Here is a 67,555-nt window from a genome sequence, read left to right as displayed (position 1 = left end):
CATTCTAGGCTTCACTGATTTTGCAGCAGGTTTGAGAGATATTGCGTGCCATATGTTTGTGTACAGTCAACTCTCTCTCAACGGACGCCTCCATAAGACAGACACCTGGTACTTTTGGTCCCGTCCCTGCCGTTTCTCAGTCATTTTACTGTAACTTAACTCCCTATAAGACGGACACCTCTCTAAGACGGACAACCGACACTTTGAAAATAAAGTTGATAGAAACGGACACTTGAGAAGCGTTTTTTTTTCCGTGATTAATACTTTAAAGGGGTCATTTATATATTAAGTGAAAAGTTTAGAAAATAGATGAAGTAACCCTACTGTATGTTAATGAAAGGGCAATCACACCCCTTTTGTAGGTGAATGGAAGGGTCCTTTTTCTGAAAAATGAGGAAAGGGTTTGGGCCTGATTTATTTAATTCAATTACCATCAAGTGTAATCTGTATCAGACTGTCCAATGCAAGCTGCTGAATAATGGCATACTCAGAATCTAATAAAGCTAGAAGTGGCTGCAGACCTAAAGAAAACAAAGCAAATACATTTCTTTAGACCAAGAGTTTTGTGTTACTTAGCTCATAGGTTGTGAAAAGTGTGTCAAGATTGAAGAGAAGCCAGCCAACCTCTAGGAGACTGAAATTTTATTCAACTGGAGATTACCAGTTTTGTGTGATTGTATCCTTTATCAATGTCAGAAAAAATAATGGCTGACTCAAAACAGTCTCTGCAGTTCTCATCACACACAGTTAATAATTATACTAATAAACATACTGTAATGTCTCAACAGTGTCCAAAATTGGCCAAATGGGACTGTCTATGATATAGTTTCTCACTATATTATATGGAAAATGGTTTTCTACTTTTTAAAGGGACTTAATACCTTTAAATAATTGTGGGTTCAAACCTAGCAGAAATGAGTGAAAATTTTAAGCCTTATTGTTCGTATCTGGCAAATTTGATGACCTAGCTTGGAAATGAGAACACTCAGTTTAGCCTTCTTGGGAAGACTCTCAGATATGTGTAATCCTGGAGAGTTGGCAGGTATTCTAAGGGTCTACACAGATATACAAACAAATAGTACAATGCAGAACGAGACAACAGGACTGATTAAGACTGTCAACTCACCGTTATATTCTCTAATTGCTGATCTGCTGTGATAATCTTGAACTAACAATGAAATGGCTTCAACAGAATTTTTCTGTGAGAAAGAAAAACAAACAATATTAATAAAAGTCGGTTCTGCAAATTTTGTTGAACAGTTAGTCAGCTGAAGGTTGGTACTTACAATGCATTTGCGAGAAACACAAAGTGTCTCGAGAAAAAAATAAATAAAATAAATTTATTATTTCGACCGGTCCCCCCCAGTCCCGCCTCGCCTCCCCCTCGGCCTCCCCCCGCCCCCCTCGCCTGTCTCCCCCCAGTTTCCTCTAAATATATGTTTATAGTGGTGGTTGTGGTACATGTATATAGTAACTTTAAATTTTGGGTGGTACTGTTAAGAGCATGCAAGGCAAAAGTGGCCCACCCCACTGAAGCTTATACTAGCATTCCAGTTTCAGTAGCATGAAAAAATTGGGAGTGTTTTGTTTTGCTTTAAATGACCCTGGACGGGATGCTGGTTTGCCACAGGGAAATACAACCAGAGTTTTACAAGTTGAGTTGCCCTAAAACTCAACTGCTGGTAGTTCTTTATACAGAGCTCCCCTACGTGGAAAGATTCACTTTGATAGTAAAGTGTGTTTTTCAAAAATGCAACACAGTTGAAACACAGGGACTACGTTGTTAGTACCAGATCAAAATTTTCTTGCAATTTATTTATTTATTTTATTACCTGCACATCACAGTCAGTGGATGACAGAAGCTTAATGATGGGCTCAAGGCCTCCTTGTTCAAATATCTCCACTTTACAGGAAAACTCAGCTGTTAATAAAAAACAACAATATGCAAAATTAAATTTCTTAATATGTAAATGAAAAGTCATCAACATTTTACATACACTGTAACTACTAATTTTGCATACATGTACATCTTGTACATGTATGTGTTACAGGTCAATTGTAAATTCAGGTTAAATTTGTTTTAACCAAGGTACCGTTATTTTTTCAACCTTGTTAAACTTTAGGGTTATTATAAGGGTTAGGAATTATATGTAGATTGGAGTCATTTTTTTAAAAAAAAAAATAGTGGTTCACCCAACGTTTCCTGTGTGGCAAAGTGGATATGGGGTTACAGAAGACAGCAAATCTGGAGGTTGAGAGTTCAAATACTAGAAGTGCAGGTTTGTAAAAAGGAAAAAAAAAAGATGATACTTCATTGATGGGGGCGGGGGAATAATATCAGATGGTAGGGGAGGGTAAGTAAGGATGGAGGAGGGGTACAAAGACAGCGAGGGAGGGGAGTTGTTTTAATTTTAATTTTCTACTAATTAACCTAGTATAAAAAAATAAACTAGGTTAAAAACTAATTAAACCAAGCTTAAAATAAATAAATTAGGTTGAAAAAAATGACCTTATAAAAAAAAAGCTAATTTTGACCTGTAACATATGTAGAGCTGTCCGCTTACAAGAGTGTCTGTTAAGAGAGCTTCAACCGTACACTCACACTTTTACTAGCCTTGTACATGTGCACTGTACATGACTGTAAAATGCAGTGTTTGTTCAAGGAATTTTTGTACCAATAATAACACTTACCAGCCATTGATGCAATTGCCAAACTTGCAAATTCATGACACAAAACATCCTCTGAAATTATGACAAAAAACAACAAAATTATGTCTGACTTGCTCTAATTATTTTGAAGTAATAAATATTCAAATGGTCAAAATATAACTAAAAACACTGTAACAGTTTCAACTGACAAAATTTTAATTTGACATTCAGAGAATTCCAATTTAAGGTTTAAATTTCTTCATAAAATCATTAATTAAAACCATTATTATAGTTTATTTTAATAATAAAGTTGATTGAGTTGATTGAATCATAATTTCTACAGGCTGGATGGAGTACACTCATTTACAGCTATAAAATAAGTTGAAATTAAAATTACTCTTTGTATTTGAGAAATTAGTAAATAAAGTCAAACTTATGACAAATTTATCATATGCATTTAAATTTCTCATAATATCTCACAGATCAGCTTACCTTCAGGTCCCAGCAATTCGACCAGTGGCTGAATACTAGACAACTTTCGAAGTTCTTTTTTAACATTAACTGAAAAAATATTAATAATTAATTAAAAGCGTATTTATACATATGTCAGTTAATATAAGTGTAAGTGTGTGTAACTGTACATGTATGTAAGTATGCAATAAAAAAAAGTTCTCTAGCTTAGAGGCTGCAACTACATTTATATTGCATCAGTCGATTAAAATGTTCCTCAGTAACCGTTATAAGCATTTAAGAAACCATTAACCGAAATGAAAAATCACATACAGTAAAAAGTGCATAAATTCCTGTGGTGTATGTTGACAGATTGCTTGCGACATGTTACGTAATGGTAAGTTGGTAGGGGTGATGATTCTATCTGGTTAATATTTTATTTAAGAAGTTATTCTGAGGTATTCTCCTGGGTTGAAAGGCCAGAAACTGTAGCCCAAACAGGACTTGATAAAAAAAAATGCTAACTGTGGCTTTATTAATACACTGACCATTCTGAGCCATGGTTCCAAGGCACATGGTAGCATTCCTTCGCACTACTTTATCTTCAGACAAAACCTGCTTCAACAGAGGCTCTAGCACTCCAAGGTTCAACAGCTCCTGTCGGTTCTCGTCACCTGCAAGAATTAATAAAAGGTTATTAGCTGACTGATCATGAACTGCATAGTTTAAGGGATGACTTTCCCTGATTTTCCCAGGATGAATTCATCTTGGTGTCTGGCCATTTTCTTGTTGCTGTCTACTTGATTTCGCCCCGGGATGAACTCATCCCGGATGATTTCATCCCTTTCCTGAGAACTGGGATGAAACGTGATGAAAAACGCCATATAAACAGTCCTTTCATGATGAAATGTAAGCATGGGCGAGATGAAGTCAACTCGGGCGGGACGGCTTACGTCCCGGCATCCCAGGATGAACACGTGCAAATGGTGTCACATCCTAGCTCAGGGTTAGAGGATTTTCCTGTTGGGCTACTGATTAAAATTTTATGGAAGATGTCCACTATTAGATGTGCCAGACTGAGCGGGATCTGTTGAGAGCTGCAGATCAGAGAAAGAAAGGACAGCTTTGGGTTTTACCTCATGGAACAAAGTGGCAGTCATTGTACATGACCGGGTGGCATGACAAAAAAGAATTTCCAGCCCAGTCCCCCCTCCCCCTCGGGGTAAGGTACTATGATTAGTAAGTCAACTGCATTGTGGGCAAGCAACACATAAATTTGCAGTATGAAAGGCAAATGAGAATTAAGCCTAACACTTGTTATACACCTTTGACTTGCCAGGAAATCTATATTATTTGCACAATGTTTCAACTTCAGTCAGTGAGATGAAATTATTCTAAACCTGCAATAAACGCATTATTGCTTCACTTCAATGAGGTCAAAAGGTCACATCTGTCAGCTGTGATTGGTAGATTTTGATCCATTTTGCGAGTTTCTGTTTTTCGTGGTTCGTTGGCTGATGCCATAATTATGATTGAGGGTAGCGAAAAACGTAGTCGTTAGTTGGATTTGAATTTCAGAGTTCGCATTTCACTGAAAACTACACTAACACTACTACATACGTACAGCAGACTGCAGCAAACTGAACATAAATGTATAGGACTTTAAAGATACAGAACTATTAGTATATACATGTAAAACTGAATAGAAAACCATTAGCTGATTGATTAAACTTACATTTCTCTGAGAATTTGTACAATGCTTCACAGGCTGACTGCAGAACATGTTCTTCTGGAGAGTCCAGCATCAGAACAACTGTATGAGGCTTCTTGCTGACGAGTTCCAGTGGGTCAAACTGTCGACAAGATGATTGAACATTAATCAGTTACCTTTATTTTTATTGCTACTTTTCACGGGAACTTAACTTCACGAAAAATGGTATGGGCAAATTTCACAGGACTAAATTTGCACGATTTAGCCAATAAAACGTAACTTAAATAAAAATATAATGAAAAACATTTAAAATAAACTTTCGCAAGGTACGTACAGCCATCAATAGATTTTTTGGAAAATATTTACACATGCAGGAGTGTGTAGCATGGAAATTTTACTGAACTATTTAAAACTTGCCTTGTAATCACAGAACTTTTTCTGCATTTTATAAATAATCTTCATGTACATGTAATAACCTACTTCAACCTTATCTTGTTTACTTTTCTACATCTTATAAGAGTGTTTTCCACTTGAGTGTCAGAAAATTAGAATTTGCTTTAGCTTGCATTACTTCGCTTTTGATTGGTTTAAAAATAAACATGCGCCCCTTTCACAACCAATCAGAAGAAACCAAAACCAATTGTGACTTGCTCCTGAAATATTTAGTAGAGCAGTTTTCAATTGAGTGTCGTAAAACCAAAACCAAAGAAATTACTCTGGCCAATCACAAAGGACACAGACAATCGAGTGAACCAATCAAAACTCGAAGCAAATACATGTAGTTGGCGCGAAGCGTGGGAAAACGTGCGCGAGCGAGTCACAATTGGTTTTGGTTTTACTCCTGATTGGCCGAGAAAGTGGCGCGAAATATTTAAACCAATCACTAAGCATAGTGAACGCAAAACAAAAGCAAATGCAAATTAATTTCGACACTCAAGTGAAAACTGCTCTATTCTACTGTTTTTACAACAATTTCAACAATTCATCAAAAAGCTTTACACCGTATCTTAAAAATGTGTCAAACAATTTTGTACTTAAGTGCTAATTGGGGAAAGTGTGAATTATATAAATAATAGGAAATTGTATTGTTACTGTAAAATTGTACAAACATGTACATTTAAACTATGCAGATGCATATCCTTGTTAATAATAATAAAGCTATTTATTGCTCAAAAAAGATGAACCGATGTATGTTAACTACAGCACAAAAAGCTGAAACGAAAAGGATATGATAATATTGATGCACAAATGATCCTTATTTGAAAGCTGCATTTTCCTGATCAAAGAGCCAAGTCTTACGGCCCATTTACATGGAAAGAGGATGATTTTAGCACAAGGATCATCCTCCTTTCATGTAAAATGGAATGATCCTAGTGCTAGGATCATCCTAGTACTAGGATCATCCGACCGCCATAAGTTTTCAGCTTTCAGTTTACATGTGAATGGTTGCATTTGGCCCTAACGCTAGGATCATCCTAGCGCTAGGACCATCCTATCATCTTTCAAATTACATTTTACTTCATGGCAAAAACCTTGGAAGTAATCGAAACATTTGTCGAAATAATGAAAACTTTCGATCGAGCAAAAATCTAAACTGCAACGAGAACAGAGGTTATAAAACCTTGACAAAAAAAGTCCGGAAAAATTAACTTTCAATTTAATATGTCAATGGCATAGAAACCTTGTTTACTTGCCTCTGAATTCCTGAACAGAACCATTCTGTTTTGTTGCTAGCACATCTACTAATAATCCAGCGCGTTAGATAAGAAAATAATTTGATTTCAAAGCACCATTTTAATGTTCGATTGCGTTATTTTTCCGTGAATGAATGAATTAAAAAGGACGCGACTTCAGGTTCTCCACAACTTCAAAAAGTCAACTTCATTCAGAGAAATCGATTGGTAGATTTCACCTGAACTTTTATGCAAAATTACCCACCTCGTCTTTAGCGGGAGTTTCTGGTTCTTTTGCTTTCTTCTTCCCCATATTTCTGGCAGCGTCTTAACAGTTTTCCAGCCAAGTTAATAGCTTTTAACTCTCGAAAAAGAAATTCCAAATTTTACTACAAAAACACCGCCATTTTCCAACCAAAACTACAGTTGCTATAGTAATTGGACACCGTCGGGCTCAGTCTCCCACTCGAAATCATGAAAAAGAGGCTCGTTCCAAGCCTTGCGCAATCAAAATAAAAACTGATTCATCAAAATGGTTTACGTCTCGGGAAGTAAGTGAAATTTTGGGAATCGAAAGTCGCTCGATTATGGGTTGTATTCTAACATTTTGTCGTTTCCATCCACAGGCAACGTTTTAGAAAACAGATCAATATGGAGATTGTCAATTTTCTCAGATGTCTTTTGGGGAATGGTCAACTTCGTGATTTTATTGTAAGACACATTTTCATATGACGTTTTATTTCATTGTGGACATTTACACGTAATACATTCATCTAATTTTTCTAGTCCTTTCTGATTGTTTATCCTTAAGCCTCTGCGATTTGTAGCACTGATTTTTTTCCCTTTTTTTTCTCTTCCTTTCTTAATATGCCAACAGCTTCCATACCATGTTTTCGGTGAGTACGTATATTCCAGGCTTCTCGTTGTTTCATTAAAAATCTGTAGAAAATCAAATTACTCTTTATGAATAATAGGCATTTAATAAGCTTCATTCACAGTATTTCCTATTGCTGCATGTCATTGAGTAAGAATATTGTCTATTGCTTTATAGTTCCTTTAAAATATACAAAATGAGCTGAATCACGTTTGCTCTGCACAAGAAAACATAAGCTTATGCTTATATTAAACAGTCATCTATATGATACAACTGTACTTTAATACTGTGTAGCTAATGGTATCGATAACAAAATTTTCGATTTTGATTGGTTCTGCACACACCTATTTGTCGCATAATTGGCGTGCAATTACATGGGTGTCGAATTACAGGTAATTTGAACAACTTCAAATAATTTGGATACCTGTAATTGGACACCTACGCCATTTGTCAGTCAATTGTGTGCATTAAAATGGGTTCTTTTTTGCAGTTTTCCTACTGCTGGTACAGCCAATTGAATTAACCTAACACTTTTTCACACGAAAAGGTTCTCAAAGTCTTCCTAACCTTGAGTTTTGTTACTGATATGATTAATTACATTGTGTCGTACAATTCAGAGAGTAATTATAATTTCAAATCGACCTTGTGCTGCATGCTCTGTTAATAATATTTTAGAAATTACTCACCTGATTACTCCCTAAATTGTACTTCACTCAGTCCAATTACTATTATTTTTAAGGTGATTCCACGGTATTGCATTGCGCATCCTTTCTGCGCATAAGCTTTCCGAAATTAGCGCGCGCACGGCGCGCGCGCACACAAAACACTACGAGATTCCCTTCAGGCTAAGCTCGGTAAGGAAATAAATGGTCATTTTCTCTTAAACGAGCACGGTGACCCCCATTTTTTAAGCATTAATTTAAATGTCATACTGTTGTCTACAATATATTGCGATTTAAAAAAAAGGTTTAAAATTCTACATTGAGATATTTTAATTTTAATGTCGTAAAAAAAAAACGTTTTTAGGTAGTGCTGTTGGCGTGCACACGAAGCAAAATCTTAAATTTCTTTCATTATCTTAATTCCTGTACAATAAGAATAGTTTTTAATATAAGATCAAAGTCTGTTTTGTTGAACTAGACTTATTCTTTAATGCAAAAATGTTTTTTTCTGGAAACAATAGCGATCCCCATTCGGATTACTAGGGTTCCTAATATATATCTTGCGGGTCGTATATTTGCTCTAATGCCCATCCATTTTACACAAAAACTAGTGCGGTGACCCCCATTTTTTATTTCATTTTTTTAATGCTCATAACATAATTGTAGCCTGGACCAAGTTTCAGAAAATTTTTAATACTCCTCCTATTTCAGTGGAATCACCTTAAATCATAATGTTTAATACTATAACTATAAGATGTGAGACTCCCGCTATGTGGTAGTCCCATTTACCATTATTCTTGTAAATGTTGTGGTTTAATTTTTATCCTTGGTTCAAATTTTCTTTTCCTTTGTATTTGTGGTATGGTAATGTATGATAATGAGTTTAAAACAAAGGAAAATGAAACTTAAACCAGGGGAAAAATTGAACCACAACATATACACTGGATAAATTTTATTCGCTGATTAGAAATTTATGTGGTCCCTATTGCTCAAAGGCTCTCAGAATAGAGCAGTTTTCAATTGAGTGTCATAAAACCAAAACCAAAGTAATACTCTGGCCAATCACAAAAACACAGACAATCCAGTGAACCAATCAAAACTCGAAGCAAATACATGTAGCTGGCACGAAGCGCGGGAAAACGTGCGCGAGCGAGTCACGATTGGTTTTGGTTTTACTGTGATTGGCTGAGAAAGTGGCGCGGTTTTCAAACCAATCACTAAGCGTAGTAATGCAAAACCAAAGCAAACGCAATTTACTTTCGACACTCAAGTGAAAACCGCTCTAATACTATTTACCAAATAGCAGCAAGTGGGTAGCATACAGTCAAACCCCTATTAGTTTATTATATACTTCTGATAACGAAATTGGCCCTGCTCTGCAGTCATCCCATTTTGTTACTCACTCGTATCAAAATTGGACTCCATCTACAAATAGTTAAGTATTGTTTACTTTATTTTTTTTAACAGCCTGGACTCACAAAGCATGGTAACTCATATGCAAGTTCTGAGTATCGTCCAGGAGGAGGGTAAGTTTGTTTTCAGATTAATAGTAATAATTTTTTTACAGTGTAAGTGCTCATTAATTTGTTAAGAACTTTGGCCTAATCAATGGTATTAAATTTGTACATTATCTTATGTATTTGTGGCAAATAAAAGTTGTTCATTTTTGACTTGCATAAGATGCAAGAATTGTTAATAATCTTACATGTAGTTTACATGGAAAGTCATTTGTTGCCAGAATATTTATATAAAGCCCGATTTACGGTCATAGTATGATTTTGTCGCATGCGGCACCCTTGTGACATGCTTACGACAGGCCTACGTACAACACCAATTGTGTCATGTCAAATCAAACCTACAACTCGCTTACGACTGGCGTAGGCGTGTTGTAAGCTTGTCGCATGCAACAAAATCGTTCCATGTAAATCGGCTTTAATTCTTCACCTTATTTTTCGTTATTTAGGCCTCCAAGACCGCCTGGTAGAAGGTTTGGAAGAGTTGGTGGGGGAGGAGGTGGTAAGTAAAAATGAAGTTTTTTCCATAATCCATATCCAAATAATAGCTTTCAATTAATGCTGAAACCAAAAAGGGTCAACTCTACACTGAGCTAAGCATCCCATACTAGTACTGCCAGAGCTTATCCTGGTTTCTGTAGCATGAATGACTAGGAGTACTCTACTTCCACTGGATGTGATGCTATAGTGTAGTCCATTGTGGGGTTCCCCCCCCCCCCCTCCACAAAGCACTAAAATTGGAAGTATCCATTCGGTACCACCCAATTCAGTGGAGAGAGGCACTTCAAGTCAAGTGCCTTGCCTAGGAAAACAGTGCAGTGACACCAGCCAGTGCTTGCGCCTGCCAGTGGATAGCTCAATCCAGAGTCTGGCACACTAACCATCTTCCACCTAAAGCAAAACATACAGTTACTTCACCAACTGACTCAAAACTGAAATGTGATAGGAATTTTGTGCATAATATACAATTCTCTTTTTTGTCTTGTTTAACATTCAACAGACAAGTGTCAAAAGCATGTACAGTCAACTCTCTCTAAAACGGACACGATTGGGACCGGCTCCAACTGTCCATTGTACAGGGGTGTCTGTCTTATAGAGAGTTTAGTTTCAGTAAAATGACTGAAAAATTTTTAGGGACAGGACCAACACCAGGTGTCCATCTTAAAGAGGTGTCTGTTAAGAAAGAGTTTACTGTATTCTGATCTTATCATTTTCTTTGCTGTTCTTAGGTGCACCTTACAACCCGGGGCCTCCCATGGGTGGATGAGGAAGGTAATGTTGATTAAATAAAATGTCATTTGTATTTTCTTGATAATAAAATGCTCCTCCCCAAGTAGGAGCCTCCCTAAAATCACGACATCTGAAGAAAAAATGTACTTCATCCCCTACATGAGAGAAGAAGGCCTAACTTTAACCCGACCACTAACCATAACCTAACCCTTCAGGGTTTTTGAATTGTTTAAAGTAAAATTCTGTTTGTTAAAATTGGTTTTAGCCATGGGAGTTGGCTAGAGAAAAAACGGAACGACCTAAAACGGAAAGCGGAAAGAGAGTATCCTACTTCCGCTTTACAAATGACTGGTTGTCTCTTCCAGAATTTTTAAGAAAGCCGATGCCATGCGAGATTTTTAAGAAAACCCTTACAAAGTTCTTACTGGATAAACATTTTAGACAATGAACAAATATTTTTAGTTGCACAATGTTATATAATGTTAATAGATAACTATTTGTAATTAGTTTTTTTAGGACAGTAGGTAGTTATTTTATATTTTAGATCTGTGACACTTGCTCTTCTCTTTAGATTTTAATACTTTTTTATTTCCCATTTTTAACCTTAGTTAGTAGTATTTTAATTCTTGTCCTAGTTTTTAATCTTAGTTAGCATACAACATGGGTTTTGTCTTTTTATTGTATTTTAGATTTTAATGTATTTTAATGTTTAACATTTATTTTCTCAGAGGACCCTCCTGAAAACCACCCCCTAGGTGATTGGAGGCCTCCTCTTAAAATATTATTTATTATTATTATTATTATTATTATTATAAATTCAGAATAAATAATGCCCATGCAGCAAATCTGCTAGGGTTTGTTTTCTTTTATTTTTTGACTCCCTTGTTGTAAACTTTTTTATTATTTTTTGGGAACTTTTTGACAATCAAAGAGCCAACAACTGCATGTGCAATTTATCATCATGTGACACCACTACTCTTGGCTTTCAATTGGTCAAAAAATGGGCAAGCTAACATAAGTCATAGTCTAGGTAAAGTCTGTGTTCGAGCCTGGTGGTCCATCAGGCTGGAGCCCGGTTTAAGTTTCTACTTCTCCCTGGATGTGATGCTAGTCCACCACAGGGTTACCCCCCAGCATTAAATTAGCTGGTACCCATGTTTATAGTAATACATTTGAGTAGAGAGAGGCACTGTGAGAGTAAAGTGTCTTGCCCAAGAACACAACACAGTGACTCCAGCCAGGGCTCGAACCTGGACCGTTGGATCCGTAGTCCAGGGCACTAACCATAAGAACCACTGCGCCACCCAAAGCTAACATAAAGATACTAATGAACCAAAATTAAACCTGGTCCTGTTTTGTTTTGTGATTTTAGGTAAACGCTTGTCATCCTAGCGCTCATCCGCTGGTAGTGGCAAGCTGAAAATAAAGACAGCAGAAGGATTCTGTGCTTAGCTGCAGATGTGTGACGTCACCTGGGGAAAACTTCATAAGGAACCTGGATAGTGGCTGATACTTTCTCGCTGACTTTGATATAATTTTGTATTAACAGACTGTAGATATTAAAGTAACCTTTGCTTCTTTCATTGTCTCAAGCATTGTTATGTCAGGGTTTCAGTGCACGCGTCTTGAAAACCCTTGAATTTCAGGAGTTCGATTTCAAGGCCTTAAAAGTACTTGAAATTGGGTTTCGATCCTTGAAAGTCCCTGATTTTTTTATTGAACATCAAAAGGCTTCAAGCAATGAGAAGACCGCCAAAATAAGCGATTTTTTTAGTTCTTCAGCAAGCACATCAACGGCACAACAGACTGCAAATCGTTGATTTGGGGTAAATTTCATGAAAAAAGTCCTTGAAATTTCCAAGAAGGGTCCTGGAAAGTCCTTGAAAAGTCCTTGAATTTTTGGCCTGTAAAGTGTACGAACCCTGTAAATATGTTATTATATGGGGATTATTAAACGAAGACCTGGGTTTATTTGGGATGATTTCTGCAAAACAACTTGCAACAAACGTAAATGGCACAATCAGCCAATCAGCACGTTTCCCCTCGGGCACTCTCTCCTCCACAAAGGCTCCAATCTCGTCCCCAAAAGCCCTTTCCGCTTTTCTTAGCTGGCAGGGCCTAGGCACAAGAAATGAAGGGCTCTGAAAACGCAGGATTTCCAGTCCTAGATTCCAGTACTTCCGGTCTTTATGTATGCAGTGGTGGTGTTTGGTGTTTTTGACTTCCGTTCAAGATTTCTTTAATTTGTTTGAAACAGCCAATCAAAAAAATTCTTCTTCAGTAATTCCTTTCTCCCCAGGCTCCACGCGCTTACTTTTCACCTCTCCCCCAGCCCATACGAAAAGAATAAAAGAGGCCTCTGCAGAGGAGAGAGCCTCGGGAACATAAAATCAATTACACGCCACCAGCGCCAAGCGCGGGAAAACGTGCGTGACCAAGTCACGATTGGTTTTGATTTTGCATCTGATTGGCTAAGTGGGCGGCATGGGTCTTATAGTATACGCTTTGGTTACCTGTGGTTTTGGGGGTTTTGCGCAATGCGCAATGCGAAACCGCAGACTAGAGATTACAGCGAAGAAGAAGGCAAATTCCTCGCTTCTGAGTTTATTGCATCCAAAATTGAACTAGGACAAAATAGGACACATAGAAAAGCTGCGTTCCAGTATTCTTCCAATAAGCGATCTTTAAGTCGATCTACAATCGCTTAAATTTCTCCTCTTTGCATCATGTTGCTGATCATTAACCTGATCACCAAAACCAAAGCAGGATTCTAAGTAGTATTAAACAGAGGAGACCTTCGGAGGCCTTGCGTTAGACTGATGTCCAACCCCCAGCATTAGAAACGTGAGCAAATGCTATGCTTTTGCCGGGGAAAGGAGGATCAGTAATTAAGCACCGCTGGAAATGACCGATGTATTATTCAGTCACAATACTCGAAAAAGACTGTTCTGAGGTTTCCGTCATTGTCGGTTATAGACTCAAAAGTTGAATATTTGGCTGTTCAACAACGGAAAATCAGCTAAAATCATGTAACGTGGCCTCACCTTTCTGCCGATGAGAGCGAACACTCTTTAGTTTCAATCATTTTATACAAAGACCAAACTCAATCTTAGGCTGGATCTACCCATGTGTCCTTTGTCAGCGTCCCTATATTGTATATTTTAGCTACGAATTCTGATCTTCGATCCAGTATTGGGCGAGTGGGGAGTGGGGGGGGGGGGGGGGTTAGAAGTAAACAAACTTGATCGAATTTGTTATGATTTTTTTACAGAGATGTATCTCAACCCCTGCTCCCCCACCTCGCGCGCGAGCTTCTCCCTTTGCCGCGTGCTATATGGTCCTATATGAAGACGACTGGGGACGAGTCAGTTACTAACCCTAAGTAAAAGGGTGAGGTCTATTGTGAAAGTGACGTACTATTGCCCAGCTGAGCGAATTCAATAGCCAATCAATGAGCGAGACTCTTAATGGAATATTTTTGCTCTACAATTTCCTCTTTCACTTTTAACATTAAGACAAAGTCAGTTTAGTCAGCGCCTCAGCCGGAACCAAGAAAAGAGAGATGTCGATCACAGACGATCTTGAGACGATATACAAGCCGCTTGTAGAAATGGTGTTTGAGGCGACAGTTCACCATAAGGAATTCACTATGCCACAGACCGGCAATGAAAGGGTTGTCTTATGGCTGCCAGCGAGCGCAGTCAATAGCTCCTTCACGGCAACACTTAGTGGAATTTCAAGTACCGTGCTCGGCAAGTATGGGAAAAGTGTTTGGAAAGGAATCACCGGCCCAAAGGACAGCCCATTCTTTACTAATTACTGGCTGTGGGTTGAACCTGGCTTTAATCAAGACCTGACGGAAGGGATGTCTTACCGTTTCAGCATAGCTCAATGTTCTCCATTTGTGTGCGGCGCTGGTACTTTCACCTGTGGCGTCAGCATCAAAGTTTCTGTCATCCCGCCGCCTCCCACAGGAACATCTCAGCCATCTCAGTAAAGTTAAATTATAAAGAAGTACGCACATCTTTTAGCTATGTTCTCAACCAGACAGATTTCAAGACTTTGTTTGGCGTAGCTATCTAGATCGTGAGACCATGAAATTAGTATAATCTTTTGAATAATCCATCAACTTTCGTTTTGCCTGCGACTTAAACATCACAGTCAAAGTGGCTAAACAGCAATTGTAAAACTACCTGTTCAAGTTTTTTTCCTTCATATATCACATACCTCGGTCCAAGCGATACAAGCAAGACTTCTTTTAGAACGAGGACAGCAAGAAGATAAGAACAGGCTTTGTAACTTCGATTGCTGTTAACGTGGCCAAGAGAATTGAAAGTATCTGATCTTGAACACTGCTGTAGTTTAGCATTGAAACGATTCTGTGGCCTTTGACGGCTTACCGTAACCTGAACACTTTCTGTATTCGTTGTAAGTTGTACTGCTTTCAATTTAGCAAAAGTTATTTGTTTTATTAATCTTTTTCCTCGACTGTGTGGCCGCGTGTGGCACACGTGGCTGCGGGATTCGAAGAAGTATCTGATCTTGAACACTGCTGTAGTTTTAGCATTGAAACGATTCTGTGGCGACCTTCGACTGCTTTATTAGTTAAATGGCTTGTTCAAACTGACTTTTACTTTTAATTTCAGTTATATTCTTTGCAATTTGTGAGGTTTCTAATGTCAGTCTTGCGACTTTCTATTCAATCTTAGCTTGTTGCCTCATCTGTGGTAATTTTCGCTTTTGACTAGTTATAGAAGAAAGGAAAATGTTAATTTTCACAGTGCATCGGCCAGTATAAAACACAAAATGGAGGAAGAGTTCCTATGTGTTCTTCATGTACTTTCGGTTACTCTTTCTGTTACGCCTTGGTTTTAGCAGATCATTACACGTAATTATCTGCTAGAACCGAGTATGATGTCTGTGAGGGTTATGAAGTTTAAATCCGCTCTCTTTAATTATAACATAACTTGCTGACTTTGTGAACTACTAATATCATTGGGTAATTAAAAGAAAAACGCTTACAATCAACCGTTTGGAATTGATTCAATTTTAGTTTGTTCTACACATACAGTACACATGGTATTACTGTTGTATATTCTGAAACTTGAAAATAATTCTTGGTATTGTAATGTGTGGAACGCGGTCGCATGGCTACAGAGGATTGCGTGTCAAACATCGCATTTGCGACCAACTTTGGCTTGAGAGAAAAGGTTATAAATCTGTAGTTGCTAATATTAATTAAGTTTGGGAATCGATAATAGCGAATGAGATTTTGTTTGGGCCGCGAATCATGGGTTATTAATTGCTTGTTTTGCTAGTTAACAAAATTGTTCAGCAAAATCTGTGAAAGTCTGTGGAAGTGAATTATCCCTAGAGTAACATTAGAGACCTGTATCACCCTCTCTCTCTCTCTCGTTCAACTGAATTGCGATAAAGCTGACCGTAAAGAGGCTCAAAATGAGACCAGGTGACGTTTATCAACTTTTCTTACTAATTTATTCCGCATTAAACGCACGCATTATTTTCAATGTTCAATCCAAACAACTTTTACATTACGCCTTGGTCTCCTACGAGTAAACTTGAATCGCTCACTGTGGAAACTAAAAGCAGTGGCTTGGGTTTGGGCGAAACAAGAACGTTATGACATTGGCTTTGTCGGTATTCAGTCCATTTGTGCCCCGATATAATTCGTACATCGCTTCAGTATGTATCACTCAGCGTTTATTCTAATAATGTTGACTGATTTCTGAGAAAAAGGGTGGAGTCGATTGTGAAAGTGACGTACTATTGCCCCACTGAGTTAACTGATACGATAGCCAATCAAAATCGTTGTTGCTGGTCACATGACTAATGTGATATGTTAATTGCTCCAACTTCCTCTTTCTCTTTCAACTTTTGAGGTGCTACATTAAGTTAGCAAGACGAAGTCGGTTTAGTCATAGCTTTTTAATGATAAAAAATGTCAGATCACGAGTCGATCATGAACGATCTAAAGCTGAAATACAAACCGCTCGTAGGAATGGAGTTTGAAGGAACCTACCAAGGAGAACACGTAATGCCGCAAACGGGAAATCTGAGGGATGTTTTATCGATAGAAGAAGAAGACCCCTTTGCTGAAACACTACAGGAAATTTCCCAAGACGTGAAACAGGCCTACGGAAAGCAGATATGGAAAGGGATAACTGGGCCAGAGGATAGTGATCGCTTTACGGATTACTGGCTGTGGGTAGAGCCTTGCTTCAGGAGGGAGCTAGAAGAGGACTCCACTCATAATTTCAGAGTACAGAAATGCACTCCATTCCAGGGAAATGGCATTCAGTTCTCGTATGGTGTAAGCATCAGGGTTTCTGTTATCCCGCCTGCCTCATCTTCGTCCGAAGAGGATTGACATGAACAAATGAAAATGTGCTTATGATTTTACCATGGAAGTCAATCAAGCTCGTTTCTAGTATTTAATAAAGTTCATTTGGTTAACTTTTGAGTTTCTTGTTTTGGTCAGCTTAATCTCAGTAGACTTGGTAAAGTTGATCTATAGAGACATGCACCTTTTAGCTATGGGGGATATATAAGTATATAGTGTAGCTGTTAAGATCACGAGGCCGCAAAATCAGTAGCGTAGTATTTTCTCTTGGTATGATCAGTCTAACGACTTCAGTCAGCGTACACCCAACGTAGCTAATCGGCAATTGAAAAACTATTCTTGCTTAGTATTTTACCTCCTATCGATTACTTCGGTGCACCCAATACAAGAGAGCCTTTTTAAAGCAAGTGGACAGAAAGCAGATGAGACTGAGAGCTTCAAGCAGGCTGATCGATCAGGCTGTGGGACTTTGATGCTGTTGAATGTTGCTGCCGGGAATTGAAAGTATGTGATGTTGAACACTCTGGTTTGTATGGACACGATTCTGTGGCGGCCTTTGACTGCTTTAGTTAAGTGACTTGTACTTTTAATTTCAGTTATATTCTTTACAATTTGTGAGGTGCCTAAAGTCAGTCTTGTGTCCTTCTAGAAAGCAATGAGCACGTTTATGTCTCTTGTAAGCCGCTTTAATTCGGCAAAAGGTGTGTTAAATTTTTCAAGCTTTCTGCCTCGACTGTAGTAATTTTCGTTTGCATTAGCTGTAGGAAAAACGAAAAGGAATGATAATTTTTCGCTAATAAAACTGAAGGTAGAGTTCCTTGTGTCTTTCATTAACTTCCGGTTTCTCTTTCGGTTGCTCGTTTGTTTGAAAGATTTCTCTTCACCCCTGCACGTGCCGTGGATTCGCCCGTTTTCGTGCAGTAAGTGAATGCTGTAACATTCTATTATCAGCGGTTAAACTGCGATCAGGCGTTCGTTTTTTCGAGGTTAACCCATTCTAAGAGAATCGCTCATTTGAGCACGAGATCTTGGCGAAATTACTTTCATATCCTTTCACAGCTGTTGTGTTCTGATTTTTAAAAAATAACTTGCTAACTCCCAGCCGAAATACTAATTTCTTCAATGGGAAACAGGAAAAAACCTACAATTTGGAATTATCATTCAATTTTAATCATTTCACCACTCACTGCACTATTTAACACCATTCTAAGATGTTACCTGCTGCTACTTATAGTTTTCGTGACGCAAGTGTCACGTAAGACCAAATTCTGAGTAACAAGCTATGTGTAGGGCGCGGTTGCAAGGCTGGCTGTTGCAAAATTATCGCTGTCACGTCAAGCATCGTATTTGCGACAATGAAATACAGAAATATATCAGTCTCGCTCGAGCCAGCTCGTGAATGAAAAGGAAATTACAAATAATGTTTGCGAATTGATGAATATTAAACACAGACTGCGTCGGCCGTTGTTTTTGAACAAAACTGGAATATTAAGTTACGGGAATGATCGAAGGATATTTTTGGTCTTTTTGGGTAGGAAAATTTGACAAGTATATTCTTTATTTAAGTAGGGATATTTTGGGGTATTAAAAACAATCTGAAGATTGGTAGAAGTGCCTTGGCTGCGTATTTCTGCGAATATAGTACAAACAAACGTTGTTTTGCTGTTGATTTTTGGAGGGTCAATTTTTGATCTAGGGATTTTTGGGGGTTTTATTGGAAGCCCTAGAAATTTTTTTGGGTCTTGATTTAACCTCATCCGTTGAAAGCCCGGAAAATCCAGTAATGCTCACAATTTCGTTCCCAGAAAGCTCAAAGTCTAAACTGAACTAGCCTGCGTGGCCGCCGTTCAAAGGGGAAGGAGAAAGGGAGTTCGATCACGAAGTGCGAGGTGCGAGGAGGGAGGTTCCCCTCACCCCTTCTCCGATCGAGCTCTCTCCTCGCACCCCGCGCTTCACGCTCGAACTCCCCTCCTCCTTCCCCTTTGAACGGCGGCCACACAGGCTAAAACTGAACTGATGGCGATGATATGCCAACGTGACCATTGTGTCATGTCGAAATGCCCTGTATTGCGTGACTGGGGGTCAGGTTTACAGTGAAATTTGATGCACTGCTTCTTGGCGAAAAACAGCTGATGCAGGGCAAATTAGAAATATTGCTTATCTTTCTCATTCTCAGTTTCAACTGTTGGCGATCGAAGGAAAGCGAAGGAAAATCAGGTGAAAATGGCTGATACGATAGCGCACCGCCTTAATTCGATCTACCATCAGATGAAAGGTAAAGAATTTGTGGCGACCTTAAGGAGGGCGAATTTTTCTATGCCACAAACTGAAAACGTAAGAGATGTGTTACAGATAGAAGAGCAAGATCCGCTTGTCGCTACGATAAGAGAAACTTTAAGCGATGTAGTAGAGCTGCAAAAGCGCAACAGCAAAAGAGTGTGGACTGGAATTACGGGGCCCGAGATTTCCCCTCGCTACACCGATTATTGGATGTGGGTAGAACCTCTGTGTGTTGAAGAGCTAGAAGAGGGTTCCACTTACAATTTTCAAGTAGAAAAATGTACAGTATTCGAAGGGACTCTTGGCATCTACTCGCATGGAGTAAGCATCAAAGTTGCCTTAACATCGTGCCCGGCAAAGCTGGACTAAACCTGGCTTGCTCAGCGATATCACAGCGGATTTAACAAGTGCTGAGAAATTAGCGCGTCAGCAAATATGAAGTTAAACGTCGGAATTGAAAACAGTCACTAAGATTTCTATTTTATCGCAAATAGGTTTGTACTCTTGCACTCTTGAGGGGCCGGTGGTGGTGGTGGGAGGGGTGGGTTGATGCAGTTTCGACAAACCGACCTCGAGCGATGCGAGCCGGCTGTATTCGCAGTCCACACCGGGAAACATTTTGTAATGTTTGTAGCAAGCGTGCTTAGCATTTGCGGGACGACCTTGCAAATAATAACACATTATTTAGCTGTATAGTAGCTATTAAGCCAACCAGAACTGTTGCCTTCCAGTTTGCTGGTGCAGTTTCCTTTCCGAGCCAGTGGGCCATTTAGAAAACACGGTTACTAAACAAAACAAACAAACAAACAAGCAAGCAAAGTTAACACTGTTTGAAGTCGTTATATGAAATTCGAATAAAAAACAAGCAAGTAAATGCATGGGTTACATTTATTCCTTTATTTAAACACGATAAAATCTTTTTAAGCTCAATGCTTGTGGGGTCGTGATTTTATAAGGTCAATGATTTTAGTTTAACGCTGGTGGGGTCGTTACGGTGTAATTATTGAGCAGGGCTACACCAAACCCACGTGTTACATAACTCGTTTTCCGGACAGATAGACATCTACAGAAGATTCCTGATTTATCGAACCCGCGTTTTCTCAAAACACCCGATTTCTCAAACCAATGCTCGTTTCCCTTGGGTAGAACTTCTCAGTAATTTAACCCCCACTTTCTCGAAGTTCCCGATTCCTCGAAGCAATAAATAATATTTTCTTTTCCCCTGGATGTTCGAAACTGGGGTTTGAAAATTAAACTCGAAATTTTACTGTATGTGTGCATTTCCTCTAATATAGTAAACTGCTATGAAGTCAATTATCTATTATCTCGCCCCAGACTCTATTCTAGCGACGAAATTGCTCTCGGCCGCGTTACATGATCGCCCTCGTCATCAGCAGTGGACATCTCTGGTAAGTGCCAGGACACTCTGCGCCTGATGGGATACCCAGTATTGATTGCATGATAGTCGCGATAAAGACGATCAGTGCCTCTTTTCCTGAGCAGGTTTTTCTTCCATTCTGGCATGCCAATCCAGCGCTGCTCTCCTTTCAATCTAGTCGATGAAAAGAGACAAAAACACTCTTGTCTTTACGGCCCACCAGTAAGCGAGGAAGGGCTCCATCAATGTAAATCTACAGCTTTATGGGAGGGTCCAGAAGGGGGCGGGGGTAATCCCATTTTCCAGCCTAAATTCCATTTCCTCATTTTTAAAAATGCACGGCTAGTATCACAGCACTTGGTTTGGGGCAAGTTTAATAGGTTTTGGCCAAAACCAATTAAATGAGTTCAAATGAGTTCTAGTACGTGCATCTCCAAGCTACGTGAGATCCGACAAAGAATTGTGCCATAGTCTTCCTTACGTCGTGCGGCCCTCTGCATTTAAACGTCTCCCCATTTCCTTGCTTATCTTTTTACCCCTCTCAGTCCCATTCACATTTTTTTTTTGTGATTCCCAGTTCCTGCGACTCAAATACAGTTGCATCATCTTCCCAGTAAAAAAAAGCAAATGGCAGTACCCATTCTCCCCTTGACGTACCTATTTTGGCAACAACATTCAAGTAATTTGTTTTAAAGGTACAAGACCAAACGAATCAAAGGTAACCACAACGAAAACAGAAATTTAAAAAAAAAAAAAAAAACATTTCTAAGTACGGTAACAAAAAGAGGAATTGGATACGATTAAAGAAGATTCAGATCGATAGCGAACGAAAAACTTTCAACATCTGATACGGAAAAATCCACAATGAAGTTATACAAACCTTTCATCTTCTCTCTTAGTAAGTAATGGAATTTTCCATAAAGGAACACCGATCCACTTCCTCTGTTCTATTTCTTTCTAAAAAGCAGTACACAGTGAAATCATGTTAATCGTACTTTTAATGTAACATTCAGAAAACCCCCATAAAAGTATATTAATCCTGGGACTTCTCTAGTTATTTGCCACCAAAAGAAACACTCTTTCGTGAACGCCACGGTTACACCTGTACAACAAAAGGTAGTTGCATAAAATGAGTGACAGTAACGCAGGCATTTTATTGTTCTAACGGTGGATACTACGTATTTCATATGCTTAAGAGAATCGTAGAGACATGCATCTTTTAGCTATGGAGAATGTATAAGTAAAGTCTAGCTGTGAAGTTTGCGAGGCCGCCAAATCAGTAGCCCCGGGTCAGTAGCATAGTATTTTATCTTGGTAAGCTCGGTCTAACGACTTTCGTTTTAAGTGTGAATACAACACTGAGTCAACGTAAACCCAACGTAGATAATCAACAATTGAAAAACTATTCTTTATACTTAGTGTTTTACCTTCTATCGATTACTTCAGTGTACCAAATACAAGCAAGACTTTTTTATAGCAAGCGGACAGCTAGCAGATGAGGGTGAGAGCTTCAGGCCGAGGAGCGTTATAATATGCTGTTGAATGTGCTGCCGGGGAATTGAAAGTATGTGTTCATGAGCACTCTAGTTTGCTGTGTGGCGGCCTTTGACTGCTTTAGTTAAGTGACTTGTTCACATTGACTTGTACTTTTAATTTCAGACATTTCAGTTTTATATTTTACAATTTGTGAGGTGCCTAACGTCAGTCTTGTGCCTTTAGAAAGCAACGAGCGCGTTTATATCCCTTATAAGCCGCTTTTAATTCGGCAAAAGGTATGTTAAATTTTTTAATCCTTTTGCGTTTTTCGTTTTCATTAGCTATAGAAAAAAAAAGAGAAATGATGATTTTCGTTTAATAAAACTGAAGGTAGAGTTCACGCTTTGCGTCCTTCATTAACTTCACTACGAGAAGTCCCGATTTTTTCGCAGAGTCTGTCGAGCGTGCGAAAAATAAATGACTGTCGAACGTAAAGCGAACCAGTTTCTCTTTCGATTGCTCTTTTGTTTGCAAGTTTTCTCCTTAGGGCAAGTGGTTTATACCGCCTTCGTACAGTTAGTGACTGCTGTAATATTCGATTATTAGCGCTAAAAAGCAGGGAGATCAACCCATTCTTAAGGACTTGATAAGAACGATAAGCCGTAGGCCCCGTCTCCCGTGCATCTTCAGTGTTATGGTCAGCAGGGGACGTTAAAGAACCCACACACTTATCGTAAAGAGTAGGGCACGGAGTTCCCGGCGTTGTGGTCTGGCCTTTTCCCATATATCCATGGGTTGGGTGTGGGACGAGATCATATACATGGATGGATAGTGGCTGCCAAAGGCGCCTGATATGCTCATGTTCTGGCCTGCCAGAACTGAGTTCGAGATAGTGGCGAAATTGTTTTTAATGTTTCCACAGCTGTCGAGTTCTGATTTTAATAACATAACTTGCTAACACTCTGCAGATTACTAATTCCATTGGGAAACAGGATCGGAGAAAGGCTACAATCGACGTCTATTTGAAATTATCATTCAATTTCAATTATTTCACTACTCACTGCACTATTAATCATCATTCCTGTAGCTTATATTTTTCCTGTCCTAAGTGTCACGTTAGGCTAATTAATTCTAAGAAGCAACAGAGAATTCGTAGTAACAAGCGCGGTCGCAAGGCTGACTGCAAGCATCGTATTTGCTTAACAATTTTTCCACGAGCGCGCGTTGGATATGAGGTGGTAGATAGCCAACAAGGCGCATAGCGCCGGGTTGGCTATAACGATCTAATATCCAAAAAGCGCGAGTGGAATAGTTGTTTTTATTAAAAACGCCCAAAGAATTGCAATATTCCCGGCGTATCCAATCGAACCCAATCGAACACCAATCGTTCGATTGGGTTCGGTAATCGAACATAATCGAACTTACAATAAAATTTGGTCAATCGAACAAAATCGAACGTTCGATTACCGAACAGTCGACAATCGAACAAAATCGAATGTTCGATTACCGAACAGTCGACAATCGTACTCAATCGAGCGTTCGATTACCAAACTCCTGTTTGTTAATATTGCGGACATTTTGTACGGTGAACTGTCCCCCTGATTAGACCTGCGTGTTTTACTTATCAAAAGACGAATTCCGAACAAAATCAAATCGGATTGAGTTCGATTGTGTTCGATTGGTTCGAAAATCGAACTCACAGCAAAATAGATGTTCGATTTTGTTCGATTACCGAACTCAATCGAACGATTGGTGTTCGATTGGGTTCGATTGATGTTTGGTTCGATTTTGTTCGATCGGATACGCCGGGAATATTTGAGCTCCCAGGCTGTTTTCGTTGACGCGTATCGGCTACCATATTTGTGGTTAATGGTATATGAGCTCATATACCATTGCCTGTTAACCAATCAAAACTCATCAGGAATTGCAATATACCATTGCTAGTTTTTAATAAAGAAATATATCAGTCTCGCTCAAGCCAACTCGTGAATGAAAATGAAATTATGAATATTTGCGAATTTATGAATAACACGAGAATTTGTATGGGCCGCAAGTCCATAGCCTGCGTCTTAGACAGTCCAAACCGAGCAAAACTGTGGAAGTCTGATCAAGTGAATTTTCTGTAGCGTAGAAGCCTAAGCATAGCGAAGAGGATCTTCCAAAATTCAAACTCGATTTTATTCACAACTTTTAGAAACAGAAAACGTCCTACAACACCAAAAAGACTGAAATGTATATCGCTCAAATGAAAAAAGCTTATACCTGTGTGTTTGTCAGCCGTCCTCTTTGAAAATCACTGGACAGGTATGAATGAAAGCCTTGGAGAAACAGTCAAGAGAGACACACAAATATTTTGATAGCCGCAGCCATCGAACACTCTACCGTTTTTTTTTCTGTCGTGCATTCCACCCCCTCCCTCCCTTTGCTGTCCTCTGATGACTGCAGGCTCGTCAGCTTTCTCCCTTCTGTTTTTCCTCAGACACTGACCCCACTCACCCTACCCCGACCAACTATGTCCAGGCCACCCCTCACCTCCCTTTCCTAGATACGGGGGAGGGAATTACCGACATACTGAAAAACATAAAAAAGGATTGCCACAGGCCAGCCGGTTAAAAACAAAACCTTTAGCATTAGGAACTGGGCTGGCCCAAGGGCCGTCCGGTTAGTAACGAATAGTTCAAATGCGCCAATTAACTCAAGGGGCCTACTGATTGATTCAGTTCAGATATTTAACCTCACCCGTTTAAAGCCCTGAAAATCCAGTAATGCTCACAACCTCGGGCTCGTTCCTGATATGCCAACGTGACTGTTGTGTCACGTCGACATGTCTTGTATTGCGTGACTAGGGTCAGGTAAACAGTGTAATATGATGCACTGCTTCTCGGCGAAAAACAGCTGATGCAGAGCAAATTAGAAATTTTGCTTATCTTTCTCATTCTCTGTTTCAATTGTTTGCGTTTACCTGTTTGCAACGATCGAAGGAAAGCGAAGGGAAATCAGTTGAAAATGGCTGATACGATCGCGGGCCGCCTTACTAGCATTTACCATCCGCTGAAAGGTAAACGATTTATGGCGACTTGCAGAATGGCAAATTTTTCTATGCCACAAACGGAAAACGTGCGAGACGTATTGCACATAGAAGAGCAAGATCCTCTTGTCGCTACGATAAGGAAAACTTTAAGCGATGTGCTGGAGTTGCAAAAGCGCATCGGCAAAAGAGTCTGGACTGGAATCACTGGGCCTGAGATTTCCCCCCGCTACACAGATTACTGGATGTGGGTAGAACCTCTGTGTGTTGAAGAGCTTGAAGAGGGTTCCACTTACAATTTTCAAGTAGAGAAATGTACAGTGTTTGAAGGGACTCTTGGCATCTACTCACACGGAGTTAGCATCAAAGTTGCCCTAGCATCATGCCCGGCAAAGCTGGACTAAACCTGGCTCGCTCAGCGATATCACAGCGGATTTAACAAGAACTGAGAACTTGAGCGCGTCAACAGATATGAAGTTAAACGTTGGAATAGAAAACAGTCACTAATATTTATCGTAGATTCGTACTCTTGCACTCTTGACGGGGGTGGTGGTGGGGCGAATGCGAGCGATGCGAGGTAGCTGTATTCGCGGTTTACACCGGACACTCTCTCCTCCGCAGAGGCCTCTCTTGTGTTTCGTACGGGTTGGGAAATTGTCGTTCCCCTGCTCCCCCTATTTTTCTTTTTTCGTGCTTTTCGCCCTCCTCCCCCCGTGTTTTCCGCCTTCCCCCACTAAAGGAGCCTCTGATTTAGCTGTATAGTAGCTATTAAGGTAACATTGAAATCTCGAAAACGAAATTTCGTGTGACTGTACATGTGTAGCGCATATAATTAGTGCAAAAGATAATTTAAAATGTAAAATGTATAACGCGCCAGAGATAGAAAAATGTTTCCAGACGTTTCGGGGTTACTTCCCCTTCTTCAGTGGAAAATGTAAATGCCAGTATGTTGGAAAACAGCACGTGCGCCTGATCAATGTATTTGCCAACAAGAAGCTTGAGAAGCTTGAGAAGCTTAAAATCGGGCGCTTAATAATTAGCTATCTGTTTTGACTTGAAAGGCAGGGTACAGTACAGTAAAAATCACTGCAAAAACAGTCACTTAAACCTATTCAGGCCGGGGGGGGGGGGGGGGCTTTTGAGGCCCTCGCTGACTTTTTACGCTTATAACTTTTTCAAGATTCAACCAAACGCTGCCAGACTTTGCGCGTTTATCGAAAATTTATCTCGCAATAATTTGGTAGGATTAGTTATTGTGCCAGTAACTTGAAATCACCATGGCAACGTCATTTTGACAGGCTTGTTTTCCCAAATTTGAATTTTTCGTGTTTCTATTTAATAATGAAAATCTGGAATGTTTTCAAGATTGCATTATTACTTAATGACATAAATGGTCTCAATTTATAAAAACATATTTCGCACAATACAAATAAACGATTGAACTAGACGTCTAGAAAATATAATTTTGTAACACTTAGCAAAGTGCAGCCTTTTAATAAAGGCGGGGTTTTACCTGAAGACCAAGTTTTCCAACGCTTTAGGTGGCTGACGCATTTCAGTATTTTCCAGTCCTTACACTTTAATGGAACAGTATACAACTCCTAATCAGGTACTATTGTCAAGAAAATGATCACAACTTATTGACCAATGATTAGGTATTTGTTTCATACCATTACTGTAATAGAAACTGGTGAAGAATAGTAGTACTGACCCAAAGTATAAGGGCTGGAAAACACTGAAAACCATTTCAGCCGCGTTTCAAGGAATCCAAAAAAGCTTTACTTATCCCATATATATTTGTTTTGCAGTATTTTGTTAATTTTTGAACGATTTTGGGGGATGTCTGGGAGGCGATAGTTTTTCTCAAAGGATTAGTAAAATGTAGACAAATAAGAAATATTGAAGATTTAATGTGATTTTAAAATTTGAATTTGAAGTTAAAAATTGGTGGACGGACACCAAACAGTCTCCTGACAACCCGGAGTGCTCTTGCGAGGGGGTCAACTGTTTGAAGGTGTTTCCATTCTTTTCTTCAGTCCCTTCTTTAAATCTCTTAAAGTTCCATTCAAATTCAGGTAGAACCCCATCTTAATTTTTGTTCTTGTGAGAAAACAACAGAAGTCAAAGGTTGCGTGATATAACCAAGCATGGATTTTAATTCTCCCTCCCTTTCCATCTCCTTAGCCTTTCACCCCCACCTGTCCCTCCCTTTCTACTCTCATTCAATTTAATGTTTGTTTAAATTTCCTAACCAATTCAGTATCGTACTAATCTGTGCCAAGCAATCAGATAATATCAGAAATTTGCCTTAATTTTGATCTCCCATTCCAAGACCTTGGAGTATAAACCGCTAATAAAACAAAACACACTGATAATAATTCTCTGAGGTTATACACCTTGCAGTATTAACGTACTAACAAACTTGATAACAAGCCCCATGTCGTACTAAGGATTTTTTCTGATCAACATAGAAAATGAGTTCACAATGGTTTGTTCCCAAAACGTTTTTTACTGTACAGAGGGTCTGTTTATTGACCTGTAACTTGTATATACCGTATTGAAAAATTCAGAACGAACCGACTTCTGCCCGCTACCATACAGCCGTTTACTGGCAGTCTTTGAAAATCCTGAATTTCGTCAAAATGAACCAAAATAAAGTTTTAAAATTTCCTTTATCAATATGGTTCTTATCTTTTTATTCAATTCTATAAACTGCTTTTATGCAGTACTGTCCACAAAGATTTCAATTTCCTCAAAGTTTCGAGACAAATGGATACAAAATATTTCGTGCAGAATGTAATTTGATTAAGCGAATGTTTTCACGTCTATAAATACTTCAAGCAGTGAATGAAAAACCGTTTTGTTTTCATCGATGAGAACCACTTTCAAATAGTTATGCATAAAAAATAACAATCAGATCAGAATACAATAATTATTAATGTAAGGTCTGACGCTATTATGTCTCGGCAGAGATACTTCTTTTTTGCAAGTTCAAATGTATGCAAATTTCGTGTGAAATGTAATTCGATTTCATTGTCTTGTTTACAAACTCATTCTCAAGAAAGTTGTATTTTCGTGAATTAAACCAATTGGCCTGTTTTGTTTTCCTGATCATGTTTGTCTGTGATCTTTACCAAACATGTGGTCTTTTTTTCGGAACTTTAAGTTGTACAAAAATTCCTATTTTAAACACAGATGTCACTTCCGGAATTTCTCATCTAAAATTCAATTGGTATTTAATTATAATTATTCGAAGTTTTCATTTTCAAGTCATCTTTTTATTCGATAGCTTTACTGATCACGTAAAAAATTCATTCAAGTTCACACCAATACTGTACACTGCCAATGTTTTGCTGATGTCTTGAGAAGTGTCTTACTAACGTCACTAGTCAAATCTAAAATATATCCAAACCAAGTTGTGCAAACATTCTAATCTTTGTGACAGGCGACTTTGACGTCCAACTGTGCGGAAATGAAAATCGACATACTTCTTGCTAAATATATAAAAAATAGTTTTAAAGTGGAGTCCGCCTCAAAAAAATGTACCGCCAGATCACACTGCTATTTGTAGAAACCTGCAAAGCGTCTAGTTTCAAAAGTTTCCCACAAAAACATTGCGTGACATCAATGACGTTACCCCTTTTATTTACAAAAATAGCTTCAACTTGTCAAAGCAACTACAGTTTCACAATGGTGATTATTAGTACTTTACCCCTTAAGCTTTTTCCTCTGTCCTCCCGCCGAAGCAAAGAAGAGAACCAGATTGCAGATTAGCCCAAAAGTCGACCCAGTATTCCTACAACGATTTACTGTCAAAACTGAAATGAAACCGATTGGTCCAGGCTATCCCCGTAATTTTTAGCCGACAGGAGACTATCGTCTAGGACGACCAAAGGGTAAACTATAAATCGGCCACGCCCGATTAACAAAACATGCCGTTATGACGCCGGAAATCCAGCTCACGCATACTATACCCCGTGACTCACGCAAACCTCCGACTTACGTGCTACTACAGTCATTCCTTTCTAAACATTTTTTTTGACCACCACCGTACCTTTCTACCCAAAAAACTCATGAAACCGCCCGGTTTTAACCTGTTTTAACCTTTCAAAAATTAGAGCGTTCGAAACTAAATAAGATCCGTAATCACAAACAACATACAGCCGTTTACCAGCACTCTTTAAAACTCCTGAAACCCTTCAAAATCAGGCAAAATAAATCTTTGAAATAACCTTTATCAATGTTTCTTATTTTTTATTCAGTTCTATAAAATGCCTTTCATACACTACTGTCAAACAAAAATTTCAATTTCCTCAAAGTTTCAAGACAAAAGAATAACAAATATTTCGTGCACAATGTAATTTGATTAAGCCAATATTATCACGTCTAAAAATACTTCAAGCAATTCAGTGAAAACCCGTTTTTTTTTTCGTATCAACGAAAACCACTTTCGAATAATCAATAAATGAAAATAACAATAAGATCAAAAGGAAGAAAGGAACCTTTCTAATTATTTGAAGACTTTCAAAGCCGTGATATTATGCATCCAATCCGCGATAAAATTTAATTACAACAAAATCCAAGTTCTCATTTTGAAGTCCATTTTTTTCAGTTGATACCTTTATCCAACTTGTGAAAAATTCCATTCAAGTTCCTATTAATACTGTACATTCCCAATGTTTTGCTCAGGTCTTCAGAAGCGTCTTACTAACCAAATCTAAAATAATTCCAAAACATGCTGTAAAAACATTCTACTCTTTGTGACAAACGACTTGACGACCAATTGTTCAGAAATGAAAATCGACACAGTTCTTGCTAAATAAAAAAAAAGTTTTACGGCGGAGTCAGGCTCAAAAAATATACCGCAAGATCACACCCCCATTCATAGTCAGAAACCAGCAAACCATCTAGTTTGCTAAAAAAAACACTGCGTGACATCAATGACGTTACCTTTTTCATTTACAAAAATAACTTTAACTTGTCAAAGTAAGTGCAATTTCACAATGATGATTATCAGTACAGTATGGGGCCCAGTTCTCGGCCGGGTCCAGTTCTCGGCCACTTTGTGTTTAACGCGTTTTTTCACACTCCAGTTGAATCAAAAGAAAAAGGTATTTCCTTCAAACGATAGACTGATTCATGTGCTTTAAGTATCTTGAGTTTGATCGTTCAATTCGATATAGAAAGCTCACACGTCGAGTTTACGCGGAGGTAGGTGAATTTGCATTCTCGAAAAATTTGTTTGTTTACGGCTCCTTAAAATTCATGGATGTAGTTAAATTCGTAATTTATCCAAAAGCCCCCACCATACGAGCTAATTTTTGGCATGTGAAACGTAGAATAATTCAGCTTTCTGCTTTAGTTAACTTTTCGTTGAACCGTTGTATTTTTTGGTCTTAATTTACTTCGAAATTTTTTCTTGCGACGTTTGCGTATTTGCCAGTTCTCGGCCACCCTGCTCGCTATCACAGCTTAGCGCTTGGTTTTTAATATAATTTCATCTGCTGCTGCCAGAATGAAAGAAATAAATGTTTTAAAAATAAAGTTCAATCTTATCTCTAAGTTTTGAGCCGACTCTTGTCTTGTCTATTATTTCTACAACACCTAAATCTTTCAAGACCTTTTCACTGCAAAATAAACCATCTAAATGCACGGGTCACACAATGCGTTGCTAGAACCTGCACATAGGCAACTAGGCGCGTTAAAATCCTTCTTTTCTAAAGTAAAACAAAGCCTCATAAAAATAATTTGGGATCGATATAACATAAATAGGTTTACAGAGTGATTTTATGACTGTGAAAATTAATTGAGCATTTTTTTTACAGATAATTACGCACAAGCTTTTTAGTGGCCGAGAACTGGGCCAAGGTGGCCGAGAACTGGGCCCACAAATGGAGCTTTTATTTTTATTATTGCTCGGGAAAATTAATTTTTGACCGGTCGATAGCTTTAACCAAAAAGCTGAATAATGTAGCTAGCTCTGGGAGAAATTTCAAGTTCCTGCGGTTCTTCTGAGGTAAGAAATACCAGTTTACGTCAAAAGTGGCCGAGAAATGGGCCCCATACTGTACTTTGCCCCGTAAGCTTTTTTCTCTGTCCTTCCGCCGAAGCAAAAAAACACAACCTGATTACACATTAACCCAAAAGTCGACCAAGTGTGCCTGCAACGATTTCCTGTCAAAACTAAAATGAAAACCATTGCGGTATGCGTCACCCGTAGCGGTTTTGTAGCAACCCCAAGCTATCCCCATCTTTTTGGCCGCGCCAGGAGACTATGCTCTAGGACGACCAAAGGGTAAACTATAAATCGGCCACGCCCGATTAATTAAAACGTACGCCACGTGCACGCGCGTTTGTTAAGCCTGGTTTTCACTAGCGACGCAAGCACAAGCGCAAGCACAAACGCAAACATAAGTAGTTTGTGCCAAGTGAAAACGAACGTCGACATAAGCATAAGCACATTAGCATTAGAATATTATGTTTACAAGTTAGAAGGCTCCATTCTCAACTTCGTACTGTCGGCAAATATTGCGGCAGAAACTCTCAGGTGCCGAGTGTTGTTGTTTGTTCTACTCTTGTGATCAGATGAAGAAAGCGAAAGCGACTACAAAACGGAGGAAAACGAAACATTTGGGGTTATAGATATTTTTTTAAAAAGAATTTATCTTTATTTCTTTCGTCATCTCGAGCCCACGCTTGTGTCTTTTGTGCTTTTGTACCCACTCCTCCGAACAACCTCAGAAAACGTTTATCAAAATCAACCGCGGCCTCTGTGACTTTTTTCACATGCTGGAACGAGTGCTTTAATTGGCTAGACGCGGCCAGACGTAAACAATTCTCTTGTGCTTATGCGCTGTTTTGTTTTCACACTAACGCAAGCACAAGCGCAAGCACAAGAAAAGGAAAAATTTTGATCCTTGTGCTTGTGCTTATGCTTGCGTCGAAGCCGTTTTCACTATGAAATAAGAGCTCTTATGCTTACGCTTGTGCTTGCGCTTATGCTTGCGTGGCCAGTGAAAACCAGGCTTTAGAGTGAACACTAGAGGAGATTAAAAAAAAAAGTCCACATTCAAGCCACGAGGCTGCAGAGTCTGGTGGCGGAAAATCAGCTTTGCCTCAACCCGTTTTCTTTTCATGGTATGAGTTAGTCTCTATCTCTGTGTATCTCGTTTTTTTTTTTATCTCTGGCGCGTTTTACATTTTAAATTATCTTTTGCGCTAGTAGCTATTAAAGCTGATTTCCAGTCGTACTGCGCAGACTCGGGGTTTGTTTTCGTTTTTGTTTTGAATTCGTTGAAACGTTACACTTCGGTGACAGCATTCATGAAGTTTTTTAGTCCGCCATTACAGTTCGTTTCGTTCAAGAATTTCCGATAAGCTGAAACGTTGGTTTGAAATAGCGTCAAGGTTCTTCTACTCGTTATTATTTGTTCTGCAAGGATATCTGGCGTTAATAATGAAGAAAAAGGTAAGTTTGTCGCGGAATTTTTAGTTTTGCTTGTAAACATTCCTTCGTGTGAGGCTCACATAAACATTGCAACCGAGATTGCGCAGTACGGACTGGAATTCATCTTTAAGCCAACCAGAACTGTTGCCTACCAGTTTGCTGGTACGTGCGCAGTGTCTTTTCCGAGCCAGTGGGCCATCAAACAAAGAAAGAAACAAACAAACACTGTTTGAAGTTGTTGTTTTGAAGTTGATATATCCAATTCAAATAAAAAACAAGCAAGTAAATACATGGGTCACATTTATCATCATCACCAAATCCTTTATTTAAACACGATAATTTAAGCTCGATGCTTGTGATTTCGTATACTGCGTGATAAAAGCTCAATGCTTGTGGTGTCGTGATTGAAGCTCAATGCTCGTGGGGTAGTGTATTGTGTGATTATTGAGCAGGGCTACACGAAATCCACGTGTTACATAACTCATTTTCCGGACAGCTATTGAACGTTCTTACTAAGACATCTACGGTACGGTAGAACCCTCAGTTTCTCGAAACTCCCAAGAATTGCTCAAACCAATTTTAAAATGTTCGTTTCCCTTGGGTAGTACTTCCCTGTAATTTTATCCTTGCTTTCTTTAAAAACCTCCCGATTCCTTGAAGCAATTTTCCTTTTCCCTGGAGGTTCGAGACCGGGTTTGAAAAATCGGGATTTTACTGTGTGCAAGTCATGTGCATGCATCTCCTCTAGCAGACATTCTTGTCCCCATAGCCCTTATCGCTTTTCTTAGCCGGCGAAGTCTTGGCATGAGAAACGAAAGGCTCTGGGGACATGCGATTTTTGAATTAATTCGAATTTTTTTTGGATTTAATTACTGTTTGAAACAATGAATTTTTTAACGGAAGTAAAAACCGCAATGACTTTCTCATACATTCTTTTGAAACATCATGACTGCATACATGAAGACCGGAAGTCCTAGAATGTAGGACTGGAAATCTTGTGTTCCCAGAGACCTTCGTTTTTCGTGCCAAGGATATGCCGGCTAAGAGAAGCGTTAAGGGCTATGGTCAATTATCTCGCCCCAGACTCTATTCTAGCGACGAAATTGCTCTCGGCCGCGTAACATCATCGCCCTCGTCATCAGCAGTGGACAGCTCTGGTAAGTGCCATGACACTCTGCGCCTGATGGGATATCCAGTATTGATTGCGTGATAGTCGCGATAAAGACGATCAGTGCCTCTTTTTCTGAGCAGGTTCTTTTTCCATTCTGGCATGCCGATCCAGCGCTGCTCTTCTTTCAACCTAGTCGGTGAAAAGAGACAAAAACACTCTTGACTTTACGGCCCACCAGTACTCTTTTTTCCCAGGAACAAAATCACCGTAAATGCAAATCGACAGCTTTATGGGAGGGTCCTGAAGGGGGCGGGGGGTAGTCCAATTTCCCAGCCTAAATTCCATTTCCTCGTTATTTAAAAATACACGGCTAGTACGACGGCGCTTGGTTTGGGCAAGTGTAATTGGTTTTGGCCAAAACCAATTATACTTGCCCAAACCAAGCGCCGTCGTACTAGCCGTGTATTTTAAAATAGTTGTCTTAAACCCTCAAATGAGTTCTAGTACGTGAATCTCCAAGCTACGTGAGATCCGGCAAAGAATTGTGCCATAGTCTTCCTAACGGCGCGTGACCCTCTGCGTTTAAACGTCTTCCCATTTTTTTGCTTATCTTTTTACCCTTTTAGTCCCATTCCCATTTTTGTTTGTGATTTCCAGTCCCTGCGACTCGAATACAGTTGTATCATCTCCCCAGTGAAAAATATAGACTGTACCCATTTTCCCCTTCACGTCCCTCTTTTGTTAACAACATCCAAGTAATTTTTTTAACGGTACAAAACCAAACGAATCAAAGGTAACCACAACGAAAACAGAAATCTAAAAAATAATTTCCTAAGAACCCCGAAAAGGGTTTGAATACGATTAAGAAGATTCAGGCCCCGTCCCCAATGACCCGGGTAAATTTGAAAACGCATCTATTTTTTACCCGGATAGGCCAACCGTCCACACTGAAACGGCGTTTTTGGTCACCGAAAACGGTTATTTTAAAAAACGCTTTCCAAATTGGGTATCGTTTTCAAATTTACCGGGGTTAATGTGGACGGAAAACATTTTACGTGACGTTTTCTAATTTCTCCGTTTTCAAATTTACTCGGGTCAGTGTGGGGCCTCAGATCGATAGCGAACAACAAACTTTAACAATTTCAGTCAAATCTTTCAACTTGCGATACCGAAATATCCACAATGAAGTTATACAAACCTTTCATCTTCTCTCTTTGTAAGTAATGGAATTTTCCATATAGGAACACCGATCCATTTCCTCTGTTCTATTTCTTTCTAAAAAGCAGTACACAGTGAAATCATGTTAATCGTACGATTAATGTAACATTCAGGAAATAGGGCCCCCTAAAAAGTATATTAATCCTGGGCCCTTTAGTTTCTTGCCACCAAAAGAAACACTCTTTCGTGAACGCCACGGTTACACCTGTACAACAAAAGGTAGTTGCATAAAATGAGTGACAGTAACGCAGGCATTTTATTGTTCTAACGGTGGGTACTACGTATTTCATATGCTTTAGGGACTGGTCAATAAGTACCAGGGGGGGGGGGGGGTGGTGGGCCGGAGCAATTGGAAAAGTGGTGGCTCAAAAATTTGACCCACCCCTTCCTTCTGGCTCAAAACTGACTGACCCACCCCTGATAGGGGGTTGAAAATTACACGACCCACCCCCTTTGCTAAAAAAAAATCAAGGGACCAATCATTATTTCTTTATCATCTGTTAGGGTTTAGAGGTTTTTTATTAAACTTCAGCTTTTAAAGTGGAATTCCCTACATAGACATTTTCCCTGATGGACACTGCTGTTCCATGTACATCTTTTTTCATTTCTTATCACACCAAAGAAGGTTAAATTTATCACTTCCTATACTTCTTATGCATGTTGAAGAGAGACAGGTAAAACTGATGTTATGATCACAAGCCATCTAGGGGGGTCAGGGGGCATGCTCCCCCGGGAAATATTTATATTTGGGCCTTCTGAAATCGCTAGAAATTCATTTAAAACTGCTCACATGGAGAAATTTACAATTTTATATACTTTTGAATACAACTTTTCTTGGAACTATAGCAGCTCAAAGTCAGTGAATAAATATGATGACCCACCCCTACGTGTAGATCAAAATTACATAACCCACCCCTTTTTGAGGGCTCAAAAACTGATGACCCACCCCCTTTCTGCTCCGGCCCACCCCCCCCTGTACTTATTGACCAGTCCCTTAGAGAATTTTGGTTTTCAATTTGTCGACTTCAGAACTTGTTTTGTGTCTCATATCTCTATATTTAGTGGCCTGCGAGAGCAGACCGCTTTTTTCGGCGGGTGAAACTCGAGCCGAAAAAGCCGTCTGCTCTCGCAGGCTATATATTTTAAGGATGGTCACTCATTTATAATCATTGACTTCCCAATTCTTTTGAAGATAGTAGCTGTCTTCTTTACTCCTTCTTTCACTGTAGTTTATGTTAGATAGAATAAAAAAATAGAACAACGAAAAATATGTTGGCACGGCCTAACCAGTTCGTATTTTGGGATGACACTTTTTATAGTAATTAAAATTCATGTTGCTCAAACCTTTTCTCGCTCGACTTTTTCGCGCGCTTTCTCTTTGACCATGCGATTGACAAGGATCTGTCTCTTCCATGGCGGAAGCCGACTCGGTAATTTCTTGTTAGCTGATTGGTCACTTCTACTATGACGTCCTCCAGCGGTCACATGACCTCTCTCATAATAATTCCCGCCTTCCATTGGCTGGTTGCTTTGGATTTCTTGAGCAATCGTCTCAGCTCGGGCTTCGTCAGATTTGCCGTATTGATGTCTCGAAGCGCTTCCAGATCCTAAAGAATGATCTTCGACGATCACGCTGCAGTCATTTAGAGTTGTGTCATCTTTAACGCTGTTGTTGTCGCTCGGTTTCTCAAAAATTCCGCTGAGGTGAGTAGGTTTGCTGGCTTTCTCTTCATCTAACTTGACGTCTTCTTTTGGACCTTTCAACTCGTTAACTTTTCTGCTAGAAGTACCTGACAACAAAAAAAGAACAGCTTCTATTAAAAGTCAGTTAAACTGTTCAGTTCGATCGGTGCGCCCTATTAATCTGAGTGACTGATGTTTCAAGCACCCAGAGGGCTAACAGCGTGCCTTTTGATTTAGTCCATCAATTGTTCGGTCGTCATTCGCTTAGGTTTATGATCATTCCTTAAAAATGGTTTCCCAAACGTCTCAACCAAAGATGAAGCTAACTGACAACCGCACGTGTGATTTATCGGTACCAGGCCAACGCAGGTTATCAGCATTCTGTCAGCATAAACCTACAGTTAACCGATACCCATTTATACTTCTGCAGTGATTGAAAAAGGCCTCTGACCGTCGTCTGATACAAGGAAGGCGTGGCCAGTTAGAGAGCTTAAGCACAGGCCTATTTGAGCCATGGAGGGCAACTGTAAGGCGACTGTTATTGTTCTTGGCGTGTTTTCACCTCCTCGGATGGCGTTGTGTTGTAAAGCCTTTGTTTCTGGGTTCGTAATAGACATAATAGTCGTCTTCCAGTTGCCTTTCGTAGCTCAAAAACTATCGTCATTAAGCTGTCTATAACACATCACGCCTTTCACAAAAGTTTAGGCAGCATTGCCACGCCAAGGAAGAATTTAAATATTGTAGTGTTAACTTAGTCTTGAGCTTATGGGAGGACGATGGCCAAATGGTTAGTGCGCCGGACTCAGGATCGGACGGTCCAGGTTTGAGTCCTCGCTGGGGTCACTGCATTGTGTTCTTGGGTAAGACAGTTTACTCTCATAGTGGCTCTCTCCACTGTATAAATGGGTACCGGCTGGGGGAAGCCCTGCGAGGACTAGCATCCCATCCAGGGGGGCGGGGCGATAGAAATACACCTACTGATACCCGCTTAATGCTACAAAAATCGGGATAAGCTCCGGCCTGATGGGCCACTTGGCTCGACAGCAGGCTTTGCCTTACCAGTTTTGGGATTAAAAGGGTATACCTCCTCGGTGTTTTCAGCAAGTTTTACAAAGAAAACACATACGTGAATACAGGAAAAATGAAAAATATATTTGACTGTACTAACAAAGGAATTCGTTCCTCTTCAACTGCAATCAGCATCTTTGATGAGGCAACAAAGAAAATGCCACTGCGTTCTTTCCGCTGTTTGGAGAATTCGTAGCGCCAGACAATTTCAAACATATATCCAGAGTGTATCGATGATTTATAACGTCCGCTGATGACATGCATGCAGAAAAAAGCGGAATACGCAAAAGATACTCCATTAGTTTGAAGTAAAGCATTTATTTTAAACGTTATTTTATGGTTTTGGTACGGGTGACTAGAGGTCTCAAACATAAAAAGCGACATATGAAACTAGCAATGGATTTTTTTATTCAAAGTGTTATGTGAGCTAACTTTATTACTATTGAGTTGATTACGAAGCAGCTTTAAAAACTATTTTAATTTACAGTGTTAAAATAAAAACGTCATTCCCTTTGACGTTAACATGCTTTTGAAACCCATAAAGTTGATAAACAAATGTACTACTTCAAAATCATCTATCACCCCGCAAATCTTGGGAAAAATCTCTTTGCTCGTGTTGCGTTCAACATATCTGTACATTTATGGTACTCAAAAAAAATGTAAAAAAAAAAAAATGTAAAAAAAAATGTAAATACAATTTTAAAGTCCATACGCGGGACGAGGTTACCCTCAGTGTCCGAGCCAGAGGCTCGTGTATAAGACGTAGGACTGTGCAGATCGAATTGGAATTTAGTAGTGTTGATTTTTGCGGAGGGAGGAAAACCGGAGAACCCGGAGAAAAACCCTCGGAGCGAGGACGAGAACCAACAACAAACTCAACCCACATATGACGCCGGGTCCGGGAATCGAACCCGGGCCACATTGGTGGGAGGCGAGTGCTCTCACCACTGCGCCATCCCCGCTCCCCCAAAACTTGTTAGTTTTATTTCCTCGCAATTCTAAGCCCCCTATATCTCAAGTAGTATTTATATTTTCACTTAATGGATTTGAATGGTCAGAATAAAAAAAGCAGAAAGAAATTTTCAAAAGCAAGATCATTTTTTAACTTTTTGGATTCCTTTTTTCCGACAGTTTTCCATCGTCGTCAGTTACAGTGGATTAAAAAATTATTTGAATTTATACTAACAGTAACAACACGAAGTCTGAATAGATAATTGTATTATTACCTAAAAACATTAATTACTAACTAAGTTTTTTTCCCAACTGATATACGTAGCTTTCTAATTGTTAAGCGAGTTTAAAGGAGTCATGTCACGGTATTTTAAGGAAACCTCAAAATAATTGTTTCCTAACGTAGAAAAACACTAACAAAAAAGGGACCGAAAATAATCGAGAATGGTTTCAACTGACGAAGCTTTAGATGGATTAGAAACAACGAACTAGAAAAACACTAACAAAAAAGGGACCGAAAATAATCGAGAATGGTTTTAACTGACAAAGCTTTAGATGGATTAGAAACGACGAACTTAAAAAAAAGAATGCTAATTTTTTCAAGTTTCACGACACTCTTTCTTGCAGCAATTGTTACTGTTATTGCTAATGTTGCTCATGTTGTTGCTGCTGCTTTGGTTGTTGTTGTTGTTGTCGTTGTTGCTGCTGTTGTTGACGTCGTTGTTGTACCTCTTGTTATTGGTTGTTGTTGCTGCTGTTTTTATAAGTTGCTGTCGTCGTTGTTGTTGTTGTAATTGTCCCTGCTGTAACAGTTGTTGTTGTGTTGTAGTAGTTGTTGTTGGTGTTTTTCGTCGTCTCTCACGCAGTGCAGAACAGTCTGTAATCTATCTGTATATAGGCGACACTAGTCCCAACACTGCTTCGTTCTTGGTGTTGTGTTATACACGTAACTGGTCAAGTCCAAAGTAAGTCGTAGAGTAGCCCATGCTATGTCTTTTACAGACGTGTCGTGACTTGACAATTAAGAAAAATACAGGTTAGATATATGATAGTAAGTTCCAAAATCTATCTCAAATTAAAAGTCTATCTTTGAATACACAGCCTGCGAGCAAGCTCTCTTTAAGGGTAGCAGGTGGAGGTATAGAGAACCCACCACACCCTCCTCCCACCCACCACCCCTAAGAGAGCTTGCTCGGTGGAAATGAAAAACGTTAATTTGCTACGTACCATAGTTACCTTCAAATGGAAAGGAAACTTATAAGACGCCTAAGAGATGTATTAGGAGAGGGGAAGGGTATAATTGGGGACCACAGGCATATGAATTTCTGCTGCCCGTATCTTTTATTTCTGGTTGCCACCCCTTCTTTAGTGGTTTCCGCCTCTTTGTGGTTTTTCAATTGCAAAGTAAGTGTTACGTATTGTTGTGAAAACTTTCCCTCATTTACCACTATTCCTACCACTCGAAGTCATCAAGCTCACTTCGCTAGCAGGTTCTCAACGATTTGCGTGCAAATCTCATCCCGAGGGAACGTGAAAGCGAACGCAAGTCATCGCAAGTGCATCCAAGTCCTGGCAAAACGAAGTCGCAAGTGGAAAGAAATTTTCAACTGGCGTCTATTCGAGACTCCGTTTGGCCAGGCATTAATAAAGACCTATCACATGCGTAAAACATCGGGAATGATCAAAAGTAAGCTCATCCATACTGCAACCATAATTACTACTTCTGCTTTCTTACCTGAATATTCAGCAAACTCTGCCGGGGGAGGAATGATATCCCCTAAATGCGGCAAAGGCAGCAATTGCCTTTCTCTCAGTGGCTTTCCTGGAGCCGGTGGCGAGTTAGCGACATTTGAATCTGCCTGCTGAGGGTTATGAGGTGAAGCTTCTGTGCTTTCGTTAGAATCTTGTGCATTTACAAGCGAGGGTAAACTTATTTCTTTCTCATTGTTTGGTTTTTCTTTTTTGTCATTCGCGTTTTGGTGTTTGGAGGTTTTCTCTGATGTTTCACTCATTGCAGAACTAGCCTTTGTCGCTGACGTCTTTGAAGCGAAGTTTTTCTTCGTTTGTGTTGCTAAGTCTTGCGTTTCTAAAGTGGTTGTTAGCTTGTTGCCATCTCTTTCCACGTAATATTTCTTGGCTTTCATCTCTTTCTTTTGCGCTTTGGCTTGCTGTAGAAAAAGTAAAGAATTATGAACCCAAGTATTTCGGCAATTCTTCGAAAGTACAGGAAAACCAAGGGTAAACGAGGTTTATGATGCATTGTTTTATAGCGCACTGTTTACAGCGTTTAACTTTAAATCTGCTTGCTTTCACACCGTTTTGTAACATCCTAGCACCTCAAATATAACCGACATTTATGCTCGTTATATTGACTTGTCATGTAAGTGTCACCAAATAAGACATGGGATAACCGGTATACGAACCTGGAAATTGTCGGAACTCATAAAACCGGTAGTAACACAATGTTTTCTCGACTGGCCTTTATCGGTTGTGCACTAGAGCAGTTTTCAATTGAGTGTCGTAAAACCAAAACCAAAGTAATTACTCTGGCCAATCGCAAAGGACACAGACAATCCAGTGAACCAATCAAAACTCGAAGCAAATACATGTCGCAGGCACGAAGCGCGGGAAAACGTGCGCGATCTAGTCACGATTGGTTTTGGTTTTACTCCTAATTGGCTGAGAAAGTGGCGCGAGATTTCTAAGCCAATCACTAAGCGTAGTAATGCAAAACCAAAGCGAACGCAATTTACTTTCGACACTCAAGTGAAAACCGCTCTATTTAGTCCTAAAGCAATTTCTGAGGGGTCACAAAGTCTCGACAAAAATTGAGAGTGAATAAGGAGGGTAGGAAATCGAAAAACAAACGTTTAAAGAGAATCGTGCTGGTAAGAACAAGCGTATTATAGGTGTTCTGGTCAACGTTTCTCGGACACTAACAAATTTAAGAATCATACGAAGTCCTGCTCGGCTCATGTTTGGGGGAAGTTTCTGAAATACAAAGATTAGTCACAAATCACATAGTTGCTTCAATTACAAGTTATCATTCACCAATTCCTAAATCGCTAAATCCTATATGTACATACGTTATTTAGGAAATGTGGAAGTCTGGATTTCAGGGAAAACATTCAAGAGCATATACTCGATGAAAAAATGGAAAGAGACCGGTGGTCGGTGCGAATGAAGCCTTGATTTGGATCATCCCAGAGTACTGTACCCATGTGATAAAATAATATCAACCCAAAAACGCCCCGACTTTTTCTAACCCGTGTCCCCCCCCCCTCCCCCTCCTTAAAAAACATTACATGAAACACCATAAAAGATTTAAAATTTGAACTTTAACACCCACCCGCCCTTGAAAAGAAACTAATTTAAGAGCAGCATGGTCCTCCCAAATAGAAGCCTCCAAAACAGATGCTTTTTGGGATCGTCACACATTGCTCTCCTATTGTTCCTTATTAGAGAATGCAGGTGTTATTAATTTTAATTAAAATGGCGTGAAGCAATCAAAGACTAAGTTAGTGCATGTGAGCTAAACGTCTAGATACAAAAATCTCTTATAACAAAGAAGTGGGAAAAAATAAAAAGTGGAGGGGGACAGGGGGGTCTGAACCTCCCGCGTCCCATACCTTTTGCTCCCACTTCCCGGACCTTTTAATCCCCACCTACCGCCCCTTACCATGGCAGTTCTCTCCTCTTTATCTCATATCCATTGCAAAATATAACAAAATGTTTGGAAATTTTACTCGTTTTCTCCTGGTTCCTGCCACGTTAAGAATCCCGCTTCCCACCCTCCCTTCTCTCGCTTCCCGCCTCTTTTCTTCTGGGCTACCGCCCCCTTTCCTTCTCCACCAAATTGACTTTAAATAACATTTTCACCTCTTCCTTTTAATCTTATCTGACAGTTGTGCTGTCTGGGTTCTTTATTGCAGAAACAACACAGCACCACTGCCAGTTGAGATTAAAAGGAACAGGTGGCGGTGGATAGGACACATATATAGGATGTCCACAAATGCCATCCCCAGGGTAGCCATGAGATGAACCCCTACAGAAAAGAGGAAAAGAGGACGCCCCAAAGTGACATAGAGAAGGTCACTGGAAAAAGAGATGACAAAGGCTGGTTGAACGGTGGTCATCAGACAGACAAGTAAGTAGGTAAGTAGGTAGGTAGGTAGGTTGGTAGGTAGGTAGGTAAACAGGTAGGTAGGAAAGTAGGTGAATACTGTAGGTAGGTAGGTAGGTAGGTAAGTAGGTAGGTAGGCAGGTAGGTAAGTAAGTACTGTAGGTAGGTAAGTAAGTAAGTAGGTTGGTAGGTAGGTAAGTAGGTAGGTAGGTCGGTAGGTAGGTAGGTAGGTAGGTAGGTAGGCAGGTAGGTAGGCAGGCAGGCAGGCAGGTAAGTAAGTACTGTAGGTAGGTAAGTAGGTAAGTAGGTTGGTAGGTAGGTAAGTAGGTAGGTAGGTAGGTAGGTAGGTAGGTAGGTAGGTAGGTAGGTAGGTAGGTCGGTCGGTAGGTAGGTAGGTAGGTAGGTAGGCAGGCAGGTAGGTAAGTAAGTACTGTAGGTAGGTAAGTAGGTTGGTAGGTAGGTAGGTAGGTAGGTAGGTAGGTCGGTAGATAGGTAGGTAGGTAGGTAGGTAGGTAGGCAGGCAGGTAGGTAAGTAAGTACTGTAGGTAGGTAAGTAGGTTGGTAGGTAGGTAGGTTGGTAGGTAGGTCGGTAGGAAGGTAGATAGGTAGATAGGTAGGCAGGCAGGCAGGTACGTAGGTAGGTAGGTAGGTAAGTAGGTTGGTAGGTAGGTAGGTAGGTAGGTAGGTAGGTAGGTAGTTAGGTAGGTAGGTAGGTTGGTAGGCAGGTAGGTAAGTAAGCAAAAGTTCCACTCTGTTTTCATCATCTCCTTTCTATTAAGCTCATTTAATTAAAAATAAGAAGTTACGTTTTTAATTTAGAAATAAGAGGTTTTACTGTAAATCATGTAGATGAGTGTTAAAATAATTATATGATTCTGAAATGCCTTTAGTGCACAACTTACAGGAATTTTTTGGACTTCGCACAGTCAGCAAATGTCAGCAATTTTTGCATTAAAAATAAACAACAGTAAAAACACGTCATTGTTATGCCTGCTGTTAAAATTATTTATTTTAATTAGCAAAAAGGTTACGTAGTTTTAACAAATTATCTGGTAATTTTACATGTAGATGTGCAAGCTTTTTTTATTTATATTATCGTACAGTGTATTAATATCAAGGAAATAATGTTGATATTTTTATGAAAAACAATTACATTTATTAATATTATCAAGTTATTAGTAAAGAACACTTTCTGGTCACAATACTGTTCATAGTTTATCAGCAAAAAAATGTTTTCTACAGTAGACTGTTTTTTAACAAGTGACCATTTTACTCTTTAACATAGCAGTGTTGAAAAAAAGGATTCATTTTCCAGAAATTTGCAATATTATTATTGCTCCAGCTCAAATTAAGGTGAAGTTTTGTTCACTAAACAAATAATACAGTCATGTAAATTTAGCTAAGTAAGAACTTTTGAATTATTACATTTTTACATAATACATTTAAATTCATCAGCTGGAAATAAATTTTCCAGTTCCAAAGTGAAACAGATTAAACTTGTTTGTACAATGTATTATGCCGTGAGAAATAAACTTAACTTTAGTGCCTTGCTAACAGGTAGTGTTGTTTGCTTTAGTGATGAGACATCTGTTGAAAGTTCAAAAATGTCTTTAAAATTATCATAAATACTCTTTTTTGATAATAAACATACAGTCATTAATTTGTGAAAGTATCATGTGATAACTATGTGTGGATACATGTACACAAAATGTATGTCGTAGAATGACACGTATGGCTGTGCTGCATGGATTGGTCAACACCACCTGACTCAGTGGCACATTAAGTTTATCTATCGGCAATATTATTGTTTTAATTACTGAAATTTTGTGCTTTTACTTTTTAATTGTTAAACATGCATGCATTATTGTAGTTGAACTAGGTGCTCTGCAATTTAATTTTTTAAGTAGTACATAAAATATGAGCGGGAGATCTGTATGGGCGTTTACAATGGCGAGCCGCTAGGCGAGCCATTGTAAACGGCCATACAGATCGGACGCGAATATTTTATTCTACTTGTGAAATGAAAACAATAAATTGAATGTAAAGTATTGTTATGCGAATCAGTAGAGATCTGTATCAAAAGTTAATGAATACTAATTAGCTGAGCAGGAGTTTGTATCAAAAGTTAATTCTTTTGTCTGATTTGTATTGGGGTTTACAGTTGTGTACATGTGATCTGAATACTGTGCTGGGATTGGTTTGCACCCTCATGCATTATTAATGAATTTTACAATGCTATTTAACAATACCTGGGCTTTTCAGAAAATGAATACATGTCAACAGTCAGTAGTGGCAACATGGGGAGAGTCGCCCCCACAAAAATAGAAACGAAATTACAGACCAACAATAAGGTCATTATTAAAAGAACATTTTTTGGTTTGCTGTGATTCAAACTCAGTAAGAAAGTTAACATACCTTATGTGAATATTGTTATATATACACATATTTGTAAACCTCTAGCTAAAGCATCTTGAAAACTTGATGGTGATGATGATAATGATGATGCTGATGAGGAGAAGGGGGCAGAGGAGGGAGAGAAGGAGGAGGAGGAGCAGGGGGAGGAAAAGAAGGAGAAGGAGGAGGAGAAAGAGGAGGATGAGCAGGAGAATGAGGAGATGAAAGGAAGAGAAGGAGGACAAGGAGGAGGAAAAGGAGGAGAAGGAGGAGGAAAGGGGCAGAGGGGCAAAGGTAGAAGGAGTAGGAGGAGGAGGAAGAGAAGGAGGAGGAGGGGAGGCAGAGGAGGAGCAAGAAGAGGAGGGGTGGAGGAGGAGGATGAGGAGTACAAGGAGAAAAGGAGCAGAGGGGCAGATGGGGAGTAAGAGTAGGAGGAGGAGGGGGCAGAGGAGGAGAAGAAGGAGGAGGAATGGGGCAGAGGGTCAGAGAGGGAGGAGGAGTAGGAGAAGGAGGAAGAGAAGGAGGAGGAGAAGGAGGGGGCAGAGGAGGAGGAGGAGGAGTAGGAGCAAGAAGAGGAGGGGTGGAGGAGGAGGATGAGGAGTACAAGGAGAAAAGGAGCAGAGGGGCAGATGGGGAGTAAGAGTAGGAGGAGGAGGGGGCAGAGGAGGAGTAGGAGGAGGAGGAATGGGGCAGAGGGTCAGAGAGGGAGGAGGAGTAGGAGAAGGAGGAAGAGAAGGAGGAGGAGAAGGAGGGGGCAGAGGAGGAGGAGGAGGGGGCAGAGGAGGAGGAGGAGGAGTAGGAGTAGGAGCAAGAAGAGGAGCAAGAAGAGATGGGGTGGAGAAGGAAGAAAAGGAGGAGCAAGAAGAGGAGGGGCGGAGGAGGAAGAAAGTGAAGAAGGAGAAGGAGGAGGAGGAGGAAGAGGAAGAGGAAGAGGAGGAGGAGGAGGACTGAAGAGGAGAAGGAGAGGAAGGGGGAGGCGAAGGAGGAAAAGGAGTAGGAGAATGAAGAGGAGAAGGAGAAGGAGTAGGAGAGGGAAAAGGAGGAGGAGGTGGACAGTGGCAGTGGTGATGGTAGCAGCTGTGGGGCTTGTGCTGGCATTTGTGGTGACTAACTGCATTAGTGATAGTGGTTGGGTGACAGTGCATGTTGGTGTGATGGCGGTGATGCATTGTAAATGCAGTGGTGGTCAGGTGGTGGTGGTGGTGGTGATGATTCATGATGATGATGATGATGATGATGATGATCATAGTCTGGGTTGTGACATTTCTGTTTACACATAATACAATGACAAGCATTCTTCAAGATAATCTAAGAACAAGGAGCAATGAAACATCCACACAACCAGATGCCCAACCCATGACATAAATGCAAAGAAGTGCATGTCTGATAACCTGGGGCTAGTGGATTTTATACTTCACTTACACGATGGGCAAGGGAAAGTATCTGGCTAAATTTTATAGGAAATTATTCACGCTTAGGAGGATTTTTTGGGCTAGTGAAAATGACTTTCGGGCTAGTATATGCTAGCTACAGTTTGCCCAAAGGGCATTAGCTGGAAAATTCAATGTCTTTGCACCCTGTCAAGCATCAGTTCTTAAATCTAGCTCTGCAAAAAGTTTCCCTAATGGCATTGTTAACAACACTGAGGTTTCTAATTTTACGTGGTGTGTGTAACATTACCTTTGATGCTGCAATCTTAAGGTAGTCCGCACATTTGCGGTGTCCACTCTTCTCTGCTAAAGCCAGTGGTGACAGACCCTCCTTGTCTTTCTGCTGCACATCCAGTTCGACATTTTCTACCAAGTACCTGACACACTGACATAAATATTTCAAAACTGATCAATGACGGAGGAGTTAAATTTTGAATCTCTCCCAACTGTTAGGGCCTGATTACATGAGCCGGGCTGGCTCGGTTTGCCGAGATGACTTTCAGCTCGGTATTACATGAGCCCGGTTAGCCGGGCTGGCCCGGTTTGCCGAGATGATTTTCAGCCCAGTTTTAGCATGAATGATCAGAGCACGGATGATCTTGATCACCTTTCTCCGGCAATTTAGTGGTTAATTTTTTGCACTTATGCAGCTGGATGGGTTACGTTACCTCTACATCCTATTTAGAAGGAGTAGCATTGATTTTTTCTTCGGATATTGTGCTCGGAAGAGAAATTTAATGCTGGTCTGCTTAGCCGGGCTGGCCTGGTGAACGCGATTACATGGAAAATTTTCAGCCAGGCTAGCCGAGATCCCGGCATCGCGATACCGGGATCTCGGCTAGCCGGGCTGGCCCGGTTGTCATGTAATCGCAAAGTTGATTTTTGTCGCGTTTAACAGACGTGCCGAGATCTCGGCAAACCGAGCCAGCCCGGCCAGCCCGGCCAGCCCGGCTCATGTAATCAAGCCCTTAGACATATCTTCTGCCTACCCAATCACATAAATCCCCAACCTTCAGCCCAGAAATGGGATACATGTGTATGTGTACAATATTAATTTTACAATACATATTAACTGACCACATTTATCAATCAGTTTATCCTTAAGCTACAAACAAGTGAGAAATTTTGCAGGATATGTTTAAAGCTACATTGAAAAAAATATTGGGCAGGCAGCAACCAGTACTTGTTTCATTTCAATTCATTCATGCACAGAAAAAAACATTCACATGTACTGTTCTGTACATGTATAAGCCTGTGGTTTTTGGAGCCCAGGGATGCAGATATTTAGAATTAATTACTGACAGTAAGTTATGATAAACCCTCTCTGAATACTATTTGAAGAGTCAAACCATTAATCATTGAATACATCTTTGCAGTGGGCTAACTTTAGTCTGTATCTGTAACGATTTACTTAAGACAGTTAGTCCAAAAGAGAAATCAATACCTTTAAAAATAGTCACTTAGTCCAGAAGAGAAATCAATGTCTTTACGAAATAGTCACTTATCAATGAAACCTGTCTCCATCCATCTACTAACCTCAAATTGCCCCTGCTCTGCGGCATCATGAAGAGGAGTGCCTCCAAGCCTGTCAGTCACAGAAATGTCACCTTTGGCATTCAGCCACTTTAATACACTCACGTGACCTGCATTGAAAAACAGTGAAAGCACAACCAATTGATGAGAAACTGGTACTGACAGTAATGAAAATATTGCAATGGACAGTTTGTTGTCCAATGCCCTTCCATACCCAACTTGTGTGGGATGCATGATCTTGGAAACCATGTGCTCTTTGCAGTTTAAGCGTATGCGAAGCATTCTTGAAAGTATGTTTGTTTGTTATCTTACATTTTGTTTCTTTTGCTATCAATGTTGATAGTTTGTTTTTTCTATTGCACTTTGTTTCTTTGCTATCAATGTTGGATATGAGGCCAGAAGATGCCCACAAAATCTGTAAACTTGTCTACATTTTAATCACTTGTTGTATTACTTTTCTTTATAATTTAGTTTTTTTTTGTAGCGAGTTGCAAGCTTTGTATTTTGTAATTTTCAGCTGTACAGACAACTCTGTCGGTAACGCTACTGACATGCAGACATGTAACAGATCAAACATTTTTCAGTGCCCAAATCTTTTGTAGTTTTATTCAACAGATATCCAACTTAATTTAAATTACAGGGCACTCTATTCTCTATTCAATTGTCAAATGCACCTTGATGTACATAGTGCCAGCAGAGCTCACAGACATGCATGTATGACCTAACACAGGCTGCATTCATGTATAATTTGTTGTAAAACACTGTGTGCACATTTCAAGACATAGTCATGTACCTTGTGCTGCTGCATAGTGAGCTGGTGTACCACCAGTTGAGTCTCTCTCAGTTAGAGAAGCCTTGCCACTTTCAATCTGGAAATGGAAAGCCAACAAAAACTAAATTGATTTAACAACAAAAACTAAATTGATTTTCCATTAAACTAAGTTTGTAAATTCGTAAGTCCTCTTCCCTATTGTTTCTTATATATTAATCACCTGCTTTTTATACTATTTATAACATTAATTGTACGGGGAGCTAACTTGAAAACCTACCGGTTCATTTAGCTCCCCAGCTCAAGACTTAATTAACTACAAATTCCTGTAATACCTTATTTCTATTTTATTAAGAATACGAAAAAAACTGTAAACTTTAATATGAGCTGAATAAAATTATTATTATTATTATTATTATTATTATTATTATTATTATTATTATTATTATTATTATTATTATTATCAACTGAAGACATAAAAAGTGAAGCACGGAGGGGGAGGGGAGTCACAAGACAACCCAAGCGGAGAATGCCATCTTATCAAGCCCTTACGAACGTTAACGTCAGCTTTTTTGATATTGGACATCTATGTTATGGTCAATTGGCAGCTGTCAAAACAAGGTATCTGCTGACCAGTATAAATGACCATATTGCAGGCTCAGGAGTACACCTCATCAAGGTCATGAGTTTTTTTGAAGCTGACCGCTGACCAAGTTACTTTTTTCCATTGTATCGTACGCTCAAATCTTACTTTTTTGTGATTGGAGTTGACAATTTATTTTGGCTATGGATCTTTCTTGAGTAGTACCAATACATTTAAAAATTTGCTTCAAAGCTCTGCAAACCTTTAGTAATGGAAAGTCTCCCGGTAATGATGGGTTGACAGCAGAATTTTATAAAGTCTTTTGGCCAACCCTGGGTCACCTTTTAGTTGACTCTCTAAACTGTTCCTTTGAAAATGGAGAACTGGCGAACTCGCAAAAACAAGGTATTATTAAACTTATTGAGAAGAAAAATAAAGATAAAAGATATATCGCCAAATGGAGACCTATTTCTCTGCTAAATCTTGATGTAAAGATCGCATCAAAAGCAATAACATTAAGACTAGAAAAAGTTCTCTCAGATTTAATCAGTGCTGATCAATGCGCATATGTAAAAGGAAGGAACATTTTTGATGCTGTTCGGACTATAAGCGACATTATGGATGGTACACAAAATCACGCAATCTTCCCAGACTCATGGTCACCATCGATTTCGAGAAGGCTTTCGATTCTTTAAGTTGGAGTTTTTTATTTAAGGTCTTGGAAAAGTTCAATTTTGGACAGTCCTTTATAAAGTGGGTACGCATTTTTTACACAAACATATCGAGCTGCATTATGAATAATGGAATAGCAACTCCGCTTTTTTCAGTCGGAAGAGGGGTTAGACAGGGGGATCCTCTATCGCCCTATTTATTTATTTTAGCTTTGGAGTCCCTTCTCGCTGCCATCAAACAAAATAAAGACATTACAGGAATCGAAGTAGAAGGCAAAGAAATTAAGTGTACTGCCTTCGCAGACGATTAAACTAACTTTCTACATGTAAGAGATAAAAAATCGTATGAAGCGCTGAATTCATTATTAGATACATATGGCGATTGCTCTGGCCTCAAAGTCAACAAAGAGAAAAAAGAAGCCTATTGGCTAGGAAGTTCTCACAGACATCATGGAACTCTCAATATAAATAAAGCAAACGAACCAATCAAAATACTGGGTATTTATTTTACTTACGATCAGGATAAAAGCAAAGAACTTAACTTCGACTTAACCATAAAATCTATCAAAAAGGCTTTGAATTGCTGGCAATGGAGAAATTTAACACTGATCAGAAAGATTCAACTTGTTAAAACTTTCACTATGCCAAAATTCATGTACCGAGCCTCTCTTATTTCTTTTGACAAGGATATAATTAAAAGCATAAATTCGGTGATTTTTAATTTTGTGTGGAAAGGTAAAGACAAAATTAAGAGACTGGCTTTAATCAGTGAATATGAAGATGGTGGCCTAAAGATGTCTCACACTGAATCCCTGATTGCAACACAGAGAATTGTATGTGTCAAAAGGTACAGCTTTGATGATAGCGTTAGCCCATGGAAAACCTTCTTATCTCATTATCTTAAGAATGTAGGATCAGAATTTCTCTTCAAATGCAATTTCAAATTATCGTGTCTTCCCTGCAAGATACCAATTTTTTACAAAGAATGCCTCGAAGCCTGGTCTGATTTTAAAAGCTGCACACCTGTTTCAAAACAGGACATTTTAAATGAGATTATCTGGAACAACCAAAACCTTTTGATCAATAAATAATCAATATTGAATAAGAAAATTAAGGAGGCAGGTTTTGTACATTTGGGAGATATCCTTTCAAATGACGGGAAGCTAAAAAATTGGGAAGTTTTTAAAGAGAAAAACCTCTCCTCGTCGGATTATCTTCTCCTTCTCGGTGTTTTTAGTGCTATCCCGCCTGCGTGGAAACTTCTTCTAAAAACTGGAGATGATGCAAACCAAATCGACAAAACGGTCTCGGAAAATGACTTTGAAGATATGACTAGTATGAGTTCTAAATCGATTTATTCGGCCCTGGTTAAACGGGTCCAAATTCCCCCAACTGCTCAATCTAAGTATGAGTCTTTATATAATATTTCCAACTCCTTAGACTGGAAAAATATTTATCAATTGCCTGGTCGAGTCACTCTTGACATCAGAACGCGAGCCTTTCAATACAAGATTTTAAATCGTATCCTTTACACAAATAGTATTTTATACAAAATGAAATTCATTCCTTCTCTGTTATGTACCTTTTGTGGAGATCACGAAGAAACTCTGGAGCATCTTTTGGTAAAGTGTGTGTATACGAAAGTTTTTTGGTCTGCCGTTATTTCTTGGCTAAACAATCAAAACATGCAAGTTGATAAGTTTGACGAAATAACCATCCTTTTTGGTTGTTTCGACAACATTCCAGATAGTAATTTGTTAAACCATATAATTCTGTTAGGGAAATATACCATTTATATATGTCGTAACAAAAATATCAAACCATCGTTATCCTTACTGAAAGCCAAAACACTACAAATTCGAAAGCTAGAGCTTTTTATTGCGAAAAAGAATAAGAAAGAAGCTTTTCATTACAGTAAGTGGCAAAAAATGTTATTGTAAATTGTTATTGTTAATATGGCATCTTTAAGTTAAGTAGTAGGAAATCTACACATAATTAATTAGTCAAAATAAAAGTTCTAGGTGCTAGTAGGTCAAATTCAATTACTAGGTTTAAAACAATTAAGTCTAGCCAACTGTGAAATATTGTTTGTAATTAGTGTTAGTTAGTGGTAATACGTCTGTTGTTATAAGTATGTAGTGTTAGTAGTGTGTTTGTAAATAATCTGTTTTGTAATTGCAATAAAAATGTAAAAAAAAAAAAACAAACAAAAAAAAAACAATACATTTAATAACTTCAATAACAGTAATTATTTTTTTCTCAGCGCGCAAACGGGCAAGATGAACCGAATCCTGCAATCTGATTGGTTCCGGGAGCGGGCGGAATTTTCCGATCTTGACCGCGGTCAACAAAACGAGATGCATCCCCGCGCGAAATCAGTTTGCAGCGAGACAAACGAACACATGAAAGTTTTGTTCTCCAAAATCGAAATAGCTGTTCACCAACCGTTGTAAATTTGAAAAGACTGAAAAACAGTGGAATTAAATGCCTCAAAAGTTCTTCAAAAGGCGAGTATTTATTTGTTTCTCAACAAAATTGAATTGTAGTTTACCGTTCGTAGTTTTGCCGTTGTTTGTGCATGCATTTCGCAATGATTTTCACGCCATTGCGGTAAACTTCACCGGTTTTTAGACTTCCTCTAAGAGTTAAACTGCCTTGTTTATCGGTCACTTTTCGCTAAAAACAGAGCACTATTTGCCATCATTCAAGGAAATGAGATTATTTGATTAAAAACGGACAAATTAATTATCACAATATTGTGCCGTACGTAGACACTACGCATTTCATTCAGTTTGGCACTGTTTATCAGAATAAAATTCTGCTAGGAATCATTGCAGAGATTGCAGCGATTATTAATTTGTTCAATACAAGTGTGAATAGCTTGTAAAACTGTTTTTCAGTCAAAGAGTATTTTTCAGTCAAGAGAAATAGGATTAACACCCTACGAGCAAAGTTTCTTTCAAGACTTTTCAAAACATTTATCGGCAATTATTGTTGGGGAAGCCAAAATCGATTTAAATGACTTTGTGTTAAGTTTTGTGTCTTATGTGTGCTATATTTATTTATTTATTTATTTGCTTTTCTTGATTCTCTGCAGTGTAAATTAAATATGCTGAACCCTTCTTGAGTATGGTTCATTTTAAACGAAGCTATTTTATTCCAAAATAAATAGCAAACAGAATTCTTCACTCTTGCTTGTCAATCGAGTCGGACTCAACATTGAAGTCTTATCCGTGCGTATACAAACAAAGATTTTGCGACGCATTTTTTCTCGGTTTCTTTTCCAAACAAATTAAAGTAGGAAAAAAATAAAAACGTTATTTGCCGGCCTAGGTCGGTCCGTATTGGGAAAAACTGTACCCTCGGTCTTGAGCACAGCCCTCGGCCTGCGGCCTCGGGCCGTACTCAAGACCTCGGGCACAGTTTTTCCCTATACGGACCTCCCGGCCGGCAAATGACATATATATATTTTAATGAGTATTTTCACAAAATTCAAGAACCAGAAAACAAGTGTGGAGCTCCACTGTTAGGCTTGGCTAAATCTATAATAATATTAACTTGGAAGGAAAGCAAGCCTACTAGCAAAGTCCAGGTTTCTGAACCTGAGCAAAAACTGGAAGGAGCAACATGCAAAATGTCCCAGGCTATTAACACCCCCCCTCTCCCCCCCCTTTTTGTACTCTCCCCAGTGTTTGCTCCAATCAGAGACCAAGATAGTAGCCCGTTGAACTCCAAGATCAATCTGTACGACTTGACGGAAAAATAGGACAAGGGGACTATGAAGAGTCGACTTTGGCTAGAGCAATAGTATTATTGTTAGGTTTAATTTACCGCATGAATATAACATCTTTTGTTTTGTTTTCTCACCAGATATCCCACACAGTCCAGATGTCCATTCTGAGCTGCACCATGTATTGGCAACATTCCATCTCTAGCTCTAGCATCACACTTGCCATCAACGCTGTGTAGATACTTGAGGCAGTCTAGGTTGCCATCTTGTGATGCAAGGTACAAAGGAGTTGTGCCATCTGTTGCGACATCATTAACACAGCTAAAGGGTTGAAAGATTTTAAAATGTAAAGCTCATGATTTCATTAGCAACTAAAGAAACAAGTATTTAGCTTTTTGAAGTGAAGTTAGCCTTTATTTCAACAGGGTGACTCCATCAGCTTTTACAATTAAAGCTGTTATCAATAGAGGCCCTAGTAAAAAGTAAAAGTTAAAAAGTTGCAAAAAGTCTTACAGTGTACCTAAAATGGAAGTAAACTGAAAACTTAACAATACTAACAAAACTTTGTGCATGGCTCAACAAGCTGGCAGTGAGTACTCGTTCCCATTTAGCATGCTCTGACCAGAAATATTTATTTGCTACACTCCCTGGATTTGGAGGTGCGTTGGTCTAATGCATTGTTAGCACACTGGATTCTGGATCAAGTTGTCTGGGTTCTAGCCCTGGCTGGGGGTCCCTGTGCTGAGTTATTGGGCAAGACACTTAACTCTCATAGCACCTCTCTCCACCCAGGTGTATAAATGGTACCAGCAAATAAAATGCTGAGGGTACCCTGTAATAATGGACTAGCATCCCATCCAGGGAGCAGTAGAAATACTCCTTGTCACTTCATGCACTGGAAACCAAGATAAGCTCTGGCTTGTTGGGCCACTAGGCATGGAGAGAGACTTTTTTAACAACATGTACTCTCCCTTGATGACCTGCTTGTTTTATTACAGGTTACTCCCCGGCACTCTGAAAGGTTGCCCTTAGCTAACAATTTTGTTTCTTGTACCTATTTAACACTTCTGATCTGGGTAGAGAGAGATATTATGAGAGTCATTTGAGTCTTGCCTAAGAACACAACTCTGGGACCGCAGCCAATATATGGAGTCCTGAATACACTAGCCATTACGACCAGTGGGCTCCCAACTGTAAGGAGTCCCCACATAGTAAATCCAACCCAATCTGACGGATTCTTTTAGACTGGGTTCGCTCTGTTCTATTGAGTTTGATTGGTTCGGAAAACGTATTCGCACAAAGTTTAGTGCTCAATTTCATTTGATTGCCGAACTCAATCGAACTCAATCCAGTGGTTGAGTTCAATTGCGTTTCATTTCCCAATGTTCAATTAACTATGCCAGGAAGAAGTTAAAATTTGTGCCTAATTTACTCTTTCATTAATAAAATGTTATCGTAATAAAAAAACATACAATATGTCTTCAAGTACCACTTACATGAATGTCAATAATATTAGGTACTTTACGCAATATATAAATGTATCCACAAGTTGAATTTTAATTAAAAACAAAGGATGAAAACAATTTTCACAACAGCCAATAACAGTGAAGCAACATTACCCTCCCCCCACCCCTCCCCCCCCCCCCCAACCTCCATCATCCCAAATTAATAAATTATGTTAAATTTGCATACTAAAAACAAGACTTCATGCAAAATGAAGGTTTGTTAATTAACAAATTTACCTGTATCCAGCTTTGAAAACCAACAGTTCTAAGCACGTTAGATGTCCTCCAGAAGCAGCAAAATGCACTGGAGTCATATGATTCCTTGACTTGGCCCTAGGATTGCTGTTGCCTTTCTCAATCAACCACTTTACAGTGTCAAATCGACCGAATCTCGCCGCTAAATGTAGCGCAGTATGACCTGAACCATCTTTGGTCTCTGCATCAACCGCACCGTTCCCTAAAAAATATTTCACGCACTCGAGCTCTCCCTGGGCCGCCGCATCGTGCAGGGGTGTAGCTCCACTCCGTCCGTACACTTTTGGAGAAATTTCCAAGGTTTCTACTAACCATTTCACGCAATCAATCTTTCCCGTTCTAGCGGCGTAATGAAGAGCGGTCGCTCCGAAGCCATCGGCCGCAAATGGCGCTGAACGACGAAGCGATTTCAAAGTTTGAAGATCTCCGTCTTTGGCGGCAACAAGAGCTCGCTCTGCTTCAACCATTTGTGCTTCTCAAATTCATAAAAACGTTCCTTGCTTTTTCAAGATTTGCATTGGGATATTGAGCTTATAAATTAACTAGCTGAGGAAATAGTTAGGGCTCTTCAGTCCAAACATTATTATAATCTTGCTGTACGTTACCTACGTGATCTATTGAGGTAAAAAACATCGTAAATAATTTACGAGCTGATATCACTTTCCAGACCGTTGTGCGGCAGCTGCATGTCTCCCCAGTTTTGTTGTGAGGCCAGGGAGCTGTTTCTTTTTTCCTTCCCGTTTGACACACAAACTTATCCCACATAACTGCGTGTTGCAACAAACAAAACAGTACTTCGAGCTGTCAGAAAAATTTGAAGAGAAAACTCTTGAAGACTTTGGAATCGCCGCCATGTTTGACTGAATCCGCGTAACTAATGACCAGCGTAAGAATTACAGCGCATGCTTAGACGTTGGTACAACAAACATGGCGGACGGTTCACAGACTACAGTTCCCGTTCAAAGTAAAGCGAATACAAGCGTTGCCTCCAGCACTCAGCCACAAACGAGCCAACCTTCGACCTCTAGCACAAGCACGACAACTACATCTCATGTCGATACTAAAGTCAGAAACGCGGGAGCTTCGCTAGCTGAGTTTTTAACACAACTTGACGACTACACACCGACGGTGAATAAGTCTTAAGTTTTTCCCTAGCGATTGATATTTTACTTGTTAATTTTAATATATTTCCTCCTAAAATAATTCCAAAATTGAGGAGATTTCCATATGAATTATCCTCTCGGCTCAGGCTATTCAGTGTGCGGCTAAACTGTAGAATACCGGGCCACTTATTTACATCTAATAAAAAAAAAAAAAAAAACCACAAAAAACAACGGCAGGCAACTTAAAATACTTGAATTCGAATGGTTCTTTTTGTTTCTAGATATCTTTGTTCTAAAAAGCATTCAGAGATATGTAAATAAGTGGCCCGGTATTCTAAAATCGCTCCAGTCGTCTAGTTGTTTTAGTGGAAACTCTTAGGGATAGTGGTCCAAAACCTACAATTTTACGTACTTTCAAGCGAAAAATCAAGAAAAGTCATCCCCTTAAAGAGAAATGTGTGCACGATCCTGTTCCATCAGCAAATAGAAAACAGTGAGAGAGCCAATCCGATTCACAGATTTCCAATAGAACTCAACTGAGTTCCTACTAATTAACAATTAGACGGCAAGCTCGAGGTTTCTATTGGCTGATAGTTGGCGAGGGGCCAAACTTTTAGCCAACTATCAAAGTCAGTAGAAACTGAGAGTGACTCAGCTGTCTAATTGTTTTAGAATAACCCAGTTACTGATCTATTAAACACAGAATATCACTAGAATTGACTTATTGAAGGTTTTGATTGATAAAACAAAGCGAGTTAACTGAAACAGTTAGACCGCTCTTGCATTGGCGGACAGATTTGCAAGTTTGCTCATAGTCAGGAACTGGGTTATGCTTAATGAAAATATCACCTTATATCTTGGGTGGAGAGAGGCACTGTGAGCGTAAAGGGTCTAGCCCAAGAACACAACACAATGACCAGTGCACATTGACGAGGCTGAAACCTGGACCATTCAATCTAGAGTCTAGAGCACTAACCATTAGGCCTTTATACGCCCCACACATGTACTGTAGCTTCCTGTAAGTCTTTTTCCATTTAAGCCATTGGCAAGAAGTATAATTTTACATGCCCTTGTACATTGTACAGCTTCACTTTGCTCATGGCAGTGAAAGGAATTTCTAAGATACAGTCCAGTGGTGGATCCAGACCTTCAGATAAGGAGGGGGGGGGCTGATGATCCAGACCCTTGAATAAGGGGGGGGGGGGGCTCTTAAAAACAATTTTCTTGGCCCTTCGGCCTCTATTTGCTCTAAAAATAAGGGGGGAGGGGGTGTCCCCCTGGGCCCCTCCCCTAGATCCGCCACTGCAGTCTTCTGTGTTTAGTTATAATCACCATCATCTTCTCTTGCAAGCTTTAAATGCAAGCTTTTATCAATTACTTTTCTTTGGTAACTCCTCAGATACCTGATGCTGTGACAGCGTTTTATTTAAATCGTTCAGGATTTGACTCAACAGATCCAAGAGTGTAAGTTTGCATTTTTGCATACCATATTATTAGAAGAACTGTGTTGGCTTGTTAAACTTACTGCTCGAATAAACATGATCAGGATGATGACGGTGTTGACATGAATATTTTTTTTCCTTTTTTGTAGGGTGAGGATGATTTCTCTTGCTGCACAGAAGTTTGTATCTGACATTGCTAATGATGCTCTGCAGCACTGTAAGATGAGAGGATCTGGTCAAAGCTCAAGAAAATCTGGCAAGGTGTGTTCAGGCTAGCCATTAGCTTTATTAATGAGGATCAAATTGCGTCATATTTTTGCAAATACCGTATTTACTTAAATAAGCGCCCCTTGTGTGACAGTGTGTATACCACGAAAATACAAGTGATTTGTGGTATATTCCATGTTTTTAAAAGCTAGCAATGGTATATTGCAATTACTTTTTTTGATTGGTTAACAGGCAATGGTATATGAGCTCATATACCATTGACCACAAATTTGGTAGCCGATAAGCGTCAACGAAAATAGCTGGGGAGCTCAAATACCATATTGCATTGCGTTTTTAATCAAACAACTATTCCACTCGCACTTGTTGGATATGTGATCGTCATAGCCAACTCGGTGCTACGCGCCTCGTTGACTATCTACCATTTCATATCCAACGCGTGCTCATGGAATTATTTTTAAGTATAGCACTCAAAAGCGTTGCATAACTAGTATGTATTATCCTTTCATAGTAGCGTGTGAGTAAAGACTACAAACTTGTTTAACTTACCGGGCAAGTTCACATTGGTAATTTTATGAACTGGTTAACACAAATTGATCCATGTTTTTTTTGCAGGACAAGCGTTACACGTTGACCATGGAAGACTTGACTCCAGCACTTAGTGAATATGGAATAACTGTCAGAAAACCTCCATACTTTATTTAACACAATTTTATATGATTGTTGTAAATAGTATTCTTTATATAAATTATAGAGGACCTCTGTAGAAATTTTCTCATTAAATTGACTTAAAATTTTTTGACTGTCATAGTGAAATAAAGTTTATTATCAATGATGCTTACATGTACGTCTATTAAGGTAGAGTAGTGGTTTGCATAGAATTACAGATCGGGAGATTAGTTTGGGAGATCATTATCATTATGTTCAAAGCCATCATAACCAGTGATCTCAAACTACTACAAATGAGCTGTTGGGCAATGTTTGTTACATTCATTTGGCAACTTGTGTAGCTATTGGCCATTCTGAAGTTGTGCAGGGAACTGGGGCAAGTTTCAAATTTTTAAGCAATCAATAATCTGACACCACCACATGAAAGATCACGGTGAGATTGGTCATTTGACCAAGTTTGATGGTTTTAGGATGAACAGAGACGAAGTTATGAACAGTGAAACATGGTTCAAAATCCATACAAACGTCTCTTATGTTGAGACAGCATCCCTCAAAATTCCCCAGGGGGGTACTCCGGCTTGTAAATGACGGGGATGATCAAAGGATTTATTTGGGTTTGAAATTTTCGATTCCAGGATTTTTTTGGGTTGGAAAATTTGGCAAGTATTTTTTTGGGTGACTTGATTTAAAATAGGGGATTTTTGGGGGTATTAAAAACGAACTAAAGTGCCTTGGCGCGGCCTTGGCTTATTTATAATATGATGAATAAACAAACACGAGCGTTCGATTTTCTATGGTTTTCTTTGTGTTTAATATATTATTTCCCTTCCTAATTCCTGGCAATTTAGGGGTAATTTGATAAGGGATTTTTTGGAGGGTTATTTTTGGTCCAGGGATTTTTTTGGGTAACTCGGAAGACTTAGGGATTTTTTTGGGTCCGGAGTTTTGCCTCCATTCGATCATCCCCGTCATTTACAAGCCGGAGTAGCCCCCCTGGGCAAAATTCTCAGTCCTAAAAACCCAAATCCCATTTTCCCAGTGAAAATACAGGAAAATCCCAGTTCCCATTTTCCCTTCAGGTCTGCAAAGAACCAAAGCTTACATCTTCATGTTCTAGAGAATTTTCATTGTAACCTGGGGTCTCACCGTTAGGGGACTGTACTGGCACTAGTTTAGATTAGTAAAGCTGATTAATGTTCATACAGTACCTTAAGCCGTGTTAGCACTGCACAAACTTGGCGAAAACCAGTAACTTGAAAATAGTGGCCTTAGCAATGACTTAGGTTTGACCCAAATCTTTCCCCTCCCCCAACCCCACTATAATGACATGTAATTTATACTCATTCACCCTTCAGTATCGCTTTTTAGTCACCCGAGTCTCGGAATTGAGTTAGAATTTTAGTGTTTCAAATACCATTCTTCAGGTCCGTAACACTCTGAATTTTTGTCTGCGGGGGCAAAATTTCCTGGCGGGGGCAACTGGGTTTTTTAAGTTTAGTTTTTCTTTTTTTTCTTTAGTTTTCTTCGTTTTTTAGTTTTCCTGGCGGGGGCAACTGCTCCCCTACCCCCCCCCCCCCCCGTCCCCCCGCTAGGTACGGCCCTGTTCTTTTAAAAATACCAACCAGCCCTACCCCACCCGGGTTCCGCTAAATCCTCCTACTGCACTCGTTTTAATGTCACTACCGAAAGAAACTGGAAACGATTTCTTCTAGTCGCCCCAGTCCAGCGCATCTAAAGTGCAGCTTGAACTGTTGTTGTGGGATTTTACTGATTTTTATCCGAAATTTCTACTAAATCCTGTTTACTTGCATGGGAGAATCAAAGCCTGACGCGGCCGTTAGCAACAAGGGGAGCTGTAAAACCTCTAAAACGTGGACTTCATTGTCGTACCTCAGACACCGCGAGATTCATGGAATGTACAGGGCTGAGCGAAGCGATGTTGTGTCATCAAAATATTATAAACATTTCTCGCTAAAAGACATTTGGGACCCTGAAGAAACGCTAGACAAGGGTGGACACGGAGCAATTTTTAATGTGGAGTTTTCACCATCCGGCGATCTTCTTGTCGCCGCATGTGAAAGACACAGTTTACTTGTGTTCGATCCACTTAGCCAAAAATTGGTGAAGATGATTCGAGCAGCTCATGGCGATTGCGTCAACTGCGTTCGATTTCTGGACACCAGGAGTTTTGTGACATGCTCTGATGATACTACTATAGCTTTATGGGACTCCAGGAACCTTAAAAGTAAGGTGCGAAGTTTAGAAGGGCACTCAAATTGGGTCAAAAGCATTGAGTACCATAGGCCATCTGGGCTCCTTGTGACGTCAGCTTTTGATGATACTGTGAGAACTTGGGACATAAACAGGTACTCAAATGAAGAGGGGACCCATAATAAGGTCGTTCTACAATTTTCGAATTTGATTCGCATGAAAATGTGCCCAGATGGCTCCAAGCTGGTCATCTCGGCTATTCCCGGCAAATTACTTGTAGTGCATAATTTAAACCTTGATTATTTACAATTTGACGTGGAAGGAGAGGAGTACCCATTCTGGGGTGCCTCAGAATCTTCACTTGTTAGCTTCGCCAGTCATCTGTGGCCAAGCAAGGAACGAAACTCCTTGGAGATTATTCAGGATTTCCCTGAAGAATGTAGTCCGTGGTGTATTTCGTCATTAGAGGTTCATCCTCACGGCTGGTGTACACTTGCACGTTATACTTGCAAGAAATCAAGAAATGAGTGGACTGTGCTCCATGATATTCAGGATATTGCTGATACAAGGGGAGGTAAGTTATTGAACTTAAATAACCTACAATCTTACAATCTTAGTGAAAATTAGTTGACACATTATTGACTTGGCCTTGCAGTTTCTATTGCAAATTTACCACTAATTTTCATCACACTCTGCAAAAATACCACCCTCTTCCCCATCCAATGTTGTATGATTGTAGCAAAGGGCTTTCAAAAACAAACTACAACATTGATAGGGGAAAGGGGGGTTGGAAAAGAGGGGCGAAAGGGTAAAATTGGACCAATTACAATAAAGTAGGGCCTAAAATGGAAATGGCTGCAGTCACATCTAGGCTACTAACCATAGTTAAGACGGGGATAACTATAGTTAGCTATTTCGATAATGTGACCACTTCTCTGTTCACTCTAACTATAGTTAAGAAATTTACGTCTTTCTGATCCAAAACAATACAGACTAACCATAGTTACAGTATACCCAAGCAGGGTTCATGGGTTAGTCTTAAATGTACAAACGAAAAACCAATCAGAATGTGACAATTCTTTTCACACGTGCAAGATGAACATAAACATGCAAAGCAAAGCGTGAAGGGAAGAAAAAAAATATCACCAATGTTAGCAAAAATAAAGCTTGGAATACCTTGAAATTACCTCATAACTCCTTATAATATAAACACAAGAACTCATTGACTAAGTTCACATCCAATCTTGTTTTATTTACTTTTTTACAATATAGAAATTTCTTTGTATTCATTTCTTAGAATGAAGGTGATTGCTACACTCAGAAAAAGAAACAAAAATGATAGCTCCCGGTACTTGTTTACAAGAAAACGATGATTTATCTATTTTGCCAGCCAAGTCGTATAGAAAAAGCTGCACTTTTCGGAATGTGCACCATGCATAAAATTATGTGCAGTATGGGATGCCCAATGTAATACTGAGGAATGACCTGCATGTGTTTATACTCCTGGATGGAGAATTCAGAAAGGCAGTGTGAGAGTGAAGTGTCTTGCACAAAAACACAACACAATGGTCTGTTTAGTGCTCACTGCCCCTCCACTCCCCATTTGATTTGGACAGGAGATGTTAATTTACATGTGTCATTTCTCTTTTCAGAAACCGGTTCTCTGCCACGACGTCTAACTCACAGCATACAGGAACCCAATGTTGCCAGGGGTTATATAAAGGAGCACTGCTTTAGCAGTGATGGGAGAATCATTTGCTCGCCATTTGGCAACTCTGCTAGAATCCTTGGCTTCAGTCCAGAATGTGATGAACTGGCAACGTGTGTTCATAGCACACCATCGGAACTGTGCGATTTAAAAACTCTTATCAGTCATAAACATGCTGTGGTGACTTGCAGGTTCTCGCCGACGCATTCACTTCTTTCTATGGGTTGTTTAGGTGGAAAAGTAAGCTTTTACCAACCTAGACTATAAACTTATGAATGATAATTAAACAGTAATTTACTTCTTTCTTCTCAAATGACACTGAAATTTACAAGTGGCATAAAAATTTAACGTTTGAAAATAAACTGGGCTTGTGTTTAAGGGGAGTGACCATTAACTACAAAATGGTTGTTATAGAAGGCTTCTAACTGTCATATCTTGGGCTCCCTTAGTATCCTGAGTTTAGTTCTTTTTCATGTTTGTTTCATTGGAGATTTCCTTCATTTCCAATAGTCATGACCATATTTGCTAAGTCACGTGTCCAGAACTCAAAAACTCTAAAATCTAACACAGCTTACATTTTTCTCCGTTGAAATCATCAAAATCTGTAGCATGGATTTGTTGAAATTCGCATTACTGAAAAAACTATGAGTCATAAAGTTTTTGTGATGTCATAAGGCCATCCCAATAAAATGTTTCGTTTCCCATCGCCCGACCGACCCATTTTTTTCGAAAAGTAAAAAAAAAAAAAAAAATTCCAGATTCACTAGTTTAAAGAAGCAAGTACTTTAATTTACAAGCACACGATCTTGTTTTATTAACAACGATCGGTATATGATGTCTTTGTCTTTAATAAACATCGATACTACATTATTTAAAGACTGTTTAGACATTTGATAAGGAATAACGAACGAAAAGACCACGTTTTCGAGTTGACTTTGTAATCAGGCTTTCTTACTTAGTAGCCCGGCCTTCTCTGGAACCCAAGTGTTTTTTTTTTTTTTTTTTTTTTTTTTTTTTTTGCCCGACCGACCGACCCATCATCACAAAAGACGGGGCGATGGGAAACGAAACATTTTATTGGGATGGCCTAACTTCAAAAATAATGTATATTTCCTAATACCGAAACCAAGGAAAATAAAGGGAGAGCAAGAAATGACGGTTAGAAGCCATCCATAGCAACCATTTTGTAGTTAAGGGTCACCCCCCCCCCCCCCCTTTAACTGCTTTTTCTTTAGCTAATTTTAATCGTAGGAGGGCTGAGTATTTGTGGTGTAAGAGTTTGGGTCTGTTAATATTAATTATTAAATTAAAGTTATGTATTAAAATATACATATGCTCTTGGCTTCATACACAAATAAAAACCTTTTAATTTTTGACAGCCAGTATGCAACATCTATTGAAGGGTAAAAAATATTAGACAGGTTGTAAAAGATTGAAATGTTTTATTTCTAGCCAGACCTTTTATTTCAATAAAAAAATATAAAACTGTTGAATCATGAGTTGCTTATCATCAAAGGAAAATCTTAACTTTTCTCTTAAGTGCATCTCTGAAAAGGCATATTCAATATCTAAAAACATTGTTATAATCAAGGAAAATATTTCTTTTGAGGCTTGCTCAGTTGATTACTACTTCATTTGCTTTTTGACTCTATTATTGGAATAAACACCGCATCATGAGATCATCAGGGAGGCGTTAATTAACATTTCTGCCCTTATGTGCGGCGTTTATTCGAGGGAAGCGTTTAATCGAATAAATACGGTATCTATTTACAAAATTCATTATTAAGATAACCCAGTGCAATTCTAGAAAAAGTTTTTTAAACTGTTTGCTCGTTCGCTCGACGCTCCACATCCTCGCGCTTCCGCTCTAGCGCCCAGTCCTCTCGCGATTCTTTTCGCGCGTTTAACGCTCGGTGAAGTTTAATTTAAACCTTGTTGGCGTTCCTGTGTATGCCATTTTATTTAAGATTCGTGAAAATAAAGTATAGAACGAGGGGCACCTGTTGACCGGCAAAGAAGACGCGTTGCAACTGGAGGGAAAATAAACCATATTTTGAAGTCAACATCCCTCGTGTAATTCTTGATCGCAATACAGTTTCTGAATTTCGACCGCTCCATCCCGTTGACCCCACCCACTCTCCCTCAAATGAGGAAATGGAACCTTCAGTCACCAATAATTGTTTTTATTTGGTACTTGAATTTTGGCTGGAACCTATATACTTATATATACGGATTTGCCAGCTGCTAAATATAGTGTTTTAAAAATGTTTCTTTTGACTCTTCCGTGGCCTTTGTCTGCCTCATAAATTTTGACAAATAGGCTCATTGGGTTCCTTGATCAAGTCTTCTATGAGATCAACATAATATGAATGTATACCTCCACCCGACACTTGATGTTCCAATTTTAATTTCTCTTGGAGGTTGAGCGTTTTTTTTTTCTTTTAGCTGAGGAGAGTAATTGTTTTTTGTAATTTATTCTGTTTTGCGTTTGTTGGTTCAATGGAACCCCGCGTTAGCTACGACCAACATTTGTGTCAAGTTTTTTGTTACATTTGATGGGTCATTTCTCCCTCTCTTTATCAGCTGATACTACAACATCAGTGGTTTAATACCCGACAATTGATAAACACGTTGTGTTACTCACTTGGCATAACAGGTTACCATAGCAAAAGTACAACAGTTTAAAACGCCCTTAATTCAGTTTTGAATATTTATGACTCAAAGTCGAGCTCGGTGAATCCCCCTTTTTCAGTTTTATTTTTAAAAAGTGATCAACATGAAAAGACAAAACTTTGGTAAAAGTTAAAAAATTCACCGGTGGGATTTAGAGGCATCTTAACGTTTCGAAAATTTTAGGTGGCCGGGATGGACAACGACAACAAGAAAATCGGCATTACATAAAGTGTCCGAGATAGCTATAGGAGAATCCTTGATGACGTCACTGTTTACATTTTGCCTTTAACTGCTAAGTTTAATCCTCATCTCTCTTTGAAATCGAAAGGCTATTTGGCTTTGTTGCTGTGTGTTATTGTTTTAAAGTGACCATAGTCTTAGTTTTTCTCGAAGACAAGGTGCAAACCAAAAACTTTAATTCGAGGACAATGTTTTTCCATTAAATTGAAGACCACATTCAAAAATTCAGGCATGTTTGAATCGAAGGAAAAAACGATTTTTCATCCTAAAAGTCACTTGGCATCTAGTCTTACAGCGAGCTATTCATTTTCTAGCTTCATATAGGCTGACAATCATTGCCAAGGAGTAGATAATAAACGAATGCATTTTTTTTACAGTCAATAATGTTGGAGTCTCTCATTATCCAGAATTTTTTGCCAACATGAAACAAGAGGTATGTACATAAGAATACGACTTTGCGCAGAGAAGGCATCATGCTATAGGGGAATCTTTGTTTACAATATTTGCCTCATTAACATAAGGGCTTCAGTTTCTGAACGAGCTACAAAAATATCAGTTCTGAATATTGAAAGAGCATAACACGAATAACTTTCGCTATAAATTTGAGCCTGATGTATTAAATAGCTTTTCTTTGACGCGGGTTTAAAAACTCAAAATTCTGCAAAGAATGTATGGGCTCATTGCTTTTGCCCCCCCCCCCCCCCCCCCCACCTCAGAAATCTAGCAGTTTTTGAAAGCTAATATCTCCTTCAATATTTCACGTAAAGAGCTGAAAATCTCGCCGATTATTAAGTTTCATAAGCTCTTTAAACTTCTTGAGTTATTTGGATATAGAAGGATGTCTTCTCTACGCAAAGTCGTATGTTAATGAGGCAAAATGTAAACAATGGCTTTAGCAAAGATCGTTCTATAGACTAACATACAAACTAAAAATTGTCCTTTTCATATTTCAGTTTTGTAGGAAAATGAATGACCCAATCATGATTGGAAATTGGGATTTTGTGTGCGGTTTTCGGTTTTGATCGAAATTTACAGCGGTTTTGATGATTTTTTTGTGCGGTTTTACGGTTTCCAATGGGCCCCAACCATACATTCTTGGTAAAATTTTGAGTTTTTAAACCCTCGTCACAGAAAAAGTATATAAGACGGAATCCGCCAGGACTTCGAGTATTAATTGGGCAAAATTATGTACCAAAATTAATTACATCTTATTGCAAACTTCTGTGTTACTGTTTCAAATATCTTTAATATCAAAAGAAATCATCAACGACACCAAACATTAAAAACGAATTTTGAAGATCGACTGAATCGCTTAAAATACGCAAATTTAAGCCGGTTTCTTACTATGTCTGATAATTTTGTCTCATTCCATGCTTTGCTTTCAGTATTGTGGTAAAAATACTCTAAGTTTTACGCAATTTTGGCGCTTTCGATAAAATGAAAACGGTTTGCGTAGTTTAAAAGTGAAGTAATCGAGCAGGTTTTTTCAAAATAACCTTGATAACGAAATCATTATTCCATAACTGG

At 39.2% G+C, this 67,555-nt stretch overlaps 5 protein-coding genes across 6 annotated transcripts; 3 read left to right on the top strand and 2 right to left on the bottom strand.

Annotated features, from left to right (window-relative positions):
- Positions 1-423: 423 nt before the first annotated feature.
- LOC144658065 (armadillo repeat-containing protein 3-like) lies at positions 424-6,908 on the bottom strand. The gene is made up of 8 exons (XM_078518388.1): positions 6,749-6,908; positions 4,835-4,952; positions 3,648-3,773; positions 3,142-3,210; positions 2,692-2,742; positions 1,833-1,921; positions 1,127-1,199; positions 424-521 (listed from the first exon to the last, which is right to left on the bottom strand). Exons 1-8 carry the CDS (start codon positions 6,794-6,796, stop codon positions 424-426), a joined length of 672 nt encoding a protein of 223 aa, XP_078374514.1. The 5' UTR covers positions 6,797-6,908.
- A 69-nt stretch (positions 6,909-6,977) lies between these two features.
- LOC144657257 (selenoprotein K-like) lies at positions 6,978-12,346 on the top strand. The gene is made up of 7 exons (XM_078517577.1): positions 6,978-7,034; positions 7,110-7,194; positions 7,361-7,379; positions 9,487-9,545; positions 9,983-10,035; positions 10,763-10,805; positions 12,136-12,346. Exons 1-6 carry the CDS (start codon positions 7,016-7,018, stop codon positions 10,798-10,800), a joined length of 273 nt encoding a protein of 90 aa, XP_078373703.1. The 5' UTR covers positions 6,978-7,015; the 3' UTR covers positions 10,801-10,805; positions 12,136-12,346.
- Positions 12,347-20,286: 7,940 nt separating this feature from the next.
- Positions 20,287-56,537, bottom strand: LOC144657244 (uncharacterized). Of its 2 annotated transcripts, none has more exons than XM_078517559.1 (9): positions 55,740-56,537; positions 54,135-54,318; positions 49,038-49,113; positions 48,248-48,354; positions 46,962-47,096; positions 40,500-40,932; positions 36,407-36,852; positions 21,663-21,739; positions 20,287-20,956 (listed from the first exon to the last, which is right to left on the bottom strand). In XM_078517559.1, exons 1-9 carry the CDS (start codon positions 56,222-56,224, stop codon positions 20,743-20,745), a joined length of 2,157 nt encoding a protein of 718 aa, XP_078373685.1. In that variant the 5' UTR covers positions 56,225-56,537; the 3' UTR covers positions 20,287-20,742. The 2 variants fall into 2 exon arrangements, with proteins under 2 accessions (XP_078373685.1, XP_078373684.1); XM_078517558.1 differs by lacking the exons at positions 20,287-20,956; positions 21,663-21,739 and adding exons at positions 33,054-34,033; positions 35,043-35,119.
- A 133-nt stretch (positions 56,538-56,670) lies between these two features.
- Positions 56,671-59,362, top strand: LOC144656844 (transcription initiation factor TFIID subunit 10-like). Its single transcript, XM_078517087.1, has 4 exons — positions 56,671-56,885; positions 58,260-58,324; positions 58,452-58,563; positions 59,143-59,362. Exons 1-4 carry the CDS (start codon positions 56,685-56,687, stop codon positions 59,230-59,232), a joined length of 468 nt encoding a protein of 155 aa, XP_078373213.1. The 5' UTR covers positions 56,671-56,684; the 3' UTR covers positions 59,233-59,362.
- Positions 59,363-60,940: 1,578 nt separating this feature from the next.
- Positions 60,941-63,388, top strand: LOC144657250 (DDB1- and CUL4-associated factor 10-like). The gene is made up of 2 exons (XM_078517572.1): positions 60,941-61,981; positions 63,060-63,388. Exons 1-2 carry the CDS (start codon positions 61,006-61,008, stop codon positions 63,380-63,382), a joined length of 1,299 nt encoding a protein of 432 aa, XP_078373698.1. The 5' UTR covers positions 60,941-61,005; the 3' UTR covers positions 63,383-63,388.
- Positions 63,389-67,555: the final 4,167 nt, after the last annotated feature.

The sequence above is a fragment of the Oculina patagonica genome, chromosome 6 (assembly GCF_052425735.1).
Source record: "Oculina patagonica isolate OP01 chromosome 6, crgOcupat, whole genome shotgun sequence".
NCBI lineage: Eukaryota > Metazoa > Cnidaria > Anthozoa > Scleractinia > Oculinidae > Oculina > Oculina patagonica.
The sequence above is the reverse complement of the archived record's forward strand: the minus strand, read 5'-3'. Positions and strand labels throughout refer to the sequence as shown.

Bases quoted from the DNA above. Each gene is read 5' to 3' on its own strand.
- LOC144657244 (XM_078517559.1), bottom strand. From the start codon at position 56,224: ATGGTTGAAGCAGAGCGAGCTCTTGTTGCCGCCAAAGACGGAGATCTT. The intron at 36,853-40,499 runs GTAAGAAAGCAG...TTTTGTTGTCAG, and splicing joins AGAGTTTGCTGAATATTCAG to GTACTTCTAGCAGAAAAGTT. The intron at 20,957-21,662 runs GTTTGTATAACT...TTCATCGACTAG, and splicing joins ACTAAGAGAGAAGATGAAAG to ATTGAAAGGAGAGCAGCGCT.
- LOC144657250 (XM_078517572.1), top strand. From the start codon at position 61,006: ATGGGAGAATCAAAGCCTGACGCGGCCGTTAGCAACAAGGGGAGCTGT. The intron at 61,982-63,059 runs GTAAGTTATTGA...TTCTCTTTTCAG, and splicing joins TATTGCTGATACAAGGGGAG to AAACCGGTTCTCTGCCACGA.
- LOC144656844 (XM_078517087.1), top strand. From the start codon at position 56,685: ATGGCGGACGGTTCACAGACTACAGTTCCCGTTCAAAGTAAAGCGAAT. The intron at 56,886-58,259 runs GTGAATAAGTCT...GTAACTCCTCAG, and splicing joins TTGACGACTACACACCGACG to ATACCTGATGCTGTGACAGC. The intron at 58,564-59,142 runs GTGTGTTCAGGC...TTTTTTTTGCAG, and splicing joins GCTCAAGAAAATCTGGCAAG to GACAAGCGTTACACGTTGAC.
- LOC144657257 (XM_078517577.1), top strand. The intron at 9,546-9,982 runs GTAAGTTTGTTT...TTCGTTATTTAG, and splicing joins GAGTATCGTCCAGGAGGAGG to GCCTCCAAGACCGCCTGGTA. The intron at 10,036-10,762 runs GTAAGTAAAAAT...TGCTGTTCTTAG, and splicing joins AGTTGGTGGGGGAGGAGGTG to GTGCACCTTACAACCCGGGG.
- LOC144658065 (XM_078518388.1), bottom strand. From the start codon at position 6,796: ATGGGGAAGAAGAAAGCAAAAGAACCAGAAACTCCCGCTAAAGACGAG. The intron at 2,743-3,141 runs GTAAGCTGATCT...TCATAATTTCAG, and splicing joins CGAATTGCTGGGACCTGAAG to AGGATGTTTTGTGTCATGAA. The intron at 1,922-2,691 runs GTAAGTGTTATT...TTTTATTAACAG, and splicing joins GGCAATTGCATCAATGGCTG to CTGAGTTTTCCTGTAAAGTG.